Genomic DNA, 72,089 nt, shown 5'->3' with positions numbered 1-72,089 from the left:
GCCGGTGGAGGGCAGGTAAGGAGATGTTTGTCGCTCCTGCGGTGTCACACACTGCGATGTGTGGTGCCGCAGGAACGACGAACAACATCGCTAATAAGCAGAAAACGATTTTTTGTTTCAGGATGACCTCTCCGTGGCAAACGATTTTGACCGCTTTTGCGGTCGTTTAAGGTCGCTCATAAGTGTCACACACTGCGATATCGTTACGTCACAAACACCGTGACCCCGACGAAAATTTATTAATGATATCGCAGCGTGTAAAGCCCGCTTTACTTGCATTCATCACTCAATCAGCCAGTAATTTTCATGCAGGACAATGCCCCTTAAACCACAAAAAGAGAAATTAAATTTTGCTCAAAAAATTCTGAAAAAATTCACAGCAAAAAAGGGCAACAATGTTTACCTGCCCAGGCCACAGAAACAAATGCACTCACAGGATGCAGCAAAACCCCTTAATAAAGATAGCGACAACAGGTGCAAAAACCTGATGAAGCAACCACTCACACACTGGCACTCCATGTACGGGGTGATTGCTTAGTATTAAAATTGCACACAAATGGCTTGTATTGAGCGCTGTTCATACATGTAGGTGCACAGTGTCTAGTTTACATCCTATTGATGATGCCCATACTATTAGACTAGGCGGGATGACCAGCATTATATAAGGAGCGGAGACACTTGTTACCTCCATCTTTATTAAGGGGTTTTGCTGCATCCTGTGAGTGCATTTGTTTCTATGGCCTGGGCAGGTAATCAATGTTGCTCTTTCTTGCCAGGACAATGCCCCTTGCCACACAGTAAAATAGGTAAAGCAGTTCCTTGAAACAGAAAATATTGAAACAATGAAATGCCCAGCCCAGGTCCTGATCTAAACCCAACAGAAAACCTCTAGACAAAGTTATGGCCAAGAATCCCACAACAGTCAAAGAATTCTGGAAGAGACTGGAAGAAGAGTGGACCAAAATCCCACCAGAGTAGTGTGAGAGACTAGTGATGTCCTGTGGCCGCAGATGTGCTGAAGTCATTCAAAGCAAAGGCCTGTACACCTCCTACTGATTGGTGACTGTTGCTACCTTCAGAAAATTTAGTTATAATCTTTCTCTGTGCTACAATCATTGCTGTTATCTGATTATGATCATCACATTTTTGGGAAAAATAAAGGTTTTATGTTGATAAACTTTGGATTTTTTGTGAAACACTGTTTTAGTGGCATGGTGAACCCCTTACAAAAAAACCTTCAAATGCTGATCATTCTAGATTACATTATTTCTAAAAAAAAAAGCAAGTGATCATACATTGTTCTCTAAGTTTGCTCTCCAGTGTATCTATAAAAGCATTAGAAGATATAAACACAAGCAAAAATAGATGAAAAAGATAGAGGAAAAAAAAGCACATTAAAGGGATTACAAAGATTTTAAAAAGTGTCTGCTGTTCTACAGAAAGCGTGCCACTATCGTCTATCAACGCTGTATAGTAGTGTATCTATTGTTGCAGAAAACACATGAGAGGAAATCATCCTGCAACAAATTTGAGATGATTTCATTTTACATGTTGTATCCGTGACATCCAGGTTTGAGGTTAACAGTCCCTTCCCTGATGTGGGTGACCTCACCATCATCTTCCGGCTGGCTACTGGCTTGTCATCAGGCCCTCCTCCTTTGTTACGCAAACTGTACACAACCTTCTACACCCAGAATGGAGCCCCGAATATGGTTGACCCATACCCACTTCCTTACCCTCCTCTGCTTCTTCCCAATTTGATCACTTTTTTTTACCACTACTCAACGTTACCATATCAGGGCACCAGTGGTCCTCCAACCCATTCTCACCCATACTCATCCTTTTAATTTCTTTCCAATCATTATTTTTTTCTGTCCCTTTTTTGTTTTAACACTGTCTTGGCATCTTCACTTCTTGGTATATAATTTTCACTCTGGTTTATTTATGTGATGCAAGATATTAATTTATATCCTAAATTTGATTATTTTTGTGTTATTTGACATTTAAATAAAAAAATGAAGTAGTACATTTTTTTTGTCAAGACGATAAACTTTGTGTCCCCTTTATTTCTCTCCTATTTTACTCTATATATTTCTGGCCTTAGGGGACACTTGTTTTGTCCTTTGCATCAGAAATGCAAGATTCGTGTGCATTGTCAGCAAAATGAAGAATTATTTAGGACTTGTTCAACACGTTCAAACTCATTGGCCTGTGATTGTGGATGTGCATAGTTCCTTTCAATATGAGTGGAGGTGCAGTTTTGGCTTTTCAGCTCCACAATTACCGTAAGTACTAACAGATGATCACCAGGGGTGCCAGATCTCACCGATCTGTTTTTTTGGCATAGGTCAATCATTTTGAATGCAATGGACAAGCCCTTCAATAATATTGCAAATGTATAGGCAAACTTTTTCACTTGAGGCTAGTACTAGGTAATGTTATACTTAACTTGCACATCACAAATGACAATCCATAAACTTTGGGGTAGTACTTTAATGGATGAATCCCAATGTCCAAATTGTATGTAAGTTAGGCACATTATAATGTGTTTTTCAATAGTTAACAAACACGTGCACTTCAGAAAAACATTTGATTTTTTTGGACCAAAAAAAATCTGCATTTAATCATCAAAAAAATTGCTGCGCCATCAAACAGATGACACAGGCTTACATATAAGTATTTTAACTGTTTGTCACACATGTACACAAAATTTGACTACATAACCAAAATAGATTAAAAAAACATATATATCGGCCGGCTGCCGAGCCGCTCGGATCCGTGCTCGTCGGTGGGTGGCTCGAGCTCCTCACGGACACGGTGGTCACGTCGCTCTGAAAGGGGGTTGGCGCTACACGTAGGGACTTCGGTGGGGAGGTCCACGGCCGGAGCCGCGGTTGTTTGTAGGGGGATTTGAGTTTGTGACGCCACCCATGGGTTGTGGTGAATGGATGGACACCAGCGCTGCCGTTGACTAGGCTCCCTGGGACGGTGTTGCGCAGCTTGGTGTTGACCCCTCCGTGGGTAGGGGGATGATGGTCCCGGGGGCCTGAGGGAGGTGCTTAGGCGGGTGATTGGATGCGTGCTGGCGTGTCGGTGTGGTGTGGCACGGCCCGAAGGCACTGTTGTTCTCACTATGACAGACACACTGGAGTCTCTGGTAAACCAAACAAGATGGTGGACGGTGCCCACAGCCAGCTGCGCTTCTCCCCTTTTCCGGTTGGTGGTTTCCGCCTTTCTCCTGCACCTCACTTTTGTAGAAATGGTGACTCCTATGCCTGAGCAACGGTAGTCCGCTCCCCAGCCTGGTATGTTCCGGTAGAGCCCTTTTGCCCGCAGACGCTGGCCCATCAGGTCTCGATACCTGAGCGGTGGCTTTTGTGACACCCTGGCCTAGCCAGGAGGTCACAAACACAACACCATACACCCCTTTCCCTGGACAGGTCACACCAGTCACACATTAAACTCTTGTTGCCACCCTCCAGGGTTGATGTTCACACCAGGTGGGGCAGAACCAGGCGGTTGACCCCGCCCACCGAGGAGTTCACAGGCTTGGAGGCGGGAAAAACACTCAGTTGAGTTCAGTCAGCGGAGAGTCCAGTTGTGGACAGAAGAGAGTGAGGAGTGAAACTGTTTTTGTCTGGGTCGGAGCCCGGGCACTTCCAACAAGGTAGGCAGATGGTGGTGGCCGTCTGCAGGAGTTGGCGAAGGTCAGCGGAACCGTAGGACCGGGGTCGGGCGGTGGCCCGCCGCTACCGAACCGGTGAGCCGATTGGAGCCAAGCACCAGGCAGGGTACTCAGACCCCGATTAGGCTTGAAGCAAACCGTTAGTCAAATTTACTGATTGCGGTCTGGACCTCAGGGGTTCATTCCCACCCAAGTCCCGATTGAAGGCAAAAGCCCAACCGTTCCGGATAAGCGCCACCACTAAGGGCCAGAGATCCACAGGACCAGCGTCTGCGGGCAAATGGGCTCCTCCGGCACGTATATGTCGGGGAGCGGACTACCGGTGCCCAGGCATTGGAGTCAAGATTCAAAACACAGGTGCAGGGAAACGACAGTCACCATCAACCCGTCCAGGGAGAACACCACAGCCGGCTGCGGGCCCCGTCCATCCAGCCATTTGGTTTACCAGAGACTCTGTCCATCTGTGTCTGAGTGAGTACACTTGTGCCATCCGGCACCGCGCTGCGCTGCGCCCCAACCCTGCACCCTGCCAAAACCCATCCTGCGGAACCCTCCCTCCTACCGGGCCCCAGGACCAACAACCCCTACCCACGGAGGGGTCAACACCTAGCTTCTCCCCGCCATCACTCCCGGGAACCCCGTCACCAGCAGCGGTGGTGCCCACCATCACCACAACCCGTGGGTGGTGTCACGAACTCTATACACATATCCCAAAAAGTCCAATCCCTTCCCTTTTCACTCGTGGGCGAGGAGCGCTGCTCGAGCCCCAGGTCCGGCCCGCTCGAGCCACCGAGGAGAAGGCTCCGGATCTGAGCGCGATCTCCCCGAGCAGTCCCCCGCGACGGGGAAGCTGGCCCCTGCCCCCGACACTTTCTACCCCTATGGTTGGGCTGTTGTCTTCAGTCGGGTCTTAGATGGGAATGGGCCTAAGGTCCAGTCCTCAATCAGTTGATTTGACTCGGCCCGTTTTTTTGTGGGCCTCGTACTGGGTCTGAATTCCCCCTCCTGGTGCTCCGGTTTCCAATTGGTTCCCCGGTTTGGTACCGACGGGCCACCGCCCGTCCCCGGTCCCTACGGTTCCACTGGCTGTAATCCCAGCTCCTGCAGGCGGTCACCACCGTCTGCCTCCTTGCCAGAGGTGACTGGGCTCCAACCCAGACACCTGGTGTTAGACTATCGCAGACCTGGGCACAGGTCTGCACTTGAACTCCACTCCACTGTCAAGACTAATCTCTCACGTTCTCCTGCCTAAGGGCCTGTGAACTCCTTGGTGGGCGGAGCCAACTGCCTGGCTCCACCCCCCTGGTGTGAACATCAAACCCGGAGGGAGGTGACAAGGGTTTTGTAGGTTGGCTGCTGTCACCTTATTAAGGGGGGAGGTGTTTGTGTAAGGGACTACCTGTGACAACCTGGCTAGTCCAGGGCGTCACATATACAGTACATGTAGTTTAAGAAAAGAAGCACATAGCAACCTAACAGCAAGAACAATGGTTGTGCTCTGCATAAATACTTTTGAGACTGGCCAGGCACAGCACCTTTAGGAACCATGAAGAAGTCAGTGAAGGCATCTGTGAAGATGGAGAGCCGCTTGGATCATACTTTTTCTACATCATACTTGTTTCTAACAGGAAGCCTGAAGAAGAGCCATAATTGAAACCAACCATAGCCTGGTTCTTGATTAATTCACTTTAGAAATTTTCAGGCAATAGCCTCTTTGTGCATCGGGGCGGGACTGTGGGGCGAGCTTGTGCGAACAGTTTTCAGCTTTGCAATGGCCGCTCCACATTTGTATGAGCCTTCTTTTTTAAATTTTCTTGCATTGCATTCGTGCGAGTCAATCGCAAGTGTGACGCCGATCAAACAGTTATTGTGTAATGGTGTGTTCTGTCTGGGAAGGTAATGCCATGCAACCTGACCTACTTGTGTCCCACCTTAAAGACAACAATATTAACATCAAATTGACACAGAAAGCAGGCTATGAGTCGGATTTACTGGATATCCAGATATGTACAGTATTTTTTGTTTTATAAGATGGACTGGATTATAAGATGCACCTCAAATTTAGAGATTAAAAAAAACATGGGGTCCGTCTTATACTCCGGTGTTGTCTTACCGGAGGGGGACATCAGCAGTGGTGGAGCGGGGTCACAGGAGGCAAAGGCTGTGCTGGCAACGGCGGCAGGTCAGTGCTGGCAGCGGTGGTGGTTCAATGCTGGCAGCAGTGGTGGGGTCAGTGCTCGCAGCGGCCACGGTCAGTGCTCGCAGCGGCGGCGGGTCAGTGCTAGCAGCGGCGGGTCAGTGCTGGCAGCGGCTGCGGGCCAGTGCAGGCAGCGGCGGCGAATCACTGCTGGCAGTGGCAGTGGCGGGTCACTGCTGGCAGCGACGGCTGCGGCGGGTCTGTGCTGGTAGCGGAAGCTGTGGTGGTTATGTGGTGGAGCAGGCTGGTGTGGCGAGTGTCCCAAATGCTCTGTCGGCCTTCTGGGCTTCAAATAAATGGCGCTAGAGCAGCGCGTGTGCAGATGGAGCTCTCATCTAAAAGCTCCATCTGCACACACACTGACTCCGGGCGCCATCATTTGAAGCCCGGACCGCGGACAGACCATCTGAGACACCCCGCCGCACAGCCACCACAGTCCGCACAGCCAGCCAGCCGCCCGCACAGGGTGGCAGCAAGCAGGCCGTCCGCCCACCCACACAGAGAGGCAACCGCCCGCTGGCACACTGAGGCAGCTGGCCGCCGGCACAGAGAAGCAGCCGCCCACATGCGCCGACAGGCACCTTGCCGACTGCACAGACAGGCACCCGGACGCCCGCATAGAGTGACACACAGATAGACTCACGCCAGTTCTCCACCTCCCGGTTAGCTATATTTGGATTTTAAGTCTCACCCCTCATTTTCCTCCCAAATTTTTGGGAGGAAAAGTGCGTTTTATAATCCTAAAAATACAGTACTATACATCTAGTGGTGGGATCAGTACAGTGGTCTTCAGGAAACCAACAATCACTAACTCACTATTAAGCTCCAATTCCTCTCATCTACCTTCAACCATTCGAGGGATACCAATGTGTCAGTTTTTAAGAATGAAAGATTTGCTCGGACAAGGACATTTTTGAAACACAATCTTCTGCTCTTACGGATTGGTGTTTGGAAAGAGAATATAGCCACCGGCAAATTTTCCATGGCTATATTAGGGCACAAAATACCCCTAGAGAATAACTCCTGTACAAAAATATTCAGAGGAAGGTAGAGGATAAGAGTATCAAGATCAGATTAATTACCACCTACAATAGTCATTGGCAAGATCTGGTAGCGGTCATAAGGAAACATTGGAGTGTTTTGCAGGCAGACCCGGTTTTAAAGAAATTTCTGCCAACCATACCTCTCATTACAGCACGTAGATCTAAGAATTTTAGAGGCCTGCTGATACACAGCCATTATGTCCCAAAGAACCGTAAGAATCTGGGACACTGGCTAAAGGTGTAGGGTTTTTTTCTATGTGACCACTGCAAAGCCTGCTTTAACATGATAAAGGCAAAAACCTTCAGGAATTCGGATGGGACGAGGACATTTATAATCAATCAACATGCCTAGTCTGCCTGAAAAAGGGTTGTTTATCTCGCGGGATGTCCTTATAATAAAATGTACACTGGCTTAACTACTCGTAAATTGAGAATACGATCGACAGAACATGTCGGGGACATCGACAAAGCAAAGAGTAGAAAACTGGACGGAATTGAAAACTTTATCCCAACATTTATTTTAGATACCTTAATAGCAACTCCAGCTTGTTCAAGGTCTGTCAGATGGAATAGGTATCTATGGGGCCCCAGGGAGGCAATCTGGGCAAATTATTAGCCCAGATGGAAAGTAAATGGATATTCAGATTGGACACTTTGGCCCTGAAAGGTCTTAATGAAAATTTGGGGTTTGGTGTATTTGTGACGCCCTGGTAAAACCAGGTAGTCACAAAACTGTCCATCCTCCTTGTTACCACCAGAAACCCGCACGGTGAATGTCAACAAGGGGTTAAGAGTCTAAGTGGTTGTTCGAGTTCAAGTTCAGTTGAGTTTGGACAGTTGAAGTGAGTGGAGTGACGTGTGCAGTGTAGTCAGGGGTAGGAGCCCCTGGACTACCTGGCTAGGTGGCAAACAGTTAACAGGGCCACGGGCGATGGAGATCCGGTCGCGGGAAACCTTAAGTGGACCGGGGCAGGGTTGTAGCCCACCGGTGCCGACAACGGGAATCTGGTCAGGAGGCTGTGCACTGTCGGGGTGCCTGGACACTAGGGCGAGGAAGGTTGCAAGCCCCTCTCCAATTAACCAGCCGGGGACAAGGTTCCATACTTTGTCCCATTAGATGTCCAGATAGAGCGAAATGGAAGCCCAACGTGGGGGATAGGGTGTCTGTCAGAACCCACTGAGATCCCAGGGGTCAGCTTTCGCGGGCCACAGCTCCCAACCACACACAGAACCGGGAGTGGACTTCTCCATTCCATGCAAAGTCGTCCAAAAGGAAAGACAAACACAGAGTGCAGGAGGAAGGGACACCTGTTCATTAACCTGGGTGCGAGACCCGAATACACCCTCCAACGGCAGCCGGTCACTGGCAACTTGGTTTACCACTGGACTTGTGTGAAATTACTGAACTGTGAGTACACCATTGACCCCCGGTCCAAACCGGTGCGCCACCTCCAGCAGCCATCACTCCCGTGTACCGACACCGGGCCCCGGGACTACACCTCCCCTACCCATGGAGGGGATTCCATCTTGCTGCCCCGCTCCATCAGCCCCGGGTGCCCCATAAGCAGGCATCGGCGGTGCCACCATACCTCACCGCCACCCACGGGTGGCGTCACAGACACAACACCTCCCCTGTAAATATCCGATTTCCGACAGTTGTGAGGACGGGTGGCCGTGAGAGCCCGGGTCCGGTCACCACTCGAGCCGCAGCAGTAACCCGGATTCGAGCAGCCCTAGAAGCGGCAGCAGCAGTGGCCCCTGCCCTCAACAACCCGAACCTGCCGTCACAAACAGGATACCTACTTCATCTGTAGATGATGTGCGCCTTGCTTTGAATTCCGTGAACTTTTGAAAATTTTGAACTGCCGCTATCTTGCCCGCCATTTTTGGCGCCAAAGCAACAGCACCATCTTCTTCCCCGAAAAAAGGCGCAAAGTTGAAGCCCCGCTCCCTGGGAAGACGGACGGAAGCAAAAAGCAGGAGGTTGCAAAGGACAGTGGGTCCTGCGAGACTGATGTCGAAAAACCAGAGGGGAGGGCAGGAAGAGCGGCATGTGATACGAGAAGATAAAGGGCAGGGACACCAGGACTTTGCCAAATCCCGTTCCTGGACACAAGAGCGACAGGATGTCTCAGCGGTCCGGCAACTAGCGTGTGGAGGGTACCATTCCCGGGACCGCCGACTGGATTGAGGAGCAGACGGAGAGGATGTGCCGACGAATCTAGGCCCAGGCTCACTTCATCCTGACAAGGTGGACGACCGAGATGAAGGGCCTAGCTGCAGCTTTCCGGGCAGGCGAGATGGAGATGGCCTCGGAGGACCGGGTAAGCAGTGACCCTCGCCCCAATGTTCCCCAGGAACCGGCCGTCCCGGCTGAGGGGTCCGGCCTGCCCCCGTCCGCCACGTCGCCTCCCTCACCACCCGTGTCCGCAGCCAGTGCCCCGATCGATCCGCTACCCTAAGCTGCAGTAGCGGAACCCGTCTTGTCTAAAGAGGAGGACCCAGCAACAGGGACCTCGGGCCTCGCCTGTACCACCGATCCAGCGCCCGTCCCGGCCCCGAGCCAGGCCGCAATTCTGATGACATCCCGTCCAGCCCCGAACCAGGCCGCAATCCTGATGACATCCCGTCCGGCCCCGAGCCAGGCTGCAACCCCGATGATGTCTTCCCTGGCCCCGAGTCTGGCTGCACCAGTGATGACGTCGGCTCCGGCACTCCGCCCGGCTGCAACGGTGATGACGTCGGCTCCGGCAGTCCGCACGGCTGCAAAGGAGGCGGCACCCGACCAGGAGTCTACCCCAGCTACGGCGCCAGCCGCTCCCAAGTACCTTGTCCCGGCTGTGGAGCAGCCGGAGTGCACCTACAGAGAGGAGGAGCAGGCCACTGATCAATGGGGCACTGCATTCCTTTTTCTTATGGTGCAGAACCCACCCTCCATGGTTCTGGGATCCTAACCTTTGGTGTTGCTTCTATCAGCATCCAAATCCTAGTCACCTTACACCACACCCTGTCAGGCTCACCAGTGGGTGGTCAAGCTGGAATAGTGTGACGCCCTGGCGCTGCCAGGTAGTCACAGAGGAACAATTCACCCGACTTAACACCATCTCACATCAGGTACCATCTGCCACAAAATCCTAGCCACCCCCCTCAGGGTAGGAAGGACACACTAGTGGGCAGGACCAGACAGATTGGGAGCGCCCACCTAGGGGACTTGAGGATCCGGGGGTGGGAACATAGTAGTTGAAGTTCAGATTCTCAGTAGTAAGGAGAGGAAAGCTGAGCCTAATGAAGGGCAGCCAGGGTAGTGGCCCTGGTCTACTGGCTAGGTGGCAAGCAGTGGACCGTGTCCAAAGGCGGCGGGAGCCCGGTCGCGGGAAATCCAAAGTGGACCGGGACAGAGTTGGAGCCTGCCGATACCGACGGCGGAGATCCGGTCCGTAAACCGTGCACAGGCGGGGTACCTGGACCCTAGTTAGAAGACGGTTGCAAGCCCCTTCTCTAATTAACTAGGCCGGGGGAAAGGTTCCAGACGTTGTTCCAAAGTGTGAGCCCAGAAAGAGCAAAACAGCAGCCCACCGTGGGGGATAGGGTATCCGCAAACACCCACTGAAATCCCAAGGGTCATTTTTCGCGGGCACGACTCCCAACCACAACAGCACCGGGAGCGGACTTCCCCATTCCATACGGGATTGTCCAGAATTGAGAAAGTTACAGAGTGCCGGAGGAAGGGACATCGGTACACCAGCCGGGTGTGGGACCCGAGTACACCCGGACGCGGCAGCCGGCCACTGAAACCTTGGTTTACCAACAGACTTGTGTGCAATTATTCAACAGTGAGTACATCAACATCCCCCGGTCCTTCCTGATGCGCCACCTCTGGCCTACATCATTCCCCGCATCCTGGACACTGAGACCAAGGGCATCCACCCCCTACCAACGGAGGGGTTAACATTCAGCTGCCCTTCCATCGCACCCGGGCGCTCCCCAACAGCAGCGGTGGTACTCCACCTTACCACACACCGTGGGTGGCGTCACGAAGTGTCTACAACAATCCCCTGTACATATTACGCCCCTTTTTATTTGAGTGTCCGCACAACTCCCGGGTCCGGAGACCCCTCGAGCCACTGCGGATCCGGATCTGAGCAGCCCGGCCGCTGGCACGGGGGCGGCACAATAGGGCCACCCGCCTAGGGGGTCAGGCAGACTGGTGGGAGGGACTTGGTCAGTTCAGTGTCGGCTTTCAGTGCGAGCGTAGCTGAAGTGGCAGCTCCTGGGGAGCTGGGAGAAGAGTTGAGTGGTAGCCCTCTGAGACTGAGGAGCTAGGGGAGTTGCAGCTCCCTGGGAGACATTGGCTAGGTCGCAGATGGTTGTCTGGGACTGGAGGAGTTGGAAATCTGGTCTCAGGGTATTGGAGAAATGTGCCAGGCTTAGTTTTGGAGAACGGTCGGCACCGGAATATCTAATAATCGGACTGGTACCGAGCACGGCGAGTTACTGGACCCTAGATCAGGCAGTAGCTTCACGCAACCTGATAACTAACCTGTGGAGGATAGTCTCTTTACGAACTGTCCCCAAGAGCTCAGAGATCGAAGGCACCAACACAATGAGGGGGATAGGGCTTTCCAACCCATGCGACCCACTGAAATCCCAAAAGTCAGCCATCGAGAGCACAGCTCCCCTATCTGAGTATAGGGAGCGGGACCCCGAAAGCTTCAAGCCAAGGGGTCACTTAGAACATTTACAATTAAGTGCAAGGAGGCAGATCAGGACCACCAGCAACATCAAAGGGAGCAGATTCCTGGACGAGCTCCTTCCCCCCCAGAAAGGCATTGGCACTCAGAGACTTGGTTTACTTAAGTGTCAAAGTCTGATTGATGGTTGCACCAACACCCACACGGCCTGTGTGAGTACGCTGCAAGCATTTCCCCCTGTGTCCTGACTGTCGCGCGGCCTGCACCCCGCATCCCTGCACCTCTACCATCCAAAGTCTCGGGGCCTATCCATCCCGTGGAGGAAAACGTCATCTGGCTGCCTCGCTCCATCTCCACTAGGGTACTCTAATCGGCAGCGGCGGTAGTCCCATTTACCGCGAACCACGGGTGGCGTCACGAACAATAATCTCTACCCTGTAAATAGCCCCCCTTTTTATTTTCGAGTGTCCGCAAGTTCCCGGGTCTGGAGACCCTCGCGCCACAGTAAACCCAGATCAGAACGGTTCGACCGCTGCAGGGGCGGCACACAACCACTTAGACTCTTAACCCCTTGTTGACATTCACCGTGTGGTGTCGGCAAGATGATCAGCAGATGTCAGCTGTGTCTTGTTGTTTTTGTTGTTGTTGTTCAGTGTTGTTCCATAAAAAGATATAATAAAATATTTTCAAAAATGTGATGGGTGTACTCACTTTTTTGATATACTGTAAATTTTATTAAATTTCTACATTCCCCATAAAATTACAATTCTGATGAGAGTTTTCTTAAAACTCTATGTAAGGGTCCATTCACATAATTTAATGCAGTTTAATGTACTTGATCTGTGTTTTTTGATTTTGCAAAGAGAGAGTACATATTTGATTCAGTTTCTATTCTGTGTCCGATTTTTGTTTTGTTTTTGTTTGTTTTTTTCTCAAAACTAATGATCAATGAAAGAAAACCCACAAGGTATGACCGAGCTTGGTCATATTTGCATTAAAGTGAATGGGTGCACACCTATAAAAAAGAAATAAAAAAAGGACAGCACACAAAGATAATCCTTTTTTCATCGGAGGACTTCCTGTTTTTCATTGATGAATTCTAGGAGAATCTTAAGAAATCTCTATCGCTTTTTTTCTTATAAATGAAAAGTGAAGGACACATGAATGGTAAAAGTGAAAACGTACCAAAAAAAGGGTGAAAATTGGATCCAGAACATTAATGGATATCTGTTGTGTTTTTTGTTTTTGTGAGAAAAAAGCCAGATATGAATTTCGTCTTACGCTAATCATTTGGTGTTCCTTTTAGATATGTATGAAGAAATTGATGCCATTCCCATTGTCATAAGTGTGTGTCCCTACAGTCTGGAATTGTCAGCACTGATTGGTCAGTGCCAGGGTGTCGAAGGTTACTCCCCCAACTTGTAAAACTCGGTCGTTAATTTATTAATAAATTCCTCTAAGAAACAACAGAGGAAATACATAATGAATAAGTTATAAGAAACTATATCTGTGTGATCACGTGAGTAACCTTTCACAGGGTGTTGCGTAGTGTGTATGACTATGTATTTATGATGACTGTGTGAGTATTTCATCTTCCTTATTTGATGTTCCTCAATTTTTTTTTTATTACATAAAGAGCAAGGAACTTTGAACAGTTTTGGCTCAGGCAAAGTGCCAGGAATTGTGACACACCTGCGATCACACCTGCTTTCCATTGACAAGAATAGCAGGATCGGTTTCTATCTCCATGATGACAGCTTCATGTAGGTGGTTAGGATATTAATTGTAATGTGAAGGAGCTGCCCAATATTGACTTGTATAATCTTTTGTTTGTTTGTAAAGATTAAACTGGAATTTGACATTCCACACCGGATAAATGGCGTCTACAATTGGATATGCATTATGTCAATGTTTTACAGTTGGAAAGTTTAACCATTTGCTACTTTTAAAATTAGTCTCCATTCACTTTAACACTGCAAAGTCCACATACCCTTTCCCAAAGTTACTTATTTACCAGTCTGACCTATTAGGTGTTTCAGTTATTTTCTCCATATTTATAGTTTGATATTATCATATAATATGCATACTTTTCTTTTATACCAGCTTGTTACTTTTCCCTTTTTCTGCTTTGTTCATTTCACATTCCACATACTGACAAGTATAACCGGTTTTGAAGTAAAGGGGTGGGACGCACCAGTAAAAGGCCGTGGCTGTCTGTATGTCAGGTGTGGCCGTTTACATGTCGGGATAGGTCAGTGTGTTGAACACATGTGGGAAACCAAGCAAGACATTTAGTTTAAATAATGATGAATGTGAGAACTTTCCAAGGATCGTAGAGCTCCATCAATTTATGTGATGAGAAAACCTTCAATGCTTTTCTAGATCGTGCAGAGGTCTAAGCCAATACATATCATAATCTTGTTTCTTGAAGTAATTAATGTCAAAATTCCTGGAGGTCTACGGCATTCAGGGGCTGGCTGGTACATTTTAGCTTGGGGAAAATCACAAGGCAGTGGCCCTCAAATTGAAGCAGCCCATCCTTAGGCGGGCTTTGCACATTGCGACATCGCAAGCCGATGCTGCGATGTCGCACGCGATAGTCCCCGCCCCCGTCGCAGGTACGATATCTTGTGATAGCTGGCGTAGCGAAAATTATCGCTACGCCAGCTTCACATGCATTCACCTGCCCTACGACCTTCGCTCTGGCCGGCGACCCGCCTCCTTCCTAAGGGGGCGGGTCGTGCGGCGTCATAGCGACGTCACACGGCAGGCGGCCAATAGCGGCGGAGGGGCGGAGATGAGTAGGATGTAAACATCCCACCCACCTCCTTCCTTCCGCATAGCCGGCGGCGGCAGGTAAGCTGATGTTCCTCGCTCCTGCGGCTTCATACACAGTGATGTGTGCAGCCGGAGCAAGGAACTACATCGTACCTGTCGCTGCAGCATAATTATGAAAAAGTCGGAGCCTGCAACGATGATACGATAACGACACTTTTGCGCTCGTTAATCGTATCATCTAGCATTTACACACTACGATCTCGAAAGTGACGCCGGAAGTGCGTCACTTTCGATTTGACCCCACCGACATCGCACGTGCGATGTTGCAACGTGCAAAGCCGCCCTTAGCCCACTGGCCGCTGCAGTAAAACAAAATAGGTAATAAGCTTTAAAAATAATAGTGGCTGGCAGGGGAGTACGTAGAAATTATGTGGCCCCAAAGCAGAAGTTCTCATTAGAGCCCCAACCCAAAAAATAATATTTGTCAGGGTCACAGAAGAAATCGCAGGGCCACAGAAAATATCTCACAACTTTACAGCACCTGCAATGTAATTTTCCCCCTATTGAGGCTCCTAGATTACCCTCTCATTGCCCCCATAATGTATGATGAGCCCCCTCACACACATAATGATACCCCCACAGTGAATTCTTCTACACACACACACACACACACACACACACACACACACACACACACACACACACACACACACACAGTATAATGACCTTACCCTAAGCCCCCAGCAAATAATTTTGACCCTTAACACAGTATGAGGCCCCAACTGTGACCTCAACACAGCCCTCCATACATTATAATGGGAATCCAAACAGTAAAATGGCCCCCACACCCCTACAGGCAGTATGATGACTCAACACAACCCTCTACACAGTATAATGGCCCCCACTAGCCCTCCCAACAGTATAATGACCCAGACATAGCATGATATATAGTATAATGGGCCATGCATAGCCCTACATACAATATAATGGGCTCAGCTTACATCTCCATACAGTATAATGAGTCTGTGTAGTCCCTGCAGCTTCAGTCACCACAGTTTACTGCTCCTCACTTGAGGTGCAGTATTCATCTCAGGTAAGGAGCGGGTTAACACCGGTGTTTTCACATTTCACCTTACCTACAGCTTAGGTACCATCCCACCGGGGACAGGACTAGGGTAGGCTGATGGGTGGCCATCATGATGCATGGGTCTTTCCCAATCACTAGGACAACAACCTGGTGGCAGGCACCATTTTGGGTAGAAATGGGAGCAGAGTCTCTGCTGTGATGGGCTCCAGCCGATCCCAGATAAGTTAGAGGTAGTCACCGGTATATGGAAAGTGTCCTCTCCCAAGGGATGTGTTGTGGGCGGAGGAGGGGACGCGCTCACCCACTGCTCGGGTCCGGCTGCTGCTGCTGCTCGGTGGTGGCTCGAGCGATGGGCCGGATCCCGGGGACTCGAGCGACGCTCCTCGCCCGTGCGTGAAAGGGGGTGGTTTGGTTTAGGGATATTGTCCGTGACGTCACCCACGGTTGTGGTGAAGTTGTGACACCACCGCTGCTCTGGACGGGGATCCCGGGAGCGATGACAGGGAGCAGCTTGGATGTTGGTTCTCCTCTCCATGGGTAGGGGGGTTGGTTGTCCCGGGGCCCGAGTGAGGGTTGGGGATGACAGGCGGGTTACGGGGCCTGGTGAGGTGCAGGGTCGCGGGGGTAGCGCTGTGCCGCACGGCACGGTGGTACTCACTCAGCCAGTAATTTACTTGGAGTCTCTGGTCAAACAAACGGCTGGATGGACGGGTCCCACAGGCGGCTACGGTGTTTTTCCCCTGACCCCAGGCTGGTAGTGTAAGTCCTTTCCTGCACCTTCTTGTACGCTCCTCCTGCGCTCCTCCTGCGCTCCGGTTTCCAGCTGGCTCCCCGGTTCGGTACAGGTGGGCCACCACCCAGCCCCGGCTACCTACGGTTCCACCAAGACTGTCTTCCTGGCTCCCACAGACGGCCACTACCATCTGCCTCACCTACATGAGGGACTTAGGCTCCAACCTAGGCCCCAGTCTGTGTCTGCCTCTCTGCACACCTCCTCTCTCTTCCTCAGCCTGGACTTGTCTGAGCTGGTTTTTGCCTCAGGCCATCTAGACTCCTCGGTGGGCGTGCCTATCTGCTTGACTCCGCCCACCTGGTGTGTCTGTCTGAACCCGAGGGAAGAAATCAGGTCTCACTGGGGATGTCTGCTGTGAACTGCTGGGGGTGGGGGTGTGTGTGTTGTTACCTGTGGCCCCTGGCTTGTCCAGGGCGCCACATTCCCCCTTAGTAAAATGCAGACAGTCCGCAGGCTGCCCGTCCATCACCGGTTTTATTTTTGTTAACTGTAGAAAAGGGGTAAAACACAATAAACATTAAAACATAAGCATTTGCATCAATCTTCCCATAACGGGAGGCATATCCCTTCAACCGTTGCAACAACAATAAAACACTTTTAATAATGGCAACGGAACGGGTCCTTCAGTCACCCACCCAAACAACCTGGCCCTGATGCTGCCCCTAAGAAGTGGGCAGCACCCCTTGACCCCAGTCCAAGAACGGGCCCAGATTTGTTAACGGGACGGGTACTTCGCTGCCGTTGCGGCAGGGCGGACCGCCGGAGCCGTCGTCATCTCCGTTGCGGCCGGGCGGACTGCCAGGGCCGTCGTCATCGGCGGTGCAGTTGGGATGGAAGCCGGGACCGGTGGCAGGGCGGTGACAAAGATAAGGCCCGGGGACTCCAGGTCTGGGCCCTCCCTCACAGATGCTGCGAGCCCCGGTACCGGTGACAGGGGTAACGGGTCGGTCGGGGCGTTGGCCGCGGCATGGCACTGAGGTTTCAGCGGTGCCGGACGGACGGGACATCTCGTGCAGCGGTGCTTTCCAGGAACCAAGTATGGCTGCAGAGTCCTGGCGTCCCTGCCTTTATAGCCGCGGCTTACATGCGGCCAGACGCCATCCGTCCCCCTTAGTCTTTTTTCGGCTCCTCCTCTACAGGGTCGGGGTTTCGGCTTTCGCGCCTCCACTGCTCGAGGAGACGCTCGAGCGGGGACTTTTCGCGCCCAAAATGGCGGCTTCTCAAAATTTTCGGCCGGACACCTCCGGCGGTCACAAGGCGCAACTCTACCAGATGGCAGAGCGGTAAGATCCTGTTCGTGATGCTAAGTTGTCACGGGCGGAGGAGGGGACGCTGCGCTCACCCACTGCTCAGGTCCGGCTGCCGCTGCTGCTGCTGCTCGGTGGTGGCTCGAGCGATGGGTAGGATCCTGGGGACTCGAGCAGCGCTCCCCGCCCATGAGTGAAAGGGGGTGGTTTGGTTTAGGGATATTGTCCGTGACGCCAGCCACGGTTGTGGTGAAGTTGTGACACCACCGCTGCTCTGGACGGGGATCCCGGGAGCGATGACAGGGAGCAGCTTGGATGTTGGTTCTCCCCTCCGTGGGTAGGGGGGTTGGTTGTCCCGGGGCCCGAGTGAGGGTTGGGGATGCAGGCGGGTTACGGGGCCTGGTGAGGTGCAGGGTCGCGGGGGCAGCGCTGTGCCGCACGGCACGGTGGTACTCACTCAGCCAGTAATTTACATGGAGTCTCTGGTCAAACAAACGGCTGGATGGACGGGTCCCACAGGCGGCTGTGGTGTTTTTCCCCTGACCCCAGGTTGGTAGTGTAAGTCCTTTCCTGCACCTTCTTGTACGCTCCTCCTGCGCTCCGAATTCCAGCTGGCTCCCCTTTTCGGTACCGGTGGGCCACCGCATAGCCCCGGCTACCTACGGTTCCACCAAGACTCTCTTCCCGGCTCCCACAGACGGCCACTACCATCTGCCTCACTGGCTACACGAGGGACCTAGGCTCCAACCTAGGCCCCAATCTCCGTCTGCCTCTCTGCAGACCTCCTCTCTCTTCCTCTGCCTGGACTTGTCTGAGCTGGTTTTTGCCTCAGGCCAGCTAGACTCCTCAGTGAGCGTGCCTATCTGCTTGACTCCGCCCACCTGGTGTGTCTGTCTAAACCCGAGGGAAGAAATCAGGTCTCACTGGGGATGTCTGCTGTGAACTGCTGGGGGTGGGTGTGTGTGTGTGTTGTTACCTGTGGCCCCTGGCTTGTCCAGGGCGCCACAGATGTTCCTCCAAAAGTGAGGAACCCGGGCTGAGCTTCCCGCTCCAAGCCACAGGCTCCGTGAAGAAAAAGAAGAAGAAGAGTGGTGTCGTGCTGCCAGAACTGAAGTCCCAACTTGACTGAAGTTTGTGTAAGAGTTGCTCCTATTTCTACACCAAGTGGTGCCCGCCCGCAGGTGGTTGTCTTAGTGACCGGGAAAGTCCTATGCATCATGATGGCCACACCCCAGCTTACTCTGGTCCAGTCCCCGGTGGGAGGGTACCTAAGCTGTATGTAAGGTGAAATGTGAAAAAAACACCAGTGGTTAACCCCCTCCTTACCCGAGATGAATACTGCTCCTGACGCAGGGGCGCCAAACCTGATTAGTCCTCTATACAGTATAATGGGCACTGCATAGTCCTCCATACAGTATAATGGGCCCTGCATTGCCATTCATATAGTATAATGCGCCATACATAGGCCTTCATAAAGTATAATGGGCCCCACATAGTCGATCATATAGTATAATGCCCCCACATTGCCTTCTATATAGTATAATGCAGTCCCATAGCCCTTCAAACAGTATAATCGGCCAAACAATGTTTTCATTGATTAAAAAAAAGAAATGCTCACCTCTTCTTGGTCCCCCACTGCTCTGGTCTCTCTGCAGCTCTGCACATCTTGGCATAGCGGGCATGCTGTTGTGACATGATCGTGTCCACGCCACTGAAATGTAAAAGCTCAGATGTAGCAGGAGAATGATATAGGAGGGATCGGACCGCTCCCTCTTTCATCATTCCTTGCAATACCAGTGGGGTGGGGCCTAGTGTTAGTGCTGCACCAGCCCCCCCCCCACCAACTCACAAGTCCCATAGCGATTGCATGGTCTGCCACCATTGACGGTACGCCACTGGTGGCTGGTACATAGATATGGGAACAGAACAGAGCTTGCTGCAAAGATCTGAGAGCAAAACCAAGCTTACCGCCTACATAGATACTGCAATAGAAGAAAGCTGACTACATAGATATAGAAGCTGAACCAAATGAACCATAGGCACAAGAACGAACCACGATTACTACATAGATACTGGAACTGAAAAGGAGCTTACTACATTGATAATGACCTGCTGGTTTAGGGCAATAAGGGTTATTTGTCAACATCCCTAGTGGTGTAAGACAGTAAGGGAATTAATGTCATAATTCATTGTGGTCTAGGGCAGTGATGATATTTATGTCAGCATCCTGGTAGTCTAGGACTGTAAGGAGTCCTTTTAGTGTCCCTGGTGTTCTACGGCAGTCAAAGTTTAATATGGATATCACAGGTAGTCTAGGACATAATAGAGGTTACTGTAATTATCCATGGTGGTCTAGGGTAGGAAAGGGGTTAATGTAAGCATCCCTGGTGGTGATATGAGGTTAAGAATTTAATCATACCTTGTGCCTAGAGGAGACCGTTTATTTAGACTGGCTGACCATTTAATGTGCACTGAGGGCCTTCAGGAATCAAAGAATTGGAAGTTAAATTTCAAGGTTTACTCTGTTTTACCAGGACAATAAGTCACCACAAGAGATGCCCGACAGCTGCTTTTGCCCCTCTCCTCAATTAAACATTCAAAACACATACATCATTGGCCGAACTGAGAGTGCCAGTGTATAAGAGATTCAGACAAGATAAACCCCGATACTTATCATCTTCTGAGATCAGAGCAGGGCAGGAAAGGGAGGACTTGGTTGCTGTGACGGGCACAACACAAGCCTGACCACCTTGTGGAGAGAATCTTCTTTATTGTCTAAGGCCTCCGACACACATCCGTGCCGCCTGTACGTGCTAGGTACGTTTTTGCACGTACCGGCGGCACGGACACATGTAGACCAATGCTACCCTATGGTAGCAGACACACACACGTAAAACCACACGGAACGTGTGTCCGTGTCGTTTGTAAGTGTATGCGTTTTCAAACACGCTCGACATGTCCGTTTTTCTCTGGGATCACTCAGGCACGGAACCGCTACAGTCAATGGGTCCGTGCCTGCACAGACGGCACACGTAGCATGTTCGTGTGCTACACGTACCGTGCATGTGCGGTTTTAATCCAAACATCAGCTACACTTGTTACCAATCTATCAGGTCATTTTAAGGTAATTAATTCTGGCGCCAAAGACTCATATCCTGTCTCATTTGCAAGCTAGACGGCAGCTGGGCACCTTTCCTCTCACTGCTGGGGCAAACTGAGCACTCTGAACCCCACATATATTCAGAATGGCTCCAAGGATAGATATAGAGAGGCTGATTGGGGAAGTAGAGAGGCATCCAGAGTTATGGGACACACGTGTGGATGGATACCACAACAGGTTGATGGTGGAGAGAGCCTGGATGTCTGTGGCTGAACAAGTATACCCCAGGAATGGATGGTCTCAATGCACCCCTGGAAGGAAAGCCAAATATGGTGAGTACAGACATTTTCATAGCTTCTATCATTACCAAAATCAATAGGCAGAATGTCTACATATTTAAACAGAATATTAGGCATGTATTAATGGTCCTGAGTCATTTTGAGCTACACTGGAGACACACATACAGTAAAGTGTGAATATTTTTGGTTTGCTAGTAGTTTTCTCAATTGTTTAAGCTGTTTACATGGAAATATGACATATCATGCATTTAATGCACTTCACACAGACATTTCAGGTTGTAAAACCAACTGGCCTAGATGTCCACATCATTACAGACCTATATAGTTTTGTTGTGTAAGCTACATCCATATACACTATGGTAGGCCAAAATATGACTGCTAGAGTTGTTAATTTGTTAGTTTGAAAGTATGCATAGACTAAATGTTGAACATATGGCAATGCATGTAGTAGTGGTTATTATAATTTTTCTTTTTTATTTATGCTTTATTCGTTTATTTTAACATAAATAAAACATGATTTTGTAATGTCTCTTTATTTTTAACAAACAGGGGTCTGTTGGGTTGCTCATGGCGGGTTCTTACTTTCAAATTATGCCTGACATGTGATTTTGTGGTTACACACTTGTTTGTTTTTTTTATTTTGAGCTTTTTGTTAGAATTTGCTGCAATTTGTTTGTTTGAAATTTTTCTTTAGAAGAAACAATTAAAACATTATAATTTTGCTCTTTTCTTACAGTGGATTTGGTGAATCGGCGTTGGCGGTCTGCAAGAGACCAATTCCGCCGTGAGTTTAACCCTGTTGCTACCTCTGCTGCTGCTTCCAAAAAGAAAAAATATATTCACTATGATAGACTCGGCTACCTTATGCCAATTATGGAGGTTCCAAAGTAAGTTTGAATGATGTAATTTTATGGATGTTGTAATTATTATTGTATTATTCATTAATTTTACCATCTACTCAAACAGTACCGAGGATAATCTTGAGGACAGTGAAGAGGTGCAGTCCGCAGTGTTGTCAGCAATAGCTACATCAGCATCTGAGATGGAGCCTACCCCCTATCAACAACCCACAACCCAGAACACCATCCAGCCAGAAGCAGATGAAGTGTCATCAGATTTGGGTTTGGGAACCAGTCAATCCACTACCCAAATCACAGGCCAGTCTACAGGGCTACAAAGTGGCCCATCACCAGTTATTGGCGAGAGTAGTCCACAAACACATGCAGGCACACAGCTTAGAACAACAACACATAACCTGCGGTCACTAGCACAAACTTTCCGTTGTCGCAGACATAGGTGTTATGAGGATTTACGTTCCCTGCCAGAGATCATTGATACCAGAATAATACACATGATGAGTTCACTAATACCAGAGAGTGGTGGAGAGAGATTTTGTCGCTCCCTCTCTCCCTCTCTTGCATTGTTTGCACCTGATAGGCAGGACAGGTTGAGGGCATCTATAATCACACTGATTTCTGCATCCCAACGTGATCCTGAGCCGATATATGTTTTTGAAGTGATAGAGCAATGGAGAGCTAATCCACGTGGCCCACACACAAACACTACACAACACACTATGGAAACCCAAACTGATGAACAGACATCTAATTCACAACAAAATACTGTACTGCCACAAACACATATACAGTGGCCATCTTCTTCTTTGATAAATGAAACACAAAATAGGCCTACAAGTCTACCTCAACAATCAGGTACATTATTTTCACAAATGCCATCACAACAGCCATCTTTTTACCATCAAGGGCCACAACAGACACCTTTGCAAACCTCTATTACCTATCAAAGTAATGTAAGTAATGTTCATAGACTCCCACAAATGATACATCAACCAGCATCATACCATATTCAACATAATCAACAGCAACAGTACTTTCAAAGTCAGCCTTACCCAACCAACTTCACATACACACATCCTCAGCCTGTACCGTCGCAACAATATCTACCATCTACACTAGGTCAACAATCTGTTCCAACAACGATAGCAATGTTTGCGCCAAGCACAACAGTCACTAGTGGAAACACTATTCAGTCACTTACTACAACATCTAGTGTTGTGCAGCCAACATATTCAGTAGGTGACAATGCCATGGACACTACACAGGAAAGCATCACTAGCCTAGAGGATTTAGTTGACACATAACTTTATTTACAAATTTAACAACAACATTGATCAATGTTTACAATGTTCAACATGTATGTAAACATTCATAAATGTTAAATAGTACAAAATCCATATGTAAGGGTTTGTATTTCTTAGCAATGGGTCGGATTTTACTTGTACGTTGTTCTATCACTTCTACAACATGACCTGCATTGTAAGATGTTGGCTGGCTCTTGACATGAGGTTTTGACCATCCAAAAAAAACCTGTGTTCTGTAAAATTATGCACGCACATAACCAACTACATTTACATTTATACACCTTTATCTATAAAAAAAAAACCCCAGCCAATATGCAGTATTTGCATAAGTTCTGGTCCCTTACTTGTATTCCCATAGTGTCAAACAAATTATGTTTGCGTGACATTATGGCATAATACAGTATGGTGTGTTGTCTGTGATTATGTCTCAGAACAAACTATTAACATATGTTGAAAATACAGGGTGTTTTGCAAAAGGTAACATGCATACTTAGTTAACTAAAACATAAAATTAGATTTTATTCATTACAACTGTGGAAAATCAAGTTTATTACTGTATAAATCTTGGAGTGACAATCCACAAATACATAAAAATTTGTAACCTCAAACAAAAAAACAAACCCAAAGGTTTTTGAATCACATATCAAAGCCATATTACAAATTAGAATATATATCTATATATGTATGGTCATTTTCCCTTTTGCAATACATATGTGTTTGTGAATATGTAACCTACTGTTATTAGTACTTTGAAATGTAAATATTATACGTTACTATGCAGATTTAAACTAAAATAATCTTTAAACTGATTCCTAACTTGGAGATCAGATGTGGCCAAGTTGGTTCTTACACTTCCATTACCTACTAATGCGGCATTAAGGCCTGGCAAATCTTCGAAATCATCGTCATTGCTTTCATTTAATCTACAGTAATTATGTAAAATTACTGTAGCTTTCATGACAGCCTTGACAATGGTTGGTTGGAGCTGGATGGTGGTTTGATAAATGCGCCATCTTGAAGCCAAAATGCCAAAGGCTCGTTCAACATAGCAACGTGCTCTGGCCAAGGTGCTATTAAATTGGGCTTTTGATCTATCTTGTCCACTGGATATGGACGCATCAAATGCCTAGACAAGGCAAACCCCTGATCTGCTACCATGACAAATGGTGCATTAGGTCCATTTGTACCAGATAGAGGCCTTGGTGCTGGCAAATTTAGATTGTCTGACTTTAATCAACGTGATAAGCGTGAACTTCTGAAAATTCGTGCATCAGAGGCACTGCCATAGGCCCCAATATCAACAAAAATAAAACAGTAATTAGTGTCAACCAAAGCAAGAATTACTACAGAAAAAAACTTGTGAAAATTAAAATATCTAGAAGCAGAGTTCGGTGGTTTCTTCACTCTAATGTGTTTGCCGTCTACGGCGCCAATACAATTAGGAAAGGTTGTTTTCTCATAAAAATCTTCTGAAATGCGCATCCAATCCTGTGATGTAGGCTGTTGCATGACATGATGCTTAAGGGTTTCCCATAGCACAGTGCAGGTGTGCAGTATTATTATGCCAATTGATGATCTTCCCAATAAAAATTCAAAATGAAGACTGCTGATGGATTGTCCAGTTGCAAGGAAACTACAAATGACAAGGACATGATATTATACACAGAGAGAATGTGGTATAAATCCTTTTTAAATAAAAATAATCTTAATTATGAATACATTAAAATACAGCAAGTAAGTCCTCAAGGGGTTAACTGAACTGCTGGATTAGGTCAGTAACAATAACAGTACTTGTGGACAGTTAGCAACATGACATACATACAAAATATCATCGTTTTTAATTATAACAAGGATGTAATACAGTGGTTTACACGTAAGCACACACTGAGATTTCCTACAGAAAACTATTTGGAGGTAATGTACCCTACTTCAAATATTACCAATATGATCACATTATCTATATGTCAAGTCCATAGCATAGTTGTAATACGGCCAAAGCCTTGGTTAATTAGCCAGGAATAGTACCGGCTAACACACTCACAGCCCACAGTTTATCACAGTTATAAAGCCATGGTTACTAACCACTTCACAGCAAGTCCAGGCAACCACCAGTCCCTACGCGCGTTTCACCTCTTCTTCAGGGGACGTATGGTGGACTGTGTGCAGGTCAGGTATATATAGTGTACTGAATAAGTCCTAATTGGGAAAGGATGGACTTCCTGCAAGTCTGTGCAAACTTGCTATAGGAAGGATCAAATGTCAGTCAATGACATAATTGTGCTCAAAGATGTGGGCGGCTGCACACACCCCAGGTGATTACTCTTTAACCGAACCGCCTGTGATAGCATAATGTGCTTCCCATGATGGGACGTGTCTCTTAGCAACACAGGACGCTGTGTCTGATGACGCTAATAAAGGGGCCGAGTCAGCCGCGTCATAGTATACTCGTGCCATGTGACACGCCTCTTAACAACAGTACACATCAGAACTGAAGACGCTAGTGGAAGGGGCAAGGTCAGTCGTGTCACAGAATGTGACGTATATTTAAAATGAAAGCCACCCGGCACCTGTATGTCATCGGATAAACAGTATACTGCTATAGTGTCGTCCCACACTGTGTCCAATGATGCTAATAAGGGGGCCGAATCCACTGCGTCATAGTATGCTAATGCCTTAAGACACGTCGCTTAGCAACGACAAACATCACAAACCAAAGACGCTAGTAAAGGGGGCAGGATCAACCGCGTCACAGAACGTGACGTTTATTTAAAGTAGGAGCCATCCGGCACCTATACATCATTGAGTAAACAGTATGTTGCCATAGCATCGTCCCATCACAGCAGACACTGGTGAGGCACAGACCAAATCCAGCGCGCCCATATGCTCTTAGCAACAGAGAACAACAATCCCGAAGACGTTTAGTGGAGGGGGCCGGATCAACCACGTCACCGGACGTGACGTTTGTTAATAGTAATAGTAAAGATCACCCAGCACCTATACGTCATCAGATAAACAATGTATCGCTATAGTATCGTCCCACCACAACAGACGCTGGTAAGGGACAGACCCTAGTCCGGCATATCCCAGCCACAGGATGCAACGCACCGCTTCCGGTAAGGTCCGCCACTCACCTCCACGTCAGTGGGTGAAGCGTACATTGTTATGATGACACCACACAGCTACCTAGCATCAGTGTTAAAATCAATCTATTTATCCCACGTTACCGGGCATGACACGCATCTCTACTGCACCAAGAACAACTAGTTGGTAGGTGTAGGCCAAAACATGGCAAACCAAATAAGATCACAGAGTCGATTAGTATGGCAATAGCACTCATCATCAGATAGCCTTAATTCACATATCTACAAAAATCCGATATGCCAGGATACCAGCCAATTCCCAAGGCCCGTTCCTCATATCCAGATCGCATTTACATTACATCAAAAGGAACCCCATTCTATACTGAACTACATCTACCCCCGAATATTAATGATATACCACTAAATCATAAATAATGTTTAACAATTCTAAGTCTATGCAGTGAAGGTGGTGCAGCCATATTGGGCGTCCCCAAATGGCAGCAACAACCCACTGCACCAGCAAGGTTCAACCGGCGTGGTAGTCCCGGGGGACACCGGAGCCGCCATCCACACCTGGTCCTTATGGACCGGGCGAGGAAGGAGCACCCGGACTCCGCCGAGACTCCACGCACCACCTTGTTATTCATACAAAACCACAATAAACCAAGACAGTTATTTATATTACTGTGCCCATATGTAACTCCAATTCATGCAAAATAGTACAGAGGGAATGTTGTTCTTGATGTAGGATTTTTCATAGATATTCTTTATTCGAAGTATGGTTACTTCCTCGTAATCCCAATTTATCATCATGGATTCTCTTTATTCAATTATGGTTACTTCCTCACAGTCCCAATTTATCATCATATGAGTAGATGGACCAGGTATCTATAAATCTTTGAACAAAAAAACAAAATGTAAATACCAATTCTTACAATTACACTACTATAAATTGTCAATCAGCTTAATGATTCCTAGTTCCATACCCAACCTGCACATAAACCAGATTAAAACATTAAAATTGGATTAAAAATTAACATTAATCCCATACAACCTACAAAAAGGAGCTAAATCCAAAATGCTCGTTCAATCCTGCGGGAGCAACTGTACCCAATGTATAAATCCACCTGCTTTCTAGTTTGCTTAAGACAGTGCCCAGGTCACCACCTCTCAAATCCATTTTTACTTGATCAATGGCTTTAATTTTTAAAGAAGTAGGGTTGGAATCATGGTATGCCTTATAATGCCTTGGTAGGGTTTTGAGATGTTCCGTGTCCTGTGCTGTTTTCGACTTTTCTATGTCTCGGACATGCTCGCGTACCCGAATTTTTAGCTCTCGACTAGTAAGGCCGACATAATATTTGCCACATCCACATTCCGCTTGATAGATCACATTTTTTGATGAACAGGTCAGGTGTGGTCTGATGGTATACTCTTTTGAGTTTTTCAAACTAGAAAATGTTTTAGACTTAACCATATTGAGGCACCCCTTACATAATCCACAAGGGAAAAACCCAGGGGAAAGTTGCATTTGGGGCTTCTTTTGATAATTTTGATAACAGCTTTGGACCAAAAGGTCTTTCAAGTTTTTTGACCGTCGTGCTGTGATCAAAGGGCGATCAGGTAGACACTTTCTCAAAATTGGGTCAACCATAAGGACACTCCAATGTTTCTGGAGGATTGAATGCAGATCATGCCACCGGCTGTTAAAAGTGGTAATTAGTCTGACAGGTTGTTCTGTCTGAATTTCTGTTGGTTGGGGATAGAGTAACTTCTCCCTCGGAGTTTTGAGTGCCCTTCTATAGCCCCGTTTAATGCATTTCTTACTGTAGCCTCTATTTAGAAACCGGTTAGTCAGGTCTTCAGCTTGTGATTGAAAGCTGTCTGTAGAGGAGCAAATACGTTTTGCTCTTAAAAATTGCGACGTGGGTATGCCCCTAATCGTGGCTATAGGATGGCAGGATTGGGCGTGTAGCAGAGTGTTAGTGGAGGTCTTTTTTCTATAGACATCAGTGCTGATGTCCCCATTGGGAGACGCCTGGATTCTTATGTCCAAGAACTCGACCTCACGTCCATATTTATAGGTCAGATAGATGTTTTGATTGTTCATGTTCAGCCGGCCCATAAATAGTTCCAATTGTTCAACTGAACCCTCCCAGATGAACCAGATGTCATCTATGTACCTGATCCAATTTTGGACCAGGTACACGGATTCATCTGGCTCAGTCTGGAAGATCTGACGCTCCCAGGCTCCCAAAAACAAGTTTGCATACGAGGGGGCACAAGATGCCCCCATTGCAGTCCCTTGTGTTTGCAGATATGTCTCCCCCTTGAACATAAAACAGTTATGCCTAAGAATAAGGACATGATATTAGTATGTGTATTACTTATTTTGAACATGTTTTTTTTACTAAAATGTGAATTACAATGTCTGGATACATACATTTCTTTACGTTTGTTGTATGCATTTAATAAACCAACACAATGGAAATGCATTATTTTCCATATTGGAAACTTGAAATAATTTATGTTAAAAAAACAAGTTTGATCTGATCTTGACTTTCTTTGAATTTTTCCATGAAATGGCAGAAAGGTATGACTGATGACACAAACCATGTCATTACACTGACATTATGATATATGGTTATTTTTAAATGAAATATCCAAAAAATAGGATTATGCATTTACATATGGGTCTTTACTGAATGTGTCAAAATAAATCAACATTATAAAGCAATTTTTTGCAAGTATGATTAGGCAATAAAATACATACCGTAAAGTAACCAACAAGCGTTCCTCTGGGGAGATGCTGAGACGCATACAGGTGTCCTGATGTTGCAGATGGTGACGGACAAGGGCCAGGATGGTATCAAAGGACGTTATGGTTATACGGCAGTAGCCATGGAATTTTGTTGGAAATTTTCTCATTTCACCATAGAGTGTGAAAATGTCCATGCGATTTCCGAAGCATAACCAGGGGGTGGATCCACATCCTTTTTTCCAAAGTTGGGTTATATTCTAGCATATGTCGCCTAACACCAAATCTCCTAGATATCAACTAATATAGCAAATACACTGTTGCTTCATTTGATAGAGACATTTTGGAGATTGTATAATGAGTGAAAGAGCCCAGATAAAATGAGTTTAAATAATGTCTAACCCAAAAAAACAATGATGGGAGGTAATTGACCAATTAAACACATCAGTATCTCATGATGATGCATTAAGAACGTAATTTGTAATGGAAAACGGATCGTTAAAAACGGAAGCCACACGGACACCACACGTACGTATTTGACACCAACACAGACCGTAGACACGTACACATGACAAGCATACGCCATCACACGGATGTCACACGTATCGGAGAAACGCCCATTAAAAACGGAAGACGGACCCGAAAAACGGAACGTGAGACACGTACGTTTTTTATGCGGAAGTGTGTTTTAGGCCTAAGGAAGTGTATATTGACTACTTCCATTAAAAGAATTATTACACACGACACAAAGCTGGGAAATATAAAAAAAACCTCATTTTATTTTAAATTATTAACACAAATATAAATGTCACTTGTTTGTACAACAGATTTGTGCATTAGTCCCCAATCAAAAAATAAATTTGTTTCTATGCTGTATATACACAATTTACATGACACAGAACAACCTTATCAAATTCATTTTTCAATATATTGATGATCCTTTATCAGAAAACGGGATAAGTCACAACATGGTATTAGAATATGCTGATCATGAAAGAACCCATATCTTCATTCAAGGATTGCTGTGTTCAGGATACCAACGGAGAATTTTCACTGGGCACTGGGACACCATTCATCTTTCTACTGTATTCTATCTATTCAAGTACATTATTTTTATTATAGATCTCTATAAGTGACTTCAAGATCTTCGATTTCTTTTAAAACCATTTTTTTGAATTGGTAGTATGTGGGAAAAAGAGGGCAAGTGTAGTAAATGGGACTGTCTTAATGCCAAGGAAGCTATTTCGACTTTTCAATTTCTTTGAGAGTTAAAATTTAAAAGGGAAACCCCTGTCTATTAAGGCATATGAATGTCATGGAGGAATTCTGTGGTCAGGTGAAGTGGCTGGATGTCAGCCGATCCATTATGAAAGAGGTTTTCGTTAATGAGAATTCACCGTTAAGTTAAGCCTCGTTATGAGATCCGTGTCTACGGTACGTGTGACATCCATTTTCACATGTACCGGAGACATGGACACAAGTAGACCTATTAAAATGAATGAGTCTGCGCACATGTCCATGTTTTCACAAGGATTGTGTGTCCGTTTTTCTCCGGCAGCACGGGTGTCACACAGACCGCACACTGATGTGATCTATGTGACATAAGTGTGACACATACCGGAGAAAACACAGGTCACATAAAAATGAAGAATTTTTATACTTACCTGTCTCCGGCGCTGCTGTCTCTGCCTCTGATATCTTGGCCATTCTTGGAATGTGAAGGTCAAATGTGCAAAATTGGATTAAAAGTTTATTTTTTTTTAGTCATAGGCACCATTTCATATCTAACACTAAAATAAATATGCTTAAAATAAACAAATTGAATTAGCAGCACGTTATCCAAAGTTGCAATAAATTAGTGTTCTCTTTACGTCTACAAAACACACCTTCAAAAACCACAAGAAAAGAGGACATAAACGGATATCAATTTTCACTTCACTGAGTATAGAAAAAAAGTGAGACAAGAGATGCAAAGCCACAGATAGAAGTCGACATTCAGTGCATATAGCCTTTCCCCAATGTGGTGAAGTAAGGCACAAAGGTTGCAGTTGTACATGGACTCTGGTGCTGTAGTGCTAGAAATTAGTGCCATAAAGAGTCTGTGATTGAGTATCACATTCGCACATGGAGCTCTTACTATACAAATTAATACGCTTTGCTTATAAAATACTACACAGTGTGATATTGGCTTGTGAAGCCTAGGATATGGCATTTGGTAAATAAATTGCCCCATGGCCCAGGAATTTCACTTTAATCCTCCATTTCCAGAGGTGGACATATCATTGCTGCAACCTGTGGAGGCACACAGGGCCGCAAGAGGTGAGGGGGCCCATTTCCACTTCCAAAGCAGTAAAACTTGTGCAATATGGTGAGCTATTGGACTACAAAGGGCCCATAAATTGTTCTTGCACAGGGGCCCTCTTCTGTCTATGTATCCACCATTGACCAGCACCATTGCTACAACCACCATAGCGTTCATATGGTCACTAAAACGGTTATCTCAATTCAATATAGCACTTAAATTGATACATAACAATGTTATTAGACAATAAGTGTAAAAGTACAAAAAGTGGACAAAAATGTATCATTAAAAAAATGTATTAGTATTTGTAAATTATGGCTTCTCATTGGTTACATGCTGGAGTAATACTGCATAAGTCACGCTCTACTGCATAAAGCTGAACTTTCACATAATAGACATTCCATTATTGATGATGTCAAGCAGCTTTGTCATTGATGTGTTCCAGGAATGGGTACAGTAGATATTAGGCTTAAGGCTCTTTTCACATTATAGTTCCATTGGGAACCACTGATGTCTGACATAAAAGATATACAGTATATTCTGACATTGCCCTTAATTTTGTTGTTCTGCTCCTATCTCAAAAGTAGAATAATAGATTTAAAAAGGCTAATTTGAACAGAACTTAACTTATAAAACTTTAAGCTCATTCACACAGATATATTAAAGCTTTTATGCAGGGACATAACTATAATAGGGACAGTGGTTGCAGTTGCTCCTAGGCTCTGGACTGTGAGGAAATCCAGAAGTCCCTTTGGCCTATGAGAAGACCAATGATATTTAGGGGCCTTGTTGTAGATTTTGCATTGTGGCCTATGAGCTTCAAGTTAGACCACTGTAAGGGAGAACAATAGGGCTCCCACAAAGGTACATTGTTTATCCATATATCTCTGTACTAAAAATTATAGAGGAAAACTGTGAATATTAACAAATGCTGCAGCTCCAACACATCGGGACAACATTCATTGTATAAAATTGACTTTCATAATATTAATGGTGTTGAGTCGTTTACACATTACAGGGCTGGAATAGTCCCTGCTTCAGGTTTAAAAACACTAGTTACTGATTATGGTGTTTTTGTCCTGAAGAAGGGACTATTTGGGCACCATAACATGTAGATGGCTTGAATTTTATGGAATTAACTTGGTCCCTGTGTGTTGGAATTACAGTACAGTTTAATAATCCCAGCTTTTCTCCATAATTCCTCATAGTCAGCATAACAGTCCATCTGGTCACCGGTGGGAAAAACAGCAGCAGAATCTTTGACAACTACTTATACCACGGTTATCACATGTAATAGGTGTTATGCTCTTAGCATATCCCAATCAGGTGAGCGGTGACCTGAACGGGGGCGGATTATACTCAGTCATTTCTTCATCTGACCTTGTGATCTTTCTATAGCAGTATACCTTTGTGGCATTGTTTGTTGGGAGTTATATTACAGACTTATTTTTCTATAGAAGGGAAGAATATTTCTGGCAACTACAAATATAGATTGGAATTGAGACACTTTATCACTTCTGCCTTCTAAACGGAACCAACCAGCAGGATTTTCATATATAAAGTAAAGCCAGTGCTATACTGGCACTAGGATGCTGAATGTAAGCATACCTTGTGTTCTGAGATTAGATGTTTTATTTCAGAAATATGTGCAAGTAAAGTTCCAGCAATGCACTGTTATTTGATTGACAGGTACAACAGGAGGGGAATATGTGATCCGTGTCTTGATATCTATTCCCGCCCTTGTTTGTGTGCGTTGCAATTAATATCTATGATGGCGACAGAGGGAGGAAAGCTAGGCAGGCAGACAGGGGTGGGAATAGACAGCAAGATCTAACCCACATGTTCCCTTTATGTTGCACCTGTCAACATGGTGCTAATACACCAAGCTGGCAGACTTCTATATGCCTTGGTTGAAAGATATAATATTACAGGCGATGGATACTAAATTTTGTGAAGGAACATTGATCCCGGAAACTCGTATGACTGAGTGAAGTCTGGAGGGAATTTCTCCCCTAATATTTGGCAATTAACAACTGCTTCATGGGGTTTTTGCCTTCTTTTGGATCAACAAATTAGGCTATATGTTGAAGTTGATGGACATATATCTACTTTCAACCTTAAAAACTAGGAAACAATGAATACATACAGTAGGTGCACTTTGAACGTACCGCTCTCCTGCCTCTTTGCCTATTTCTCATCCGCTGCCTGCCTCCTGTCTCTAGGTCCCTCATGTTTCAGTGACCTGTGAGTCAGAGGCAGGCAGCGGATGAGGAATAGGCAGACAGGCAGGAGAGCTGTAACTGCAGAGCCCTCCCAGTGCACTTGTAACTCATTAGCATACAATTTCACCTATGGCTTTCTTTAAAACAGCAAAACTGATTTTGACGAGGAAGGTATAGAATTACTCAGAATTAAAGGACCTCTACTTATATGTCACTTGTTTGGGCTATAAAATCCTGATGACATGTTCTCTTTAAACCTGTCATTCGTTTTTGAGCATATGAACAAATGCCACTCCCTTTTAACTGTTCCTTTGATGCATTCCACAAATGTGTCTATCAGCTACTGACTTCCCAGTTATACTCCCCAAAGTACCATTTGATATGCTACAGCATTGTATGTACGTTAGGGTGGTCCAGTCTGCTGGGCATCCTTGATGCGGTGTCTGTGCCTCCTCTCTGCTGTTACTCGCATCCTCCTGCTTTGAGTGATGTGGATGACATATCCTTCATCATCCACATAGTGAACCGAGATCTTGCGCAGTAGCCTCATTCTGTGAACAGGGTATAGAACCTCACTGCACATGCGCCGAGCGGCGTAATCACAATAACATCGCAATCACATTGCTCATAGCTTGTGCAGTGATATTCTATGCTGTGTATGCAGTAGGGCAGAGCGGAGTGCACCTGTGCGGGTTCTACGGGGCTACTGTGCAGTGATATTCTATGTCGTGTATGCAGTAGGGTAGTAGGGCAGAGCGGAGTGTGCCTGTGCGGGCTACTGCGCAGGTGCCAAATCTCAGGTTCACCATGTGGATGACAAAGGACACGTCCTCCACATCAAATCAAAGCAGGAGGAAGTAATTAGGAGCAGAGAGGAGGGACAGATGCTGCAGCTAGGATGCCCATCAGACCGGACAAACCTAATTTACTTACAGCACAGGAGCATATCAAATGGTATTTTGGGGGTATTTAGGGAAGTCAGGCTCTGATAGACACGTTTGTGGTGTGCAGTAAAGGAACCATTAAAGGTGGTGTTCATAGGCTCAAAAACTGGTGACAGGTTTCCGTTAAGTTAAGAGTAATATTGGCAATAAACACTTGACAAATTGCTCATGTATATTAATATAATATGTAGTCCCTGGTCACATTTTACATTAGGAAATGTTAGGTGGTAAGAATAATTTGAATTCGTGTCAATCATCCTTCCTTTTTTTGGAGCTTTGCATGTAAGAGTTATAGAAGAAGCTACAGAAAAGGATCAGGTAACTTGTATACATTATTGTAGACCAGAAAATGTTCTCCATAGTACTTGAGCATGTCCCTGTCCCGCTCTGCATCCACTTATATACCAGGACATTGACGAAAGTGCCCATTACCATTTGCAAGATCTGAGTGATTGTGATGAACATGGCACATGAACGTGGCACTTGAATTTTTGCAGCACGTAGAGTGTAATAAGAGTACATGAAGGCATGGACAGTGAAGTTCATGGTCATGAACCATCCTCCTCCGGAGACTGTATCCTTATATGTGAACCATGTGTAGAGCAGCACTGTGATGTGATGGTACCAGTGAAGGAAGATCAGCTTTTGCTTGCGCAGAACAATGAACAAAGTGTCACCTGTAAAGAAACATAGAGAAGGTCTTTAATGTAGGTCCTTGGTATAAAATATATTATATAACACATTCACATTTCATTCCATTTACTATGCTTGCAGGGCAGTCTGTAAAATAGCAGCATGAAATGTAATAATGGACATGTCATACTTGGTGAAAGAATTATAGTGGAGGTATCACCTGATAATTATACCCCAGTTTCTATTTAACTGCTTAGACCATATTTGCAGGATTAGCTGATATATACAATGACCAGCCAGAATGTTAAAACCAAACTGAAGAAGTAAACACCATTTATAATCTCATGAAAACTTCTTCCAGTCATGGGGTGTGATGTTGTCACAGTTCCGCTGTGCGGAGCATCTTGTACTCTGTTATGTTCTGCCATGCTCTTCTGCAGAGCTAGTACTTGCTTGTTATGTCGTGCAGAGTGTTTTGCAGGTTTAGATGCTCTGCTGTTTGTCTTGAGCTCCTGTGGATGGGTTGTTTCTCAGCACTGGGTCCTACACTGGTGCTGGGAGGGGCTTTGACAGATTCTCCTTGTTGGGCGTGATTGCTCTGCTTCATTAGGAAGCATGCTCCCCCGGAACGTCGCCAGTCGTATTTCCTGGTTCCACAGCAGGTGCTCTTGGCTTATGTACAGATATCTGATCTTGGCTTCTTGACCCTGGACAGTAATTGACTTTGCTCTGCCCGCCCCCCCTGAATTTGTCATTACTTCCTGGATTCTAACCTTGGACATTCTCCTGACCACGTCTCCTCCTGCTCCCTGTAACCTATACTCTCCTGGTATCCTTCCTGACCTTTGGCCTGTATTTTAATATCGTCTCTGCCTGCTCCCTGTGTCCTGTCGTTTTCTCTTGGTTCCTGATCCTGGCTTGTTTGACTACCTCTCGGTTCACACTGCATGCAAGTAGTATCTAGCGCCACCTAGTGACTTGCATCACACTACGCCACATAGTGTTGAGCATCACAGATGTATTAGGAAGTAAGTGAGTGAAAGTCAGTTCTCGAAGATTATGAGTGACTTTAAGAAGGGACAAATTGTGATGGCTAAACCACTGGATGAGAATATTTTCAAGTCGGCTCTAGGCCTTTCACGTATGCCATGGTCATTAGCTACTAAATATGCATAGAGAGTCATGGCTGCCCAAAGCATATTAATGTATTTGGAGAGCTAAAGCTGTATCAGTCCAGTTATGCTGAAGAGCTACTATAGCACAAAGTGCTTTGATATACATATAGTATTATTATTATTTATTTATAGAGCACCATTGATTCTATGGTGCTGTACATGAGAGGGGGTTACATACAGAGTACATCTACAAGTTACAATAGACAGACTAGTACAGAGGGAAGAGGGCCCTGCCCTTGCGGGTTCACATTCTAAAGGGTTTTGGGGAGGAGACAGTAGGTGGGGTGTAGGTAGGCCGGCAGCTCCGCACGGTGGTGGGGTGGCGGCTCTGCAGGGTGGTGGGGCGGCAGCTCTGCAGGGTGGTGGGGCGGCAGCTCCGCAAGGTGGTGGGGTCATTGAAGATTATAGGCAGTTCTGAACAGATGAGTTTTCAAGTCCCGTTTGAAGTTTGCAAGTGTTGTAGATTGTCTGACGTGTTGAGGCAGCGAGTTCCAGGAGACTGGGGATGCTCGGGAGAAGTCTTGGAGTCGGTTGCGTGAGGAACGAATGAGAGAGGAGGAGAGAAGGAGATCTTGGGAGGACCGGAGATTATGTTTTGGAGTATAGCGAGAGATTAGTTCAGAGATATACGTTGGAGATAGATTATGGATGGCTTTGTAGGTCAGTGTTGGTAGTTTGAATTGGATACGATAGAAGATTGGGAGCCAATGGAGGGATTTGCAGAGAGGAGAAGTGGGGTGGTATTGAGGAGAGAGGTGGATCATTCGGGCAGCAGAGTTAAGGATGGACTGGAGAGGGGCGATCGTGTAAGCAGGGAGACCACAGAGGAGGATGTTGCAGTAGTCGAGGCGGGAGATTATACTGTAATTGTACATCAAAACCCCTGTTTGCGCCTCGCTAAAAATAGATCAGATCTGCTTAAAGGCTTATTGTTAAAAAAGTAAATTATCCCTTATCCTAGAACACCCCATCCTGTATAAAACAGAGGTGCACATGCGCAGCCTCTCCACCATTCATTGTCTGTGGGATTGCCTCAAAAAGACGAGCCCTGTACTCGGCAGTGCAAAAGACTATGAATGTAGCAGAGGCCGTGCATGAGGACCTCTGCTCCAATCAGAACATAGTTGAAGATTCTGGTTCCTGGGTTCAAAAGCTTGGTTCTCAGAATCGCTGGGGTTCCCAGCATTCGGACCCACAGCAATCAGCAAGGTATAACTTACTTTTGGGGAAAACCTCTTTTAGTATTTCCAATAATATAGTGAAATCACAATTGTGTACAATAAAAATTTTTTAAATGTCTACTGTACACAAAGATGGAAGAGGTAAGAAAAGCTTTTTTAAATACAATTTTTTTTCCCTATTTTCCCCTAGATCAACGCCAGTTTTGATAAGAGCAGTGGTTTTGAGTGACTGGTTCTTCTGCATTCCACAGAAACAGGTTTCCCATGATATAGCAGTTTGCTTCCTCAGGCATCAAATGATATAACGCTTTCTGTCTTCAGTACAAATACTGTAGTGTAATCTCTTCCAAAGCTCCTAACTATAGTCAGGGTGGTGACCTTTGTGGCTACTATGACCATGGCATATTTTTCCTTCACATTTGACCTATGTAAGGAAGGAATGTGACTAATATAGCTTGCATACCCCCATTGTACATAGCCTTGAGAATACTGTGCAGTCACCAGCATAAAAGCCGGGAGTGGTGGTTCACCAAAGTTCAGCATGTATAGGCACAGACATACTAGCATTTCCATCTGCATATATCTTTTCATTGAAAAAAGATTTGCTTGATTAAAAGAAGGTCTGATGGACTGAGAGAGTTAATTCTAATGCTGACATTGACTTACCAAGCTCAGGAACTTTACTAACGACAAACGCATATGCCCAAAATTTGCTTACAGGTGCATTATAAAATCCACGGTCACAAATCGATTGCTTGAAACCATTGGAGAGGAGTATGTTAAACATGTACCAGCCAGTGCGGACCGCCCCAATGATGCTGAAAACAGAATAGAAATAGCGAGAGTTACATCAACCATTCAGATTTGTTCACCTACTGTATAACAAAGTTTATTATTAAGCTTTAAGGGAACCTGTCACCAGATTTGTCCCCTATAAACTATGGCCACCACACTAAGCCTCCTATCATCTTGGGATCACCATCCTCCTTCCCTGCTCCATGTGGATGATGCATCCTACGTCATCCACACAGTGTCCTCCTTTGCACTCCTGCGCAAACGCACTTGTCTCTGCTGAGGGCTGATCAAAGTATTGTAGTGCACATATGCCGGCGTTCTTTGACCTTTCAAGCATTTTAAGATATTTGTGCAATATAATGGATGGAGTCGTTATCTCGTGAGCATTACATCATACTGTATGAAGGTAATACTGATTGTGAGGAGTTAACAGTACTTATTCCTCAGATACCATTGCTACAAAAGACTTCACCATCATTGTTGCAAACAACATATGTTGTACTGTAGAATGGAGAACACTACTGAATTATTTACTTGTTTCTTTCATCTGAGAGCACTACTGTAAAACAATAAATTGTGAAACAAAATGTGCAGAGAACAGTCATGATACAGAACGACATTCTCAAATAACACAAGCATTTTTTGGGAATGACTTGAAGTAGACTGCCAGGCTTCTACTGTGCCTCTGTCCTCCTTTAATTATCTACTGAATTTTCAAATTCTGATTAAGATTAAATTGTTCACAAAAATCTTACATAACACAAAAAATGAAGCATACTGTTACACTTGCCAAGGTTGCGGCAAGCAAGAGTAGACCCATTGGACCACAGGGGGGACCCGGGCTTACCTTGACACGGGACGGGCTTATCTAAGTGCCTACCGGGTATACACCAGAGCCCCAGATGGTGAGGATGGACTTTGCTGTTGGTAGATGCCAGGTGACACTCCCAGGGCAGTGTCCGGGACTGTGGTAGCTGATCCCCAAGTCAGGGATGGGCTCACGTACGGACAGGTAGAGTCTCTAGTGCAGGCAGTGCAGATGGGATGGGTGATGCAGACAGGATGGCTGGTGCAGGCAGGTACGGAGGATACAGTAGATACAAGGAGATAGGTGCGGGTTAACGGGTACAGGTAACGGCACGGGATCAACAGAACCTGACAACTAGCTAGCAAGAGAGTAACTGACTAACTAAACATATTGCACAGGCACATTCCCTAAGGGGAGGATGCTTATGTACCTAGTGCCTCTCAGCCATAGGCAGAGAGGCACTTATGGGAAATTGTGTGCTCACCTTTTAAGAGGGAAGGAGTGTGCACGCCCCAAGCACACTCATGGGAAACCTGTGTGTGGCGCCCTGGACTAGCCAGGTCGTCACAGGTAACATACATACACCCCCACCCCCACTAGACAGCAACATTAGCCAAACACAAAACCCTTGTTGCCTCCCTCCAGGGTCTGATGTCCACACCAGGTAGGGCGGAGCCAAGCGGTTGGCCCCACCCACCAAGGAGTTCACAGGCCTGGAGGCGGGAAAAGTGACAGTTTAGTCCAGGAGGTAGAAGTGAGAGGAGTGAAGTGGAGAGTGTCTGGGTTTGTGGCCCAGGCACTGACAACAAAGTTGGCAGATGGTGGTGGCTGTCTGCAGGAGTGGTGAATCAACGCGGAACCGTAGGACCGGGGTCGGGCGGTGGCCCGCCGGTACCGACCGGGGAGCGAAGTGAAGCCAGCACACACAGGCAGGGCCATCGATCCCCGACTAGGCTTGGAGTCGCCGTCAACAGTCAAATCCGAGTGTGACAGGAACCCCAGGGGTTTCCTAACAGCCAAAGACCCATTAGAAGGCAACCGTCCGCACCGTGAGGGTCTACAGCTACCGCCTAAGGCTAGAGACCCAAGGGCCAGTGCCTGCGGGCAAACGGGCTCCTCCGGCATGCATACACCGGGGAGCGGACTACCGTTGGGGACCCATCGTAGTCAAACAGTACACAAAAGTGCAGGGAAAGACAGCCGCCATCACCTGTCCGGGGAGAGACACTGCAGCCGGCTGCGGGACCCATCCATCCAGCCGTTTGATTTACCGACGATTTTGTGCATCTCTTACTGAGTGAGTACACCCGTGCCATCCGGCACCGTGCCGCGCTGTCCCTGCAACCCTGCACCTCACCAACCCTGCCTCCCCGTCACATCATCGGGCCCAGGGACCACCAACCCCTACCCACGGAGGGGGGAAAACAACATCCCAGCTGCTCCCTACCATCGCTCCCGGGATCCCCGTAACCAGCAGCGGTGGTGCCCATCTTCACCACAACCCGTGGGTGGCGTCACGGACTAAATCCCCAAACAAACCAACCCCCCTTTTCACTCACGGGCGAGGAGCGCCGCTCGAGTCCCCGGATCCGGCCCACCGCTCGAGCCACCAAGCAGTAGCCGCAGCAGCGCCAGACCCGAGCGTTAGCGAGCGCAGCGGCGGCGTCCTCCCCGCCCGCGACATGTGCGGTGTGCACAGGCCCCAGGAGCAGGAGGTAGCAAGAGAGCATGTGGGCGACTGTGGAGAGGGAAAGAGGCACACAGATGGCCACGGTGATCAGTATGTCAAAGTCACTGCTGCAGGGGAGAGGCAGGATAGCGCATTGAAGCCAGCAGTACACATGCTCTATTGGACTCCATAGGTAAAGAGGTAGTTTCCCCATATACAGTATGTATTGAATATGTCCGCACATATGCAGCCCAACTGAAGCTATACGGCAGTGCATGAAAATTTTGCAGCTCTGTACTAACTTAAAAGTAGGGCTTTTGTAAAAAACAAAAATCACTATTTTTGCCCTGCAACCAACTAAATCCAAAGAAGATCTCTAGAAATTAGTATATATTTAGTCAAAAGGGTCCTAGGACAGTAACGACAGTTCCATAATATGCTGTATATACTACAAGCCTCTCATAGACATGGCCTTGCAGGAAGTACCATCATTAAATTGTAATACTGTAAATAATCATGAAAAATAATATTTAAAGAAGAGTTCACCTGAATATTGCAAGAGCGAAAGACCAAAGGACAAGAGGCCGCCGCAGTTCAAACCGTTTCCTTTCTTTCATAAAATGCTGGCCTCCAAATATCAGAGCGGCGTATAGAAGTGAGAAAAAGATGGACTTACTCCTGAAATGAGAAGAAGCATGGTTACAGTTGTCAAAGCAAGAATTGAATCAAAATACAATTCATACATCAAAAGCAGCAAAAAGGTAACCTGGACACATAGAAATTATAATAGTAAAGCAGAGCGTGTTCGACTCAATCTCCAGCACAACATACTGGATTGAAGGATAGTTTTAAACATGGAGCAAACTGTTAGGCCCTGTGCGCACGTGAATTGCTGCAGAAAATGTTCAGAGCCTTTCTGCAGTCATTCCCCAGCAAAACCTATGGTAAAACAAATGGTGTACGCACACTGCGTTTTTTTCCCCTACAGGTTTTGCTGCAGAATTTCTGCAGCAAAAAGAATGAGCATGTCACTTCTTTTCTGCAGGTACCTGCGGTTTTTGTCATAGATAATGGTAAACAACCGCAGAGACCAACCCACGGAAAAAACGCGGCAAAACCGCGGCAAAAACGCAGGTGCGGTAAGTGCGGTATTCTGCCAGAGGGTGCGGATATTTCTTAAGAAAGGTCCATTTTCTAGTGCGCGCATAGCCTAAAGGCCCCGTTACACGCAACAACATCGCTAACAAGATGTCGTTGGGGGTCCCAGAATTCGTGACGCACATCCGTCCTCGTTAGCGACGTTGTTACGCGTGACACATACGAACGACCGCTTACGATCAAAAATACTCACCTTATCGTTGATCGTTGACACGTCATTCTAATCCCAAATATCGTTGATGGTGCTGGATGCAGGTTGTTCATCGTTCCTGAGGCAGCACACATCGCTACGTGTGACACCCCAGGAACGACGAACAACACCTTACCTGCGTCCTCCGGCAACGAGGTGGGTGTCACATTCTTTCGGCTGCTCTCCGCCCCTCCGCTTCTTTTGGACGCCTGCCGTATGACGTCGCTGTGACGCCGCACGAACCGCCCCCTTAGAAAGGAGGCGGTTCGCCGGCCACAGCGACGCCGCTAGGCAGGAAAGTCCATGTGATGGGGACTAACGATATTGTGCGCCGGGGCAGCGATTTGCCCGTGAAGCACAAACAACGGGGGCAGGTGCTTTCACCAGCAACATCGCTAGCGATCCCGCTGCATGTAAAGCCCCCTTTAGGCTATGTCCACACGCTGCGGATTTACCACAGATTTTGCCACGGATTTGCTGCAGAAAATGTGTCTAACATTGCTGCAGTCATTCCCCAATGATTCCCCAATCCTAGGGGTTTTAAAATGCTGTGCACACATTGCGTTTTTTATATCCGCGGATTTACCCGCGGATTTTCCGCTGCGGAATTAATGAGCATGTCACTTCTTTTCTGCAGGTACCTACAGTTTTTGCCATAGATAATGGTACAAATCCCCAGGGACCAACCTGCAGAAAATCCGCGGTAAAACCGCATGCGGATTTCATTGCGGTTTTTTAAAACGGGTGCGGGATTCTTTAAGAGGGTCCGAATTTTCCTTAAGAAAAAGTCACTGTCTAGTGCGCACATGGCCTTAGGGTGCGACCGCACTTTGTTTTTTACCTGCTTTTTATGTGCTTTTTTGCTGCTTTTTCAACTACAGCGTTTAATGCCAAAATGGATGTGTTCTGCTTTTCAAGCAAAGTCTATGGGAATTTGGGTTTCTAGACCGCACTATGCAGTTCAAACTGCAGCTTTTTTGTTGCAGAACTTTGGTCAAAAACTCAGCTTTGCAGTGCAAAACCCAAATGGCAAAAACAATTAAAAAATATTTACAAAGAGATAAATATGAGCTAGAACACAGTGGGGCCACTTTGGGGAAGTAAAAATGGGTGACAAGTTCCCTTTAATATAATCTATTTCACTTACCTAGAATATATGGATTAATTATGTATGCAGAATTATAATCCTAACAGATAATTTGTCTGCAGACTAAAGATAGTATGAAAAAACAAAACAAAATAAAGAAACCTGATAATTATTTGGGAGTATCCGTGAGAATGCGCAATTAGAAGACCACAAGCAAAATGCAGCTCAGATGAGGTGTGGGTGTGAGACTATTCAATTGTATCGGACCAGGAAGGAACACCTATAAGAAAAAGCCTAAGGCTATGTGCGCACGTAGCGTTCTGTCCCTGCAGAAATTTCTGCAGCGATTTTAACAGCACATGTGCGCTTCAAATCACTGCAGAAACAGTCCATAATGAAAAAAAAAAAGGTGATTCCATGCGCTCTGAGTGCAGCCCCTACCATAGACAGAGCGGGGACTGCATGGGGAGCGCACGGAATAAGTGACATGTCACTTCTTAGAACGCGCGCTTCGGGCAGCAGCCGAAGCGCTGCGCTCTAATACGCCACGTGCGCACGTCTCCTGCATAATATTCATAGATTATGCTGGGGACGCAGGACGCATGCAGTTACGCTGCGGTGCAGATCGCAGCGTAATTGCATGCAAATACGCAACATGCGCACATAGCCTAAGAGTCTATCTTTATTATATATATATATATGTATACACACAAACACACACACACAGTACAGACCAAAAGTTTGGACACACTTTCTCACTAAAAGAGTTTTCTTTATTTTCATGACTCTGAAAATAGTAGATTCACATTGAAGGCATCAAAACTGTGAATTAACTCATGTGGAATGAAATACTTAACAAAAAAGTGTAAAACAACTAAAAATATGTCTTATATTCTAGGTTCTTCAAAGTAGCCACCTTTTGCTTTGATTACTGCTTTGCACACTCTTGGTATTCTCTTGATGAGCTTCATGAGGTACTCACCGGAAATGGTCTTCCAACAGTCTTGAAGGAGTTCCCAGAGATCCTTAGCACTTGTTGGCCATTTTGCCTTCACTCTGTGGTCTAGCTCACCCCAAACCATCTCGATTGGGTTCAGGTCTGGTGACTATGGAGCCCAGGTAATCTGGCGTAGCACCCCATCACTCTCCTTCTTAGTCAAATAGCCCTTACACAGCCTAGAGGTGTGTTTGGGGTCATTGTCCTGTTGAAAAATAAATGATGGTCCAACTAAACGCAAACCGGATGGAATAGCATGCCGCTGCAAGATGCTGTGGTAGCCATGCTGGTTCTGTATGCCTTCAATTTTGAATAAATTCCCAACAGTGTCACCAGCAAAGCACCCCCACACCATCACACCTCCTCCTCCATTGTTCACTGTGAGAACCAGGCATGTAGAGTCCATCCGTTCACTTTTTCTGAGTCACACAAAGACACTGTGGTTGGATCCAAAGATCTCAAATTTAGACTCATCAGACCAAAGCACAGATTTCCACTGGTCTAATGTCCATTCCTTGTGTTCTTTAGCCCAAACAAATCTCTTCTTCTTGTTGCCTGTCCTTAGCAGTGGTTTCCTAGCAGCTATTTTACCATGACGGCCTGCTGCCCAAAGTCTCCTCTTAACAGTTCTTCTAGAGATGTGTCCTAGAACTCTCTGTGGCATTGATCTGATCTCTAATCTAAGCTGCTGTTATCCTGCGATTTCAGAGGCTGGTGACTCGGATAAACATATCCTCCGCTGCAGAGGTGACTCTTGGTCTTCCTTTCCTGGGGCGGTACTCATGTGAGCCAGTTTCTTTGTAGTGTTTGATGGTTTTTGCCACTGCACTTGGAGACACTTTCAAAGTTTTCCCAATTTTTCGGACTGACTGACCTTCATTTCTTAAAGTAATGATGGCCACTCGTTTTTCTTTACTTAGCTGCTTTTTTCTTGCCATAATACAAATTCTAACAGTCTATTCAGTAGGACTATCAGCTGTGTATCCACCAGACTTCTGCACAACGCAACTGATGGTCCCAACCCCATTTATAAGGCAAGAAATCCCACTTATTAAACCTGACAGGGCACACCTGTGACGTAAATTTACGGTGACTACCTCTTGAAGCTCATCAAGAGAATGCCAAGAGTGTGCAAAGCAGTAATCAAAACAAAAGGTGGCTACTTTGAAGAACCTAGAATATAAGACATATTTTCAGTTGTTTCTCACTTTTTTGTATTTCATTCCACACTTTATATACTGTGTGTGTGTGTATATATATATATATATATATATATACTGTATGTATGTATGTATATATATATATATATATATATATATATATATATATACACACACCCTGTGTCCCCTAAAATAAAACATCCCCTAAAAATAAGACCTAGTAGAGGTTTTGCTGAATTGCTAAATATAAGGCCTCCCTTGAAAGTAAGACCTAGCAAAGTTTTTGTTTGGAAGCATGCCCGCCGAACAGAACACCAGAACACCAGGGCATGTTGTACATGGAAATAATGGCAGTAACAAGAAATTCTTGATATGATTCACAGTTTGACTGTTTATGCTGGTTTGTGATGAAAACTACTGTACAGTATATAAGAAATGTTCATTTTTTTGTTCAACAATAAATATGAATTCTTCTTCATGGAAAAATAAGACATCCCCTGAAAACAAGACCTAGCGCATCTTTGGGAGAAAAAATTAATATAAGACACTGTCTTATTTTCAGGGAAACACGGTATATATATATATATATATATATATATATATATATATAATTTCTTTATGTAATTAGTAAAATGTCTCAATTCAAGCCGAAGGAGCAGATTCAAAAGAAAGAAAAGGCATTAAAGGGAATCTGTCACCATGGTTTGATACCTAATCTGGGAGCCGCATGATGTAGGGACAGAGTCACTGATTCCCATGGTGTGTCACTTACTGGGCTGCTAAGTGTAGATTTTATAAGATCATTGTACCCATGTGACCAGAAGGGGTGGGGCCTCAGCCAACAGAAAAATGTTGTTTCCTGGTATCAGCTTTGTTGGCTGAGGCCCCGCCCCTTCTGGTCACATGGGGATGTGTGCCGCCCCTGCAGTGGTTGAACCGCTTGGATCCGGGGGTTGCTGCTGAGGCTTGAGAGTCTTCGGACCCAGGGGCTCACGGCCACTTCAAATGAAAAGGGGGTGTTTACAGGGGATAAGAGTTTGTGACGCCACCCGTGGTTCGTGGTAAAGGGAGTACCGCTACTGCTGATGGGAGTACCCAGGGGAGATGGAGTGGGGCAGCCAGATGACGTTCCCTCCACGGGTAGGGGAGGCCCCGGGACTCTGGATGGTGGACGTGTAGGGGAGCATGGTGCAGATTGGAAGCAGGGGAGGACAGCGTACTCACTCAGGCAGTGTTGGTAGTGCTGCGACTGCAAAGCAGACTCTGACACAAAGGTAAACCAAGTCTCTGGGTGCCGATGCCACTTCAGGGGAGCTCATCCGGGAGTCTGCTCCCTTTGGTTTTGCTGATGGTCTGTACCTTGCCTCCATGCACTGTATTTTAGTGTCTGTTGTGACCCCTATGCTTGAAGCTGTTGGGGCCCCGCTCCCCACTGTTAGGTAGTGAAGCTGTGCTCTCGATGGCTGACACTTGGGATTTCAGTGAACCGGATAAGCTGGAAAGCCCTATCCCCCTCGTTGTGTTGATACCTTCAATCTCTGAGCTCTTGGGGAAAGTCCATAAAGAAACTATCCTCCACAGGTTAATTATCCGGTTGCGTGAATCTACTCCTGATCTAGGGTCCAGTACCCCGCCATGCTCGGTCGGTCCGGTTCCCCAAAACTAAGCCTGGCACCTTTTTCCAATACCCTGCGACTGGGTCTCCGACTCCTCCATTCACAGACCACAGTCTGCGACCTAGCCAAAAGTCCCCAGGGAGCTCCAACTCCCAGCTCCTCACTCTTTGGGAGCTACAAATGAACAGTCTAATCTTTGCTCTCGACTTCCATTCTCTGACTTCCTCCATCCCACCAGTCTGCCTGACCCCTAGGCGAGTGGCCCTTTTCCAGCTAGACCGCCCACTGGTGTGCCTGACAGAGTGTGGTGTGAGGTGTGACTAGGATTGGCATGCTGATGGAGCAATACTAAAGTTAGGATCCCAGAACCATGAGAACCATGAGGGTTGAGTCCTGCACCAAAAGATAAAGTGGATGTAGTACCCTGTGACACCCTGACTAGTTCAGGGGTGTCATATATGACCTCAGTAAAGGTCCTGGAAGGCAAAAAGTAAATCGATGGTATAATACTTATGCTAATTCTAACAGGGAGAGGGGATAACTATGAATACCCCCCCCCCCCAGATATTATCTGATCCTCTTTTGCTGTCACTCAAGAAGCTGTCGATTTTATAAACTTTACTCTCTTGGATTTCAAACCTAAACATCTGAGCTGACCACTACAAGTACAGTCATATGAAAAAGTTTGGGCACCCCTATTAATGTTAACCTTTTTTCTTTATAACAATTTAGGTTTTTGCAACAGCTATTTCAGGTTCATATAGCTATTAACTGATGGACTCAGTAATATTTCTGGATTGAAATGAGGTTTATTGTACTAACAGAAAATGTGCAATCCGCATTTAAACAAAATTTGACTGGTGCAAAAGTATGGGCACCTCAACATAAAAGTGACATTAATATTTTGTAGATCCTCCTTTTGCAAAAATATCAGCCTCTAGTCGCTTCCTGTAGCTTTTAATGAGTTCCTGGATGAGGGTATATTTGACCATTCCTGTTTACAAAACAATTCCAGTTCAGTTAAGTTTGATGGTCGCCGAGCATGGACAGCATGCTTCAAATCATCCCACAGATTTTCAATGATATTCAGGTCTGGGGACTAGGATGGCCATTCCAGAACATTGTAATTGTTCCTCTTCATGAATGCCTGAGTAGATTTGGAGCGGTGTTTTGGATCATTGTCTTGCTGAAATATCCATCCCCTGCGTAACTTCAACTTCGTCACTGATTCTTGCACATTATTGCCAAGAATCTGCTGATACTGAGTTGAATCCATGCGACCCTCAACTTTAACAAGATTCCCGGAGCCGACATTGGCCACACAGCCCCAAAGCATGATGGAACCTCCACCAAATTTTACTGTGGGTAGCAAGTGCTTTTCTTGGAATGCCGTGGGTTTTTTTGCCTCCATGCATAACGCCTTTTTGTATGACCAAACAACTCAATCTTTGTTTCATCAGTCCACATGACCTTCTTCCAAAATGTAACTGGCTTGTCCAAATGTGCTTTTGCATACCTCAGGCGACTCTGTTTGTGGCGTGCTTGCAGAAACAGCTTCTTTCGCATCACTCTCCCATACAGCTTCTCCTTGTGCAACGTGCGCTGTATTGTTGACCGATGCACATTGACACCATCTGCAGCAAGATGATGCTGCAGGTATTTGGAGATGGTCTGTGGATTGTCCTTGACTGTTCTCACCATTCTTCTTCTCTGCCTTTCTGATATTTTTCTTGGCCTGCCACTTCTGGGCTTAATAAGAACTGTACCTGTGGTCTTCCATTTCCTTACTATGTTCCCCACAGTGGAAACTGACAATTTAAATCTCTGAGACAACTTTTTGTATCCTTCCCCTGAACAACTATGTTGAATAATCTTTGTTTTCAGATCATTTGAGAGTTGTTTTGAGGAGCCCATGATGCCACTCTTCATAGGAGATTCAAATAGGAGAACAACTTGCAAGTGGCCACCTTAAATACCTTTTCTCATGATTGGATACACCTGCCTATGAAGTTCAAAGCTCAATGAGGTTACAAAACCAATTTAATGCTTTAGTAAGTCAGTAAAAAGTAGTTAGGAGTGTTCAAATCAAGAAATTGATAAGGGTGCCCATACTTTTGCACCGGTCAAATTTTGTTTAAATGCGGATTGCACATTTTCTGTTAGTATAATAAACCTCATTTCAATCCAGAAATATTACTCAGTCCATCAGTTATTAGATATATGAAACTGAAATAGCTGTTGCAAAAACCCAAATTGTTATAAAGAAAAAAGATTAACATTAATAGGGGTGCCCAAACTTTTTCATATGACTGTATGTAGAGAATCAGCCTGATAGTGCCAGTATAGCACTGGCTTTAGGTTATATACGAAAATCCTGGTGATTTGTTCCCTTTAAGTAATAGGAAAATATTAAATATTGCAGATTCATGTTTTGGTTTTTTTTTCGTTTTTTTTTATACTTAAGAAGATGTATTTTTGGGCCTCTTCAGTTCTTTAAAGACAATTGTTCTAAGTATAGCGTTTTGCTACAATGTGTTGTTGCACAGACTTTTTAGTTCGAAGAATGCATGCGAATAGAACAAATGTTTGCACAGAAGCAGGGGCGTAACTACCGCGGTCACAGCGGTCGCCATTGCGACCGGGCCCGGGAGCTTAGGGGCCCGGCGGCCACCAGGCAGATCAGCAGCCAGCTCCTGTCAGTGAGAGAGGAGCTGCGCTGATCTGTCACAGACCACGCGGCCGCTATATAACCCGATGCCCCCCTGTCTGGTGTCAGCGGCGGTACCGGGGCCCCCTGCCTGGTGTCAGCAGCTGCGGCGGCTCCCTCGTCACCGCGCACAATAATAATGTAGCATAGCGCGGCTGGTGCCGCACTATGCATCATCATTCTCCCCCTGTGCCTGCGCGGTGACGTCACTCCCGTGCGACTGCTGTGCTGAGTGCACAGAGCGCAGGACGGGAGGACGCCGACCGCAGCACCGGGAGAACGAGGAGAGGGGAGGACGAGCAGCAGTGGAAGAGGAAAGCGGTGAGGACAGAGCAGCGGCTGGGGAACGAGGAGAGAGGTGAGGACAGCAGCGGTGGAAGGAAGAGAGAGGGTGAATACTTGTGTTTTTTTTTAATATAAATTAGAGAGTATACGGTGGTCAGAGGCTTGGGAAGGCTGCATTATACCTAGAGGCCTGGAGAGGCTACATTATACATGGAGGCCTGGAGAGGCTGCATTAAACATGGAGGCCTGGAGAGGCTGCATTATACATGGAGGCCTGGAGAGGCTGCATTATACATGAAGGCCTGGAGAGGCTGCATTAAACATGGAGGCCTGGAGAGGCTGCATTATACATGGAGGCCTGGAGAGGCTGCATTAAACATGGAGGACTGGAGAGGCTGCATTATTATACATGGAGGCCTGGAGAGGCTGCATTATTATACATGGAGGCCTGGAGAGGCTGCATTATACATGGAGGCCTGGAGAGGCTGCATTATACATGGAGGCCTGGAGAGGCTGCATTATACATGGAGGTCTGGGGAGGCTGCATTATTATACATGGAGGTCTTGGGAGGCTGCATTATTATACATGGAGGCCTGGAGAGGCTGCATTATACATGGAGGTCTGGACAGGCTGCATTATACATGGAGGCCTGGGGTGTTCCATTACACATGGAGGCCTGGAGAGGCTGCATTATACATGGAGGCCTGGAGAGGCTGCATTATACATGGAGGCCTGGAGAGGCTGCATTATACATGGAGGCCTGGAGAGGCTGCATTATACATGGAGGTCTGGGGAGGCTGCATTATTATACATGGAGGTCTTGGGAGGCTGCATTATTATACATGGAGGCCTGGAGAGGCTGCATTATACATGGAGGTCTTGACAGGCTGCATTATACATGGAGGCCTGGGGTGTTCCATTATACATGGAGGCCTGGAGAGGCTGCATTATACATGGAGGCCTGGAGAGGCTGCATTATACATGGAGGCCTGAAAAGGCTGCATTATACATGGAGGCCTGGAGAGGCTGCATTATACATGGAGGTCTGGAGAGGCTACATTATACATGGAGGCCTGGAGAGGCTGCATTATACATAGAGGTCTGGGGAGGCTGCATTATTATACATGGAGGCCTGGGGAGGCTGCATTATTATACATGGAGGCCTGGGGAGGCTGCATTATTATACATGGAGGCCTGGAGAGGCTGCATTATACATGGAGGTCTGGGGAGGCTGCATTATTATACATGAAGGCCTGGAGAGGCTGTATTATACATGGAGGTCTGGGGAGGCTGCATTATTATACATGGAGGCCTGGAGAGGCTGCATTATACATGGAGGCATGGAGAGGCTGCATTATACATGGAGGTCTGGGGAGGCTGCATTATTATACGTGGAGACCTGGAGAGGCTGAATTATACATGGAAGTCTGGGAAGGCTGCATTATTATACATGGAGGCCTGGAGAGGCTGCATTATACATGGAGGTCTGGGTAGGCTGCATTATTATACATGGAGGCCTGGAGAGGCTGCATTATACATGGAGGTCTGGGGAGGCTGCATTATTATACATGGAGGCCTGGTGAGGGTGCATTATACATGGAGGTCTGGGGAGGCTGCATTATTATACATGGAGGCCTGGAGAGGCTGTATTATACATGGAGGCCTGGAGAAGCTGCATTATACATGGAGGTCTGGGGAGGCTGCATTATTATACATGGAGGCCTGGAGAGGCTGCATTATACATGGAGGTCTGGGGAGGCTGCATTATTATACATGGAGGCCTGGAGAGGCTGCATTATACATGGAGGTCTGGGGAGGCTGCATTATTATACATGAAGGCCTGGAGAGGCTGTATTATGCATGGAGGCCTGGAGAGGCTGCATTATACATGGAGGTCTGGGGAGGCTGCATTATTATACATGGAGGCCTGGAGAGGCGGCATTATACATGGAGGTCTGGGGAGGCTGCATTATTATACATGGAGGCCTGGAGAGGCTGTATTATACATGGAGGTCTGGGGAGGCTGCATTATTATACATGGAGGCCTGGAGAGACTGCATTATACATGGAGGCCTGAAAAGGCTGCATTATACATGGAGGCCTGGAGAGGCTGCATTATACATGGAGGCCTGGAGAGGCTGCATTATACATGGAGGTCTGGGGAGGCTGCATTATTATACATGGAGGCCTGGAGAGGCTGCATTATACATGGAGGCCTGAAAAGGCTGCATTATACATGGAGGCCTGGAGAGGCTGCATTATACATGGAGGCCTGGAGAGGCTGCATTATACATGGAGGCCTGGAGAGGCTGCATTATACATGGAGGTCTGGGGAGGCTGCATTATTATACATGGAGGCCTGGGGAGGCTGCATTATTATAAATAGAGGCCTGGGGAGGCTGCATTATTATACATGGAGGCCTGGAGAGGCTGCATTATACATGGAGGTCTGGGGAGGCTGCATTATTATACATGGAGGCCTGGAGAGGCTGCATTATACATGGAGGCCTGGAGAGGCTGCATTATACATGGAGGTCTTGGAAGGCTGCATTATTATACATGGAGGCCTGGAGAGGCTGTATTATACATGGAGGCCTGGAGAGGCTGCATTATACATGGAGGTCTGGGAAGGCTGCATTATTATACATGGAGGCCTGGAGAGGCTGCATTATACATGGAGGTCTGGGGAGGCTGCATTATTATACATGGAGGCCTGGTGAGGGTGCATTATACATGGAGGTCTGGGGAGGCTGCATTATTATACATGGAGGCCTGGAGAGGCTGTATTATACATGGAGGCCTGGAGAGGCTGCATTATACATGGAGGTCTGGGGAGGCTGCATTATTATACATGGAGGCCTGGAGAGGCTGCATTATACATGGAGGTCTGGGGAGGCTGCATTATTATACATGGAGGCCTGGAGAGGCTGCATTATACATGGAGGCCTGGATAGGCTGTATTATACATGGAGGCCTGGAGATACTGCATTATACATGGAGGCCTGGAGAGGCTGCATTATACATGGAGGTCTGGGGAGGCTGCATTATTATACATGGAGGCCTGGGGAGGCTGCATTATTATAAATAGAGGCCTGGGGAGGCTGCATTATTATACATGGAGGCCTGGAGAGGCTGCATTATACATGGAGGTCTGGGGAGGCTGCATTATTATACATGGAGGCCTGGAGAGGCTGCATTATACATGGAGGCCTGGAGAGGCTGCATTATACATGGAGGTCTTGGGAGGCTGCATTATTATACATGGAGGCCTGGAGAGGCTGTATTATACATGGAGGCCTGGAGAGGCTGCATTATACATGGAGGTCTGGGAAGGCTGCATTATTATACATGGAGGCCTGGAGAGGCTGCATTATACATGGAGGTCTGGGGAGGCTGCATTATTATACATGGAGGCCTGGTGAGGGTGCATTATACATGGAGGTCTGGGGAGGCTGCATTATTATACATGGAGGCCTGGAGAGGCTGTATTATACATGGAGGCCTGGAGAGGCTGCATTATACATGGAGGTCTGGGGAGGCTGCATTATTATACATGGAGGCCTGGAGAGGCTGCATTATACATGGAGGTCTGGGGAGGCTGCATTATTATACATGGAGGCCTGGAGAGGCTGCATTATACATGGAGGCCTGGATAGGCTGTATTATACATGGAGGCCTGGAGATACTGCATTATACATGGAGGCCTGGGGAGGCTGTATTATACATGGAGGTCTGGGGAGGCTGCATTATTATACATGGAGGCCTGGAGAGGGTGCATTATACATGGAGGTCTGGGGAGGCTGCATTATTATACATGGAGGCCTGGAGAGGCTACATTATACATGGAGGTCTGGGGAGGCTGCATTATACATGGAGGCCTGGAGAGGCTGCATTATACATGGAGGCCTGGATAGGCTGTATTATACATGGAGGCCTGGAGATACTGCATTATACATGGAGGCCTGGAGAGGCTGTATTATACATGGAGGTCTGGGGAGGCTGCATTATTATACATGGAGGCCTGGGGAGGCTGCATTATTATAAATAGAGGCCTGGGGAGGCTGCATTATTATACATGGAGGCCTGGAGAGGCTGCATTATACATGGAGGTCTGGGGAGGCTGCATTATTATACATGGAGGCCTGGAGAGGCTGCATTATACATGGAGGCCTGGAGAGGCTGCATTATACATGGAGGTCTTGGGAGGCTGCATTATTATACATGGAGGCCTGGAGAGGCTGTATTATACATGGAGGCCTGGAGAGGCTGCATTATACATGGAGGTCTGGGAAGGCTGCATTATTATACATGGAGGCCTGGAGAGGCTGCATTATACATGGAGGTCTGGGGAGGCTGCATTATTATACATGGAGGCCTGGTGAGGGTGCATTATACATGGAGGTCTGGGGAGGCTGCATTATTATACATGGAGGCCTGGAGAGGCTGTATTATACATGGAGGCCTGGAGAGGCTGCATTATACATGGAGGTCTGGGGAGGCTGCATTATTATACATGGAGGCCTGGAGAGGCTGCATTATACATGGAGGTCTGGGGAGGCTGCATTATTATACATGGAGGCCTGGAGAGGCTGCATTATACATGGAGGCCTGGATAGGCTGTATTATACATGGAGGCCTGGAGATACTGCATTATACATGGAGGCCTGGGGAGGCTGTATTATACATGGAGGTCTGGGGAAGCTGCATTATTATACATGGAGGCCTGGAGAGGGTGCATTATACATGGAGGTCTGGGGAGGCTGCATTATTATACATGGAGGCCTGGAGAGGCTACATTATACATGGAGGTCTGGGGAGGCTGCATTATACATGGAGGCCTGGAGAGGCTGCATTATACATGGAGGCCTGGAGAGGCTGCATTATACATGGAGGTCTGGGGAGGCTGCATTATTATACATGGAGGCCTGGGGAGGCTGCATCATACATGGAGGCCTGGAGAGGCTGTATTGTACATGGAGGTCTGGGGAGGCTGCATTATTATACATGGAGGCCTGGGGATGCTGCATCATACATGGAAGTCTGGGGAGGCTGCATTATTATACATGGAGGCCTGGAGAGGCTGCATTATACATGGATGTCTTGGGAGACTGCATTATTATACATGCAGGCCTGGAGAGGCTGCATTATACATGGAGGTCTGGGAAGGCTGCATTATTATACATGGAGGCCTGGAGAGGCTGCATTATACATGGAGGTCTGGGGAGGCTGCATTATTATACATGGAGGCCTGGAGAGGCTGCATTATACATGGAGGTCTTGGGAGGTTGCATTATTATACATGGAGGCCTGGAAAAGCTGCATTATACATGGAGGTCTGGGGAGGCTGCATTATTATACATTGAGGTCTGGGGAGTTTGTGTTATTATACATGGAGGCCTGTAGAGGCTGCATTATTATACATGGAGGCCTGGAGAGGCTGCATTATACATGGAGGCCTGGATAGGCTGTATTATACATGGAGGCCTGGAGATACTGCATTATACATGGAGGCCTGGGGAGGCTGCATTATACATGGAGGCCTGGAGAGGCTGCATTATACATGGAGGTCTGGGGAGGCTGCATTATTATACATGGAGGCCTGGAGAGGCTGTATTATACATGGAGGTCTGGGGAGGCTGCATTATTATACATGGAGGCCTGGAGAGGGTGCATTATACATGGAGGTCTGGGGAGGCTGCATTATTATACATGGAGGCCTGGAGAGGCTACTTTATACATGGAGGACTATAGGGCTGCATTATACTATATGGAGGACTATGTGGTGCAGTATAATATATGGAGAACTATGAGAAATTCATAATAATAATTGAAGGGCTACTTTATACATGGAGGATTATGGGGGTGCATTATAATATATGGAGGACTATGTGGTGCAGTGTTATATATTGAGTACTATGGGGTGAATTATAATACATGGAGAACTATGGGAAATGCATTATATAATACATGGAGGACTATGGAAGTGTATTCTAATATATGAAGGGTTATATGGGACCCTTTATACTATTTGGAAGGCAATGTTGGGGCCATTATTGTATTTGGAGAACTATATACAAGGGGGGACAAAGATACAATCAGGGGATGGGAACGTTGTGTGCTGAGGGAAAAAGGCTCTTTCCCTCAGCACCCAGCTTTCCCATGCTCTGCTATACATCTTCTCTCAGCACCCAGCTTTCCCATGCTCTGATATGGGAAAGCTAGGTGCTGAGGGAAAGATGTACAGCAGAGCATGGGGAAGCAGTGTGCCGAGGACAAGATGGATATCAGAACATAGGAAAGCAGGGTGCTGATAGAGGGATTTCAGATCATGGGAAATCTGGGTGCTGTGGATAAGAGCCAAGTGTCAGCATCATTATCCCGTACCTCAAGTGTCAGTGTATGTGGAGGGGGGGCCCAGGTCTGAACTTTTGACCGGGGCCCATCAAACTCTAGTTACGCCACTGCACAGAGGTATGAAATGCATGACATTCTTTACCAGGAAAAAAAAAATCTGTGAAGGAATCTATCATTTAACAAGATTTGCCCTGCAGGGATGATTCTCTATTGCGTTCTTGAGGTGGACCTGTTCCTGTAAGTCACCGCTGTTCACGACTGCAACAATCTGATTATTTTAACTTGAATATTTTTATTTGTAATTATGTTACATCACCAGACGTTTCTATGCACATGCAAAGTGTCTATAGACAGTGCATGTGCTGCGGTACCGGTGCCCCAATCAGGCACCAAGTTCTGCTCTAAAAAGAAAGCAATAATCATGTGAATCCATGAGAAAACCTCTGCATGTAAAATTGAAGCTATGGATTTATAGTATGGGCCTATAAACGTTTGTTGATGGCACATACAATGAATGTGTAATGCACAATCCATGACACAGCCATCTACATGAGGTCTAATGGTGACCTGGTAACTTACTGCTCCATGATCACCTACTTTATTAACCATGCATTTTTAAAATAAAAAATATGCCCTAAATTTGCCTGGTGTCCACCTCGGGACTCTGTGGCCGCCATTCGAGGGCAGTGCTAATTTCCTTGGTCAGCAATTAAATTGTGACACCTTATGACCTCATGGAACGATATGAGATGCGATGCCTAGTGTCTAGGCTTCATGCACTATCATGACATCGAAGGGAACTAGTTTTTGCAGGGGCCCCTATGGTGCTGGCATTCAAGTGCCAGCCAAGGAAATTCGCAATGCCCAAGTCTGGCTGTTACATAGTACTGAAGTAAAAACTGCACCAGGGTAGTGTGAATCTTTTAACGCATCTTTAATTTAAAATCATAAAGTGTAATTTAAAATCCACTGTGACAGGAGACAATGAGGAACCATGTTTTCGGCATTTTTATGAACGTCTTAACTATGTAACTAAAGGTATAAGGTGTAATCATAATTCATTAGGGGCAAAAAGATTATGAAAACTGCACAAAAACTGCCCCTTTTTCAACAATAGCTATGGAGTCTGTACATAGAATAGGGAAACAACTGTCTGCTGTCAGTCAGATCAATGAACAGATAATTGTGCAGGTCATCTTGTATATACACCTGGTATATACACTTACACATTGCCAGTGAAAACCAGGGGCGGACAGATCATCTGTGTAACAGGTTCATCATCACAAGGGACTATGATGGAGGGAGACTAAAACTGTGCTGATCATGAATGGAAAGTAGTGCCATTCAGAAGCATTATGTGCTGCAAAGCCAGGTTGGCTGCTTACAATACACGGCACAGCTCACCCATTGCTGAAGCAAGAGCTTCCTGCTGGTGTAGCTCATCATGTAGATGTACAATACAAATTTAGAACTGTGTTAGACAGAAAAATTGATCTTATTTAGCTCATCAAGTGGGAAGTCTGGTAAGGCTATGTGCCCACGCTACAGGATTTACCGCGGATTTACCGCGGATTTTGCCGCGGATTTACCACGGATTTGCCGAAAATCTGCAGCAGCAGCACTTCCAAGCCATTTCAATGGCAGTTTGGAAATGCTGTGCCCATGCTGCGGATTTTTCCGCGGCGGATTTGCCGCGGATTTTGATCCGGAAAAATCTGCAGCATGTCAATTGTTTGGTGCAGATTTGGTGCGGATTTTTGGCTTTGAATGGGGAAAAAAAAAAAAAAAAAATCCGCATCAAAATCCGCGGCAAATCCGCGGTAAATCCGCGGCAAATCCGCGGGTGCGGATTTGCCGCGAAAGTCGCGGATTTTCAGGCAAAAAAATCCGCAGGGACATTCTAGCGTGGGCACATAGCCTAATAGTTACAGGTTAGGGAGGCTCCTCCGTGCTGCTTTTTTCCTCTGGGACAGACCAGCTCATTGCAGAGTCCATAGTCTATGATGTATATATTGTAATTTTGTCTATTATATTGGTGTGTGTGTGTGTGTGTGCGTGTGTGTGTGTGTATGTGTGTCACGTCCCCATTAGGGTCTGGTCCTGCGAATTCTACTTCGATCACCAGGTGGCGTCGAGTTCCCATTGTGGATAATGCTGGTGATAGGAGAGGAGTCGGTGCCAGTGGCTCTGGTGGGTGCAAGCTCCACTCATCCACCAAGCTGGGTTTCCTTGGGACCTGCAGTACCACTGGCTGACTGTAGGTGGTGTGTGTCTTCCAGCTGAAGTTACCACCAATCAGCTACAGGCAATGGGAAGACACCACACCCATCTAATTCCCCCTCCTGTCTGTTGATCACTGCCAGAGATAGTTTGAAATTCCTGCTTCCTGGTTCCCGTTCTGTTTTGTATAGTGATCCCTGTATTTGACCTCTGCCTGTTCTGTGACTACTGTCCTGCCTGCCGTTTTTGTACCTTGCTACCCAATCCGGATTTGACCTTTGCCTTGTTACCTGATTACGTCCTTGTCTGCCTGCATTTGTCCCTGTTCTGCATATCCTGGTTTGACCCTGCCTTACTACTGCTGTCATCGGACTGCAGTTTACCACAAGTAGTGATTTCTGGGGTCCTGTGTAATTCCAAATCCCTGTATAGGGATTAAAGGGTTTCAGGGTTCTTGGGGTCCTGCTTTGTGAGCGGCTTTCCTTTAGCCTTTCCTTTACAGCCATTCTGAGTCTGTGGTGCCAGGCAGGCGCTACAGAGTGCGTGTGTGTGTGTGTGTGTGTGTGTGTGTGTATAATGTGAATAATGTGTATATATGTGCCTAATATTTTCATTCTCACAGCCTCCAGTGTGTGTGTCACAAGTCTGCAGTCACCACAGACATGTCATTTTACACCAGACAACCCCTTTAATGTGTCTGTTCATGCATATATAATGGAAGAATGCACAATGAGTATACATGTACATATGTGTGTAATCTGTATGTGCATGTTTAATGTGTATGCACGTATTTTATTTAAGCTTGTGTATATATAATGTGTATATACTATATACATTCATAATTGGTATATGTATGCATAATAGATATATGGATTTGTAAATGTGCATGCAATATGAATATTCATGTTTGTTGACATCCTTACAATTTTTACAGAAAATGAAGCATTTCTGCCAGAAAATTATTAGAATTACATATCTTTTGTCATAAACACATTTATTTATTGTGTGTATTGGGACAACACAAAAAAAACAGAGGAAAAAAAGAGAAATTGGACATAGTTTCACACAAAACCCCAAGAATAAGCCTGACAAAATTGTTGGAACTTTTCCAAAATTGTGGTTAAACAACTTTGTTACAAGCATGTTATACACGTTCAAACTCACCTGTGGCAAGTAACAGGTATGGGAACTATGAAAATCACACCTGAAACCAGATAAAAAGGGGAAAAATTGACTCAATCTTTGTATTGTGTGTCTCTGTGTGCCACACTAAGCATGGAGAACAGAAATAGGAGAAGAGAACTGTCTGAGGACTTGAGAACCAAAATTGGTAAAACATATAACAATCTCAAGTTTACAAGTGCATCTCCAGAGATCTTGATGTTCCTTTGTGCATGGTGCACAACATAATCAAGAAGTTTACAACCCATAGCACTGTAGCTAATATCTCTGAACATCGATGGCAGATAAAAATTGATGAAAGTTGCAACGCAGGGTAGTCTGGATGGTGGCTAAGCAGCCCCAATCAAGTTCCAAAGAAATTCAAGCTATCCTGCAGACTCAGGGTGCATTAATATCAGTGCAACCTATCTGTAGACATATGAATTAAATGAAAAGTTATGGCAGGAGACTCAGGAGGACCCCACTACTGACATGAAAAAGCTAGACTATGCCCAATTTGCCTTTTTTCTCAGTTTTTTTTGTGTTGTTCTAACACACACAAAGGAAATAAAAGGTATATAACAAAACGTCCAATTGCAATAATTTTCCGGGAGAATGGCTTCATTTTATGGAACAATCTTAAGGGTGCCAACACTTTCGGCCATGACTGCATGCACGTCTAATTAGCAAATATATGTGTGTACAAAGTATATATGTATTCATGCTTAATGTGTACATGTTTATATATATGATTATACATATTTTATATATGCATGATAGGGGCACAGACATATGTCCTGCATAGAATTCTTTTGCTGTAACTGTCCGCCCCTGGTGAAAGCTGCTGTGTACACATTTAAATAGGCAAATTAGACTGTGAAAATCTAAATTACTATTGCATTGTAGAAAAGACCTTTGTACCGAGAAGACTAAGGCTCCAGAATATTCCCCAGCTTTCTCTGTAATATGGGTGTGTTTGGAATTTGTCAGTGAGGAGTTTACTGAAAAGTGTCACTTTATATTATCATAAAATGGTTGAGGAGAATGTTGCATTTCATACATTTTTCATGTGTAAAAAAAGCAAAGTTCTTCAATAATATCAATGGCAGTGGTCTTCAACCTTTTGGTTTGTAGTTTTCGTATAATGACAATTCTAGCAACATGCTGTGTGTAACATGCTGGAAATTGTAGACTTCCAGTAGGTGAGCATCCACAAGTTGGAGACACTGGATTTCTAATGCTTTTTCAATTCATCATATACATATTATGTATTTTATGGCACAATTATATCTATTTTTAGGGCTCCTAGTTTGTTCAACAACATTTAGACAAGCCTGTGAATTACTGGAAAAATATAGTCCGGTCAGATAAGACCAAAAGTTAACTCTTTGGATGCCATATTACACACTATGTTTGGAGGTTCAAAGTCACTGAATATCACCTCAAAAACACCATACCAACAATGAAGTTTGGAGATAGGAACATCATGGTGTGGGGCTAGTTTTTCATATACGGCACTGGCAAACTTCATTTAATTGAAGGAAAGATGAATGGACAAATGTACTGAGACATTCTTGGCAAAATCTGCTGCCATCTACTAGGATGATGAAGATGAAACCAGGGTGGACATTTCAGCAACACAATGATCAAGCCAAGGAAAGATACCCAGCCAAGGAAATTCTCAATTAGTTTCAGAGAAACAAAAACTTTAGAATGGCCCAAGCAATCATCTGACCTGAATCCAATAGAGCATTTATGGAAGGAACCAAAGCTAAGCATTCATAGAAGGAGGGCAAGGAACCTTCAGGATTTGAAGAGTGTTTGGGGGTAGAATGGGCCAAAATCACACCTGAGCAATGCATGTGACTAGTTTCTCCATTCAGGAGGTGTGTTGAAGCTGTTTTCAGCAAACAAATGTTTTTGTATGAAGTATTAAATACATTTCAGTAAGCATATTAAATCTTTTTCCTGTGTCATTTTTCATTTTTACACATCACTATATTTATGGACGTCTATGGTTTGATTTATTTGCCGATTTGTTGTTACTAACATCTGGTAACAAATTTATGTCAATACTATCTTAAGAAATATATTTATTTAGATAATTGGTGGTGTATTCAATACTTATTTCCCCACTGTCGGTGCAGCTATGGCTAGGTACAGATACAATACCATGGACAATCCCCAAGTCACATAATTCATAGACATAAAGATAAGTAAATATAAGTCCTAACTATTTAGTCATTCTCATATTATAAGGTGATGGACCTGCATTAAAAAATATTAAGTAAGATGAATGATTTGTAAATATTGTGCAAATATCTGTAGACACATAACGACATACATTACTGCAATGTACAATTATGTCAAAACCTAGCAGTAGAGATTGAATAATTCATCCTTAGATGAAACAGACCTGTGTATCCACCTCTGAAGTTACTGCAAATGATCTTTCACACCCTCTTTTACACACCCAAAGTTTACTTATTCCTTCTATGATGCCATGTGACAGTCATGCTGACTTCATGAAATTATTAATTACAAGATCTTCATGCAAGGAGCAAAATAATTACTTAAAGGGAACCTGTCAGGTGCAATATGTACCATGAACCACGAGCAGTTCTGAGTGTATATTGCTAATCCCTGCCTAACTGTCCCTGTATACACAAGCATAGATAAAGGGATCTTTACAAAAAGTATTTCTAAAGATTGTTTATTTTATGCTAATGAGGCCAGCGACCAGTCACAAGGGTGTTAGTTCCCTTGGCTAGTCGGCCCACGTAGCATTAACACGCCACTGTGGACGTACTAACATGCTAATGAATGCGTAGTGACATCGCACATATAGTACAGACCAAAAGTTTGGACACACCTTCTCATCTCTAGAACAACTGTTAAGAGGAGACTTTGTGCAGCAGGCCTTCATGGAAAAATAGCTACTAGGAAACCACTGCTAAGGACAGGCAACAAGCAGAAGAGACTTGTTTGGGCTAAAGAACACAAGGAATGGACATTAGACCAGTGGAAATCTGTGCTTTGGTCTGATGAGTCCAAATTTGAGATCTTTGGATCCAACCACCGTGTCTTTGTAGAAAAGGTGAACGGATGGACTTTACATGCCTGGTTCCCACCGTGAAGCATGGAGGAGGAGGTGTGACGGTGTGGGGTGCTTTGCTGATGACACTGTTGGGGATTTATTCAAAATTGAAGGCATACTAAACCAACATAGCTGCCACAACATCTTGCAGCGGCATGCTATTCTATCCGGTTTGCGTTTTGTTGGACCATCAATTATTTTTCAACAGGTCAACGACCCCAAACACACCTGCAGGCTGTGTAAGGGCTATTTTACTAAGAAGGAGAGTGATGGGGTGCTACGCCAGATGACCTGGCCTCCACAGTCACCAGACCTGAACCCAATCGAGATGGTTTGGGGTGAGCTGGACCGCAGAGTGAAGGCAAAAGGGCCAACAAGTGCTAAGCATCTCTGGGAACTCCTTCAAGACTGTTAGAAGACCATTTCCGATGACTACCTCTTGAAGCTCATCAAGAGAATGCCAAGAGTGTGCAAAGCAGTAATCAAAGCAAAAGGTGGCTACTTTGAAGAACCTAGAATATAAGACATTTTCAGTTGTTTCACACTTTTTTAAGTATTTCATTCCACATGTTTTCATTCATAGTTTTGATGTCTTCAATGTGAATCTACAATTTTTAGAGTCATGAAAATAAAGAAAACTCTTAGAATGAGAAGGTGGGTCCAAACTTTTGGTCTGTACTGTACCTCACTGTTCATGGCGGCCTGTGGTGGATGGATGCACTTCTGCGTATAATTTGGAGTCCCCAGCACTTCTGGTCCTGCGCACTGTACCCCACTGAAGCCGGGAAGGTTACACCCATCATCAGTTTAGTGCTCATGATCGGAAGCCCCGGGGACTCCGGATCATGCCCAGTGTGCATCCATCTTCTGCCGACCGCCATGAAGAGTGAGGTATGTGCAGCGTCGCTGCACATTCATTAGCATGTTAGTACACCCAGAGGTGCGTGCTAACATGCCATGTGAGCCGACCAGCAAAGTGAACTAACACCCTTGCGGTTAGTCGCTGGCCTCATTACCATATAATAAACGATCTTTAGAAATACTTTTTCTAAAGATCTCGTTATCTATGCTAGTATATACAGACACTGTTAGGCAGGAATTACTAATAGGCACTCAGAACTGCTCATGGTTCTGGGTGCATATTGCACCTTCAAGTTCACTTTAAATGTATGTATGTCACCCTTGTGGGTCCATCTTAACATTAAAAAAAATCATTTCCAATTATAATTCCATTTGCTGTCCTCAGATGTCAAGTTTTACAAAAGTTTATTCGGTTCTTTCTTACAGTAAATTTATTCTTTAGAAGAGTGTCAGTGAGCAGCATTATGGTCAGCATTGCTACTATAAGAATTGTTTCCCAGCTTTCATCTACGCATGCAGATATACAAGATATATTTCCCTGCTATTTAGGACTCTAGTAAGCTAGACAACATCTTTTTATGGGGATGTCATGTGTAGTGATGGGCGGACCTGGACTGTGAAAGTCCTCCACCTGTGATTGCAAGTAACCTGACTTCAGGTGACCTCATTGACCTGAGTGACCTCAGGTGAGGTTACCTGTGATCGCAGGTGGAGGAGCGTGGGAACCTCCAGCTGTGACCACAGATATCCGGAGTGACGTCACCGCTCATTGCCGCAGCTCATTCTCTGCCTGAAGCTGACAGTTTGACTAGTATTGCGACCAGCTTCTGGCCAGATATCCGGGATCAACTCCGGGCCCAAACCAGATTTTTTTTGTAACCCGGTTGGACTCGCCAATCCCGGGTATCTGCGACTCCGCCTATCACTATTCATGGGCTCATCTCACACATAAAATGTCTTGTTCAAATAAAGGTAAAATTAGAGAATTTAGTAGATTTTTTTGTTTCTACAACAGGACAGAAGAGATCAATTCTTCCAAAATACTTACTAGTGACTTTATTTTGGAGTGAAATGATTTCAAAGACTTATTTCATACAGATGTTTTTCAGGTGGATTTTTAATCCACTATAAAGTCCAGATCAAATACTGCTTTGAATGTTCTTTGAATGCTGATATGTGGTATTTGAAACAAATCCTCACTACTAGAGCTAAGCAGACCCGTGAATGTTCGGGTTCGCAGACATCAGCCAGAGTTTAGTTAAAAGTTTGTTTTGGGATCCAGAATTGACTTGAACTTGTTCCCGAACCCCATATGTCAATGGGCATCCAAGCTAACTGGCTTGAGTAACAAGCATAATGGAAGTCAAAGATTGGGCAGTTCGGTTCTCCGCCCGCATACAGCCAGCCATAAATAGAGAATTTCTGGGGGAAACAGCATATGAAAAAAAAATTTGACCCCCAGTGAGAGCCATTCAGAGACTCCAAGCAGCTTTCACTGGGCAGAGCACCGAGCCTTCAGGAGCACACAGTCTATTTTAAAAGACTATGAGCTGGTTTGAGCCCTGGATAACCAGTGTTAGGTGCGAACAACGACTTTTACAGTTCAGATTCCCTCATCTCTATACACTCCACTTCACATGCTGGCCTCATATATATTGAAAGTCCAGTGTGACTATTACATCAGGTTAATGTCAAGGCTGAATATACAGGTTTTCCTTCTCATCTCAATCACACCTTGATGACTTGATCCCACCTGGATGACTTAGAGTTCCACATCATTTAAGCAGCGTTACGGGGACATAGTATTTAGATACTCTAACATTCTGCTGACATCTGTCTACTTTACCAAATGGATCGGATTGACACAGTTGGTGATATCACCCAGAGTAATCTTGTCCACTCCATTCTTAAGAGTTTGATCAATGGAATTGGAAATTAGGGAGTAGTATTTTCTTTCTGTAGTAACCTATCCATTTGGGATCAGAACAAGTCAGTGGATGGGTGTTTTAAAAACACAAACGTATAATATAATTTTATAAGCATCTGTAGGGGAACCCAGAAAAGCTCAGTCACACTATTTGGTCTTAGATAAGACTTAACGAGCTCAACCATCAAATACCAAATTTAGCTTTGCTACCTCTTGTTGTTTTAACATATACAACAGATATTTGTAGGGTACTTCATTAAAATAAAAAGAAAATGTAAATAAGTCATAGCAGAGCGAATAATTGTGATCCATCTCTCTTATCACTCACCAGTTCTCCTGCATCCATTGAATGGCTTCTTGGTCATCAAATCTTTTTTCAAAATCATATTCCTGCAGAAGAAAGACTGAAACATTATGCTCTTCCATGTCTATGGTGGAAGTGAACACAAGTGTGCTCAGTCCTGGCTACTTCTTCAATGAAACAGTACCAGTGTAGGAAAAGCCTGTTTAACCAGTATCAACACTACGGGTTCCCACCCCTTTACTAAGCACAGCCTGCAGTCTCCTCACCTATAGCATCATGTGTAGAGATAAGCCGGTAGCAGTTACAAAACGTTAGTAATTACACAATACTGTCTACTGTATGGCCCTGAATGTCAGAATATAAAGATGAAGACTTGCTTCATATTCCATTCCTGGTCTGGCATTACTTCAGTACATTTTACTCTTTTATGCTGACATCACCTGACAGAATGGAGAATGTCATAATCAATGACTAAAGTACAATGAAAGCAAAGTATCCTCGCAAACTAATAGGACTGATTCTAACACTAAATGGAGATCCATACGTCTATTTTAACCTGACAATTGACATTAGAGCTAATTATTGTTAATGATCCAATCAGTCAGTAAGTGCAGAAAAGAAGTAAAAATAATAAAATAACTATCACTTGCCTATTGTATCACCCTTACCAGCATCCCCGCACTTTCCTGCCCCTCTTCTCTGGCGGGAACACCGTCACACTCACCCTACCAGATACTCAGCATTGGCTGCCCTGTCCCCGGTCCTTGACGTCACACAGGTCTCCTGGGAGCACTCTTAGGGTGCGCACACCTTTTCTTAAAGGGCCAGCGCGCCTTAAGGCTCCTTCCCCTTAAGGGAGGTCAAAATCCCAAAAAATGAGCCAGAGCATGAGTTGGCATACATGCAACTTATAAGCTGCACGTTCACACTGGCGATAAGATAAAGAAAACTTAAGATGAAAATAATATAGACGTATACCCTGCTGTAACTAAATAAAAGCATAATGCATATAAATAAACATAGGGTGCCTAGTAAACACTATTTTTGATCAAAAAAACGTAAAGCCATCCCACCGCAACAAGGTGTACCCAAATAGGGATGGTACCTAACACTCTCTAGTATGAAAACCTTACCATGTGTCAAAACAGACCTCAAGCTGAATAAGGGCAGTGAATGACTGGGTCACTTGTAATCAGTACAAATAGGGTGTGGACTCCTTTTCACTGAGCTGGGCATTTCATCTATAATGCGTCCCATGGTTGTGTGCCCATAGTCAGGACCCAGTCACTCTCTGCCCTTATTCAGATTGATATATGTACGATATCAGCCAAGCTTGCTGTCCCCGCCGCTGCTGCATCATACTATATCATCCAAGCCTGTTGTCCTGGCCGCTGTTGCATGGTACCATTTTGGTCAAATCTGCTGTCCCGGCCGAAGCTGCATCGTACATATTGGCTGGGACCACCGCATCAGCCGTCCCGGCTGCACCTGCCTCATAAGAGATTGTACGGGACCATTCCCCTGTGGTCAGCTGTCGCAGCACCAGACACCCTGAGTGGCACCTGGTTTCCACCTGCAGCCAAATTTAACCATCAGAGGTTCTGGTGAAAACCTGGTTTGACCCATAGTCACACACCTCAGGTAGTCTGTGTGCTGTGGTCCAGTGGGTCCACTCCCCGCTCACACCTGTAAGCATTACACGTATATTATATTACAATGAGTCATGAGTCAATGAGTTATGTGACCAATCATTGACTTTAGTGATCATGTGCCTTAGGGCTCGTTCAGACGAGTGTGTTGTGGGCAGGGGTGACTGACCACGTCAGGGAAGGCTACCCGATGCGCTTGGATCCGGAATTGTGGCTGGGCCTCGAGTGGCAGATGGATCTGGGGCTCGTGCAGCGGCCCGGTGCCTACAACAATAAAAAAAGGGGGTATTTACAGGGGAAGAGTTTGTCAGTGACGCTACCCGTGGGTTGCGGTGATGTTTAGTGACACCGCCGCTGCCTTGGTATGGGACGCCCGGGGCTGATGGTATCCCCTCCACGGCTAAGGGAGGTGTTGTCCCGGGGCCCAGGTGTACGGGAAAGGATGCTGCGGAGCATGTTCTGCAGGACTGGACCGGGTGGTAATGGTGTACTCACAGTTCCAGAGAAATTCACACGGAGTCCAAATAGTAAACCAAATTGCCAGTGACCGGTGACCTCCGGCAGGTATATTCGGGTCCCACACCCTGGTACAGCAAACAGGGGTCGTTATCTCCTGCACTTAGTGTTTGTGTCTTCAGTTTGACTACTCAGCTTGAAACGGGGAAGTCCACTCCCGGTGATTCTGTATATTGGGAGCTGTGGCCCGCGATAACTGACCCGTGGGATCTTAGCAGGCAATTGCGGAGCCCTATCCCCCTTGTTGGGCTTCCGTCTCACTCTCTGGGCTTACTAGTGGGACAAGACGTGGAGACTTGTCCCCGGCTAGCTAAATGACAAGGGGCTTGAAGCAGTCTTCGCCCTAGGGTCCAGGCACCCTGACTGTGCATAGTCTCTGGACTGGATTCCCGCTGTCGGCTCCGGCGGGCAACAACCCTGCCCCGGTCCACTTAAGGTCTCCCGCGACAGGATCTCCGTCGCCTGTGGTCCTGTCTGCCGACTGCCCCCTAGTCAGTAGTCCGGTAGTCCAGAGGCTCCAACCCCTGACTATCCTGTCACTCCACACTCAACTCCTCACTTAGACTGCTTCACTGTCTGACTCAGACTGTTGTGTTCCCTCCCAGAACACCTCAGGACCCCTAGGTGGGTGTCACCATCCGCTTGACCCCGCCCACTGCTGTGTCCCTAATGTTATGGGGGGTGACTAGGCTTTGCTGGCTGATGTTGTGTACCTGGGTGTAGGTTTGTGTTGGTATGCCAAGGAGGATGGAGTCCTGCACCTGGAAGATTTGTGCAGTCTCTGTGACAACCTGGTTTTGCCAGGGCGTCACAAGTGATTCATGTGTAAATGAGTAGCATATGACAAGTCAGTGTGGTATATCCTTATTGAAATGCACAATTAACCCTCAACTGGTGAGGTGGGGTTTGCAACACCCCAGGGAAATTTTGTTCAGCTGGCATTCATTGGAACATGCTGGTATGAATCATCAATTTATTATATTTTCCGATACTTGTGAGTGTCAAAAATTTGGTATACTCATGTGTAATCAATCGCCAATAAGATAACGATTAAAACAAACGTGATCTTTGCATTTTCTGTAAAAATTTGAGATTTCTAAACACTGGGGTATAGGGAGCCCCACATCACCAGTTAAGAGTTAATATATTATGCAAATTATAACGAAGGATTGCAGATTATTGATCATCTGGGATAACTACAAACACTGTAAGGCCATGGGCATTTTTTACTGCGTTTTTTGGTAAAGTTTTGTTACAAAACTGCATGCATATCCTTACGCCAGGAAAGTCAATGGGAATTGTGAAGTGTGCTCATGTTGCTTATTGTTTCCTTGCAGATTTGGTGCAGAAAATAATTTCTGTAACATGTCAATTCTTGGCGCATTTTTCCCTGCTTTTTTTCAGCCCTTCCACCCATTGATTTCATTATGAAAAACACAAGGAAAAAACGAGCCAAAAACGCAGCACAAATGCAGCAAAAACACACTTTGTTTTTGGTGCGTTTTTCTGACAGAAGATGCTGAATTGTTGCAGAAAATTTCTGCATCAAATACTCAGCGTGTGCACATAGCCTAAAAGTCTTTAATGATTTTGTGACGCCCTGGCCTATCAGGTCGTCACAGGGTATTGTGCAACCTGCCCTTCTGCACAGTATCCACCCTCCTTGGTTAACGGATCCCAGTCCTCTGGTGTTGTTAACAGCTAGTCCAATGAAAATCCTAGGAACATTTCCCACTTGAACTTACCAGACACACCATTGGGGGGGCCTGAAGGGAATAGGGCCGCCCACATGGGTGGTTGGTGAGGAGAAAGTGAGGACAGTGACAGTTGAGAGTTGAGAGTTGAGAGTCGAGAGTGAAGGAGAGAGGAGGTGAAGTGGCTCTCGTGAGGAGAGGCCACGGAGGAGAGCTCCTGTATACTAGGTGGCAGATGTTGGTCTGGGCCTGGTAGGAGCTGGAACCCGGTCGCAGGGGACAGTGTCAAGGGGCACGGCTGCCGAGGAGGGCAGCCGGCGGCCTTGAGCTATCACCGGGCAGGGGTCAGGGCACGACGGGGTACGTGGACCACAGGCCGGAAAGTAGCTTCACGCATTCCGGTAATTTACCTGACGGGGGTGAAGACTTCAAGTGTCATTTCCAACCCACTCCAAAATCGGGGAACTAGCGCACCGATGGGATAGGACTTTCCCACTACAGTCTAAAGAAATCCTACGCGTGGACCCTAAGAGCAAGCTCACTCCGTTAGCCATATGGGTGAGCGGGACCCGGAGAGTTTCATACCAACGGGTCCAAGTGAGACTAAAAGTGCCAGGAATAGGGCCACAGACCAACAATAACATGAAGGGCACAGATCCAGGCGTGCTCCCCGCAGACTACGGTGGTGCTCGGAACTGAGTGAGTACATTGGAAACCCCCTCTGGACCTATCCCCAACGGCACCCAAACACCACCATCCAACACCAACGGTCCCCTGGACACCAACCCCCTACCCACGGAGGGGTTAAACATCAGGCTGCCACACCATCGTCACCAGGCTCCCCAACGGCAGCAGTGGTCCCTCATATTACCACGCACCGTGGGTGGCGTCACAAACTTTCCATTACAAAATCCCACTGTACATATCTCCCCCCCTCCTTTTAATCGAGTGGCCGCGCGAACCCCGGGTCCGGAGACCCCTCGAGCCACCACGGATCCGGACCCGAGTGGTGGCAGCAGCTTGGCTGCTCGCACGGGGGCGTTACAATTTTTTATGACTTTTCTATAATTTGCCCAGTAAGCGTAAAGTATTTGCACAAACAATAACTAGAGGACTGTATTGCATATGTCACCATCTTTTTACAATATATGATAATAAAACTGCTTGAGAAACCTGATAGTTCTTTGTGTGTAATAAATCTAGGGTCACCGTGCTGTACTTGTAACCATCTAACTGCTGTTAATACACATATCCCAAGGTGCTGTGGAAGTGATTGATCTCTGGACCCAGGCTTATGTGTGAATATACTCCCTGTGAGTAGCAACCATGATGAGACATCACTGGTCTAAGTGTTGTACCTGGCTTCTGGTCACTATAGAGACATGTCACCAAACAGTATCCTTGTTGTGATAGAAGCCTCCAGAGATAAGAATCGTTGTGCACTGTTTTGATGAAAGTACATTATTAGTATTTTGTGTCTACAACTCCAGTAAACATTGAGTTTCCATGGTAAGAGACTACAAACTCTGTGTAGCCGGCTCCTACAGACAGTTACCCCCTTACTTCTATTGTAAGCAGAAGACCACATTGCAGATGTGAAAAGAGACTTAAGCCCTCCATACACATTATACTAGTGTCGGTCGAATCTACCAATATCAATAAGTTCACCCGACAGTCCTATATGTGCGGGGGTTCCAGACAGACGATTGTTGAAGAAGTTAAGGATCTGGGAATGTCCAATTTTGAACAAACGATACTTTCATTCAGCAAGAGATAAGCCACCATGAGAGTTGTCAGTCGAGCAAGCATGTCTGCCAAACTATCATCTGCTGGATGTTGGTTTGGCCTACATGTATCTAGAGAGTATGGGGCTTTAGTTCTTTCGCAATATGCTACATGTTTTCTTGTTTTTGTTGTGCCAATACAAACAAATAATTCCATGGAAATGCACCCACTTTCTAGAGATTTGATTTATTTATATATTTGTTCTAATCATGGTTTCTGGCATTAAATGGGTGATCTGCTCTTTCTCTCCTGTTTCCATTGGCTTCTTGCTTGTCACACGGCATTTTGCATCAGACACTGTTCAGACCACAGACTCTGACACTCCTCAGTATAGTTTTTTTGGTGCTTCTGAGTTGTACAGGCAGGCTCGGACATTGACCAGCTGTGCGCTCATTAGTGATCAGACTAGCAGGAGTTATTTTCTGCTAGCCTGCTAGTTACCATTTTGATCACATGTTGTGGGAGACCTATCACAGGTACGCCCCACCTTTTTAAGATGGAGGAATTTGTCTTCCTTTGCTGACAATAGCTTTCTGCTATACTGGCCTGTTTCCTGTTGTTTTCCAGTCTTGGGATTTACTGTGTGTTGTTGGTGTACAGTGAAATTTCTCCTGCCATCTGGTTATTTCCTGCCTGCTTTAGTTTTCCTCCTTATCACATGTCTTTGCTGTG

General features: G+C 45.9%; 1 protein-coding gene across 1 annotated transcript; it reads right to left on the bottom strand.

Annotated features, from left to right (window-relative positions):
• Positions 1 to 29,671: 29,671 nt before the first annotated feature.
• Positions 29,672 to 65,930, bottom strand: ELOVL3 (ELOVL fatty acid elongase 3). The gene is made up of 4 exons (XM_075348879.1): positions 65,798 to 65,930; positions 41,195 to 41,326; positions 38,043 to 38,194; positions 29,672 to 35,064 (listed from the first exon to the last, which is right to left on the bottom strand). Exons 1-4 carry the CDS (start codon positions 65,893 to 65,895, stop codon positions 34,637 to 34,639), a joined length of 810 nt encoding a protein of 269 aa, XP_075204994.1. The 5' UTR covers positions 65,896 to 65,930; the 3' UTR covers positions 29,672 to 34,636.
• Positions 65,931 to 72,089: the final 6,159 nt, after the last annotated feature.

The sequence above is a fragment of the Anomaloglossus baeobatrachus genome, chromosome 5 (assembly GCF_048569485.1).
Source record: "Anomaloglossus baeobatrachus isolate aAnoBae1 chromosome 5, aAnoBae1.hap1, whole genome shotgun sequence".
NCBI classification, from domain to species: domain Eukaryota; kingdom Metazoa; phylum Chordata; class Amphibia; order Anura; family Aromobatidae; genus Anomaloglossus; species Anomaloglossus baeobatrachus.
The sequence above is the reverse complement of the archived record's forward strand: the minus strand, read 5'-3'. Positions and strand labels throughout refer to the sequence as shown.

Coding starts and splice junctions, on each gene's coding strand:
- ELOVL3 (XM_075348879.1), bottom strand. CDS start 65,895: ATGGAAGAGCATAATGTTTCAGTCTTTCTTCTGCAGGAATATGATTTT. Junction 41,327..65,797: donor CAATGGATGCAGGAGAACTG/GTGAGTGATAAG, acceptor TTCTCATTTCAG/GAGTAAGTCCATCTTTTTCT. Junction 38,195..41,194: donor TTCGCTCTTGCAATATTCAG/GTGAACTCTTCT, acceptor TTCTGTTTTCAG/CATCATTGGGGCGGTCCGCA.